We start from the raw sequence: 71459 nt of genomic DNA on the forward strand, positions 1-71459 counted from the left end.
TGTCTTTCTCCTGCAGCAGCGTTCACATCTTCAGTCCTCGGCCAGAACGCTGTCTCTCACATTCCTGTGAGCGAGATTTAAGAGTTCACTTGTTTTATTTGGTGACAGTTGTTTCCAAGATGGCTCCCGGACAACCTGTCATATTTGTCTGCTGGCGAGACACTGGGATGTAAACTGATGTAGTTTACTGGGATGTAAACTGACGTAGTTTACAAACAAACTTCAGGATGAACCTGCTTTGCCAATTCATGCTAATAAATCAAATTGTAATGTCCTAAACGTGTATACTTTTGCTCAACTCTGGTGTTATGGATACGGAATAATTTGTCTAACAATAGGAAATTTCTTTAGATTCTTTAAATCCAAAATGAGAGTCGAACACAACCTACAGGCTTGAACAGCGGCTTGTCAGAGGGGGAGGGAGACTTTGCTCGATGTAGGAGAAGGTAAGGAATCACTCCTGCTCCAGGTTTGTGACATCATCCTCCCCACTGCTCACGTCCAGACCAAACAGGGCGATGTGTCTGCTTTTCATTTACTGCTTTAAGTCCCCTGCTCGCCCTCTCCTCCTCTCTCTCTCCTCTCTTTCTCTCTTTTCCTTTCTTTAGGGAAAGGGGGAGGAGGAACAGCGAGGTGGCAGCACTCCAGGAGTTTGGAAGTTTGTCCCATCCCAGTCTTGAACTCAGCACCACAGCTCCTCTGGTTTGAGACTGGAAGGGTGTCTGTCTCTTTCTGTCTCAGCCGTTCCCCCCCCCCCCTTCACTCAGGACCCCTTCCTCTGTAATCAGGGACCTTATCACTGCTCCGCTCAGCCACCGTCCCTCGGGAGGTGCTGGAAAAGCCAGCGAGGGGAATTTACCAGGAGGATAATGACCACAAGTCCAGCTTGCAGGCATTTTACATAAGTGATTTTTCTTTCTTCTCAAAAAACCAATACAGTGGAGCACAACTACTTCAGCTCAGGGTAAGTTTCTAAGTTTGCTATTTTGGAGAAAGTTGCAGAGAAAGATTCTTGCACTCTTGAATTGTCCCACTTCACGACTGTGTTTCTAGTCATAACATGTGAGCCTATGATGGATGTCATAACTACAGTGTTGCACAGAGGTTTTGGATTCTAGCTCATGAATATCAGACAGCATGCGTTCAGCAGCGTGACTGAAGCCTGTACTTTAGTGGTGAGAGGGCAGGAGGTGAGCTGCAGCCAGGCTGAAGTAGGCGTCCTCAGCAATGTCATGCAGCCTGCGTGTTGCATGTGAGTGGAGAGGAGTGCCTGCTCTCCTTTTCTCTCTCAATACGTATTTGCCATGCTACTCTTGTGTTTGACATTCTTGGGATCTGACTCCAGATCAGTGTGGGAGCTGTGTGCCTCTTGTTCGATGCGAGCAGCAACCAGTAGAACCTGAGAACAATCGATTATTTAATTGTTCAGTAGCTCCTTCTTGTGCAAAGTCTTTCAGTGACTCAATCGATCATTCACTTCATTTGCAAAGTCTCCACACACCCCCACCCCGAGAGCTCCAGAGAGGAGTGACTGGACGAATAGATGTTTCCACTGCAGCAGGAGCCAGAACCACACCCTCAGAAACCAGTGCAGCAGTGGAAAAGTGTGAAGAGAGTCTTTTCCATACCAGTGGCCAGATGCACCAGGGGAACCAGAAGGGGTTCAAACCAGTGGGCAAAAAAGATGGACTGTGTGTGTGTGTGTGTGTGTGTGTGTGTGTGTTAGTGGTGGGTTGCAGGGTTTAATGGTCCAGGTGTAAATCATTAATCTTCCACCTCTTCTACAAGACTGCCCAGGCAGCGAGAGGAATCTTTCACTGTGTGCATCTGGGATTTACTGCACAAATTAAGTTGTTTTATTCTTCTGAGTCTCAACATAATGAAATTACAGTGGACATTTCCCATTATTAATAATTCTCCCAGAACTTCTTCTTCCACATAGTTTTGTGTTTGCATGAAATCGGTTGCTTAGACCCAGAAGGGACGAGCTTGGCCCCTGGTGAAGAGCAGAATGGAATTTGGTGTGTGCTCCAGATTTGGTTTTATCTGAAGTATTTAAACATAATTTACTACGAGCTTCAGGACAACGCAGCTCCTCTCGGAACATCTGAGCCCTCCCTGGCAGAGATCCACCGCATTGACTCTCAGGGTTTCAGGAGATGCAGCATTAATCAGGATTTGTATGTTTTATGGCCGTTCACTAGCTCCAGCTCTTTTCTTTTTTCACCCTGATGCAGCACAGATGTCTGCTAGGATGGAACTTTTTTTTTTAAACAGAGGTCTAGTTTCAGAGAAGAAAAAAAAACCCATAGACAATTGCAGAACTATGCACAGGTTGGAGGTCAGCGCACCGTGTACTTGTGGGAGAGGTAGTTTCTGGAGCCAGCTCTGGACGCTCCAAGGTCTCGATTGAGAAAAAAAAGTTCACCCTAGTCTCTGAAATGACCTCATCTTACTAACTGATCCCACTCAGCTGTGAACGATGAATATCGAGTTCCTTCCTACAAGCGTTTTTTTTCATGTGTTGCTTTTATAATAACTAATACTGCACGAGGGTCAAACTGAACATTTGAACTCAGCCCCATTTCCCTTATTGGCCATTGTTCTTGAGCAAACATCTGCTTGGTGCCAGATGTGCTAATACACATCAGCTGTGTGGAACCGCCTACCCACTCCCCCCCCCAACTCTTAACTCCATCATCCACCTTCCTCTCACGTGTGCCTCACATGGCCCGTCGGAGCGTTTACGCCTGAAATCACGGGTCCATACAGTCACGTAACAGATTCCTGCATGCAGAGGATTTCTATGTGAAAGTCTCAGGTGGAGTTTGAAGCCCTGACTGCGTGAAGCCAGCGAGGGGCAGTGTGGAGCTGTCTCTCAGCCTGAAGCAGCTCCACAGCCGCATCCTTTACTGTCTCACTGGTCTCACTCATTTCGGTGGACGGCTTGTAGAGAGAGATTTCTTGTCCACACACAAAAACAACAAGTTCATTGACTGAACGTCTGATATTCACTCCATGTTGCGCTGATGGAGGAGATATCTGGCTCGTTGGTTACTAACTGCTGCAGCATGTTCACCAGCTCCCTCGTTAACTTTATTTGGCTTCTTAACGAGGCCCGGGGGGGGGGGGGGGGGGGGGGGGGCTTCTTCAGTGGGAACGAAGCTGACCAGACAAATTAAACTGAATCTAGATGGAAAAATAAATAAATCATCAATAAATCATTGAGCTGATGGATTCTGGAACAGAAGTGAGGGAGGCTGCCGAGTTCTGCTGATTCATTCTCAGTGGGCGTGTCCCTGCTTTCATTGATAGGCTCAGTAGTCATGTGATCCAAATATCCAACAATATAGATTATATCTGCTTTGGGTTTTTGCTTGATTGATTGATCTGACCTGCAGAGGGTGAACGTGCAGTTGGTAATATCACAATCTGCCACTGAAGCTGATGGAAGCGTGTGCTGCTGTGTGCGTGTGTTTGTTTGTGTGTGTGTGTGCGTATGTTTGTGCGTGTGCGTGTTAGTGTGTGGTCTTCTATAAATGAGTGTGTGAGGTCCAGCTGCCAACATGCTCCAGTTTGCTCATGGGCACCAGCGTGTGGAGCTTAAGGGAAAAAACTAGAAGATGAAAATGGCTCCTCATCTTTGACTCAGGTTGATGATGATGATGTTACACATGTATGGAAACAGGCTAAAGCTTCACAGAGCTCCTGACGATTTTATGTTTATTTGGGCGGATGTGGCTCAGGAGCAGAGACGGTCATCCACTCAGCAGTAGGTGGTTCGATCCCCGGCTCGTCCAGTCTACATCACCAGGTGTCGTTGAGCAAGATACTGAACCGAGGTCCTCCCATGATGTTGGTGGGTGAATGGGTGAAGCACTTTGAGTTGGATTTATATTAATACAGTTTTATAGCTTTCTAAAACCCCTATATTGTTTTAAAAAGATTTTTTTAATGGCCATCATCCATCAGAAGCAGAGACCAAAATGTCACTAACAGCAAACACAAAACAGGAGTCCACTGTGCTGCTCTGTTTTCCTCTATGGCGGCGAAGGGAAACCGTGGTGTTGACACACTGCGCGGCCGGGCCTGGCAAACGTAGCAGAAAAGTGGCTTCTGAGTGACCTGGAGTCACGTGAGCACGAGTGGAGAACACAAACATCTGCCCCACTGTCCAGGGGAGGTTACAGGTCCTCGAAGTGAAGGAGCTGGGGCATTTGGGGCCGGTGACAGCATGTCGTGGAAATATACTTCTCACTGCCAAAGTGGATTCTGGTCAAAGAATATACTGTTCACCTTTCCTTACCGTGTTAAAATGGCTTGCCCAAAAGTATGTGTTTATAAGTGAGGGATTATCAATGAATATCTAGATAATAATGGAATTCATGACCAGTTCATGTTCACAAGTTGACACTGAGCTGCCCCCTCCATAATTTTCAGTTTGTTAATATCCCTCCGCCTTTAAGTGTATTTTCAACATTCCTAAAATGATGTTGTTGATCACACAACTCACACACAAAGGCACTGTTACTCTTCCACTTGCAGACTTTTATTCTCCTGTGCAGCCTGGGATGTAGAATTTGGCCACTGAATAACTGAGTGAGACAAATTCCTGTTTCTTTTCCTTTGAAGTCACTGCTTTATGAACTTGATTCCTAGTTGAAAGACCTCTTTAATAGTATAATATTTGTATTTTTCTATTGACTGGGTTACTGCAGGGAGCATAACATAAACCAAGAGAGCAGACTTACGCCTGGAAGGTTGCTGGTTTGAGGCCCTGTGTGGGTTGGTGCCCTTGAGCAAGATCCTAAACCTCCAACTGCTCAGCGGCCAAACATAGGACAGTGGTTGTATGGGAGTGTATTATTTTGGGGAAAAAAGCAACAAATGTGGCTTTATATATGGTGTTTAAAGACACACACATTGAGTTAAAGACACAACATGACGTTAACATCTTCTCCACTTTACACAAACTCCCTGTGACTCTATGTTCCATTGAAGAAGCTCCTGACAACAGATGAACGGGACATTGTACACTGTAGAAAAAGCTCATTCAGTTCAAATAAAGTAGACTCACCGATTAGGGAGAAATGATGCAAACACAACTTTCCGTCCCTCCCTCCTGAGCCCAGAGGAACCGACTCTACGTCTTATAACCGTTACTTTCCATCATTTAGATTTCACCATTTACAGGCTGTGTTTACCATCTCACTGCGTTTTACTTCTCAGAATCCCTTTTATAAGTCTGTGTTTATTTGCGTTGGTGAAACCCTGATTGCAGAATGACACGTCTGCCAGATCCCAGCTGGAGGTTTTTGGTGGATTTGGGTGGCATTGGTTTTTTCTCACATTTCAGTTTTACAGTTTTCGGTTTGCGTCAGTGTGTTGAAATGCTCGAGTTCTCCAGCTCAGGCAGCGTTAACGAGCTGCTGGATCCATGGAGTCACTTCAGGTGCTCTCACATGTTACAGATTAGCTGTGTGTGCATGTGTACGCACTTAGTGAGGACTGATGTGAGTTGGAGACACAGAAAGAGAAAATTGGTGACGACAACCCCATCGCTTCTCTTTGGGCTAAGGAACAATCATGATTGTGTGTGTGTGTGTGTGTGTGTGTGTGTGTCTGTGTATACACTTTGAGAATGATTTGGCATCAGTTTTTGATAGCAAGTCATGAATGAACAACTTTGCTTTAAAAACAATTCAGTGCTGGCTAATACAGTTGAGGTTACATTATTAAATTCAATTTGATTTGGAAGATTTCCTCTGAGGTTAAATAGCTGAACTCAAAAGGTTGTTTTTATTTTCTCAACTTGACGCCCTGACTCAACACCATCAGATCGGTGCTGGGCCGCCTTCCCTTCAGTTCCTGAGACATTACTGAAGAATCTGAAATGAAAATACCCCCCCCCCCCCCCCCCCATCCATCCCCCTGCGCTGTCAAACAGGACTTTGCAGACCAACAAGGTAACACTTATTTTGTGAGGTGGAAAGTTCAGTCCGTGCCGAGCAGAGTTAATTACTACTGCACACTGGCTGGTCGTTTTAACAGGTGGTTCTGATCAGTACCACCGCTGTCCCTCCCGGGCTTGCACTGATGTCCTCAGGTCAAACAGGCTGTGGGCATGAAAGGGTTCAAATAAGGTTAAAACAAGGATTTAAACAATTAAGAGGTCAGGTTTTGAAATGGCACCTCTTTGCTTGTTCATCATCATCTTGTAATTTGGACAAGGGGAACAAGCTCTCCTCTGCCTGGTGATAATGTGATGTAGTGAAATGGTTTGATAGGCAACTAAGTTGTTTTCACACTGCAGTAGTTACACTGCTCATCTTTCTCTTATGTGTTGTGTGGAAGATTGAATGTTTACCTCTAAGCTAAATATGGTCGGGCTAAATTTGTGAGTGCATTGTTTCATTCCAAAAGGGAAAAATCCCTGCAAAGATAAACGTAACCAAACTGCTCCAACAGCCCAAACTCCATGTGAATATGAGTTGAAAACCTTAAAGCAGGTTTTTTGTTGTTTTTCATTTCACAGGCGTGGCCTCTTCTCTCCTCTGAAGATGAGGCGGCACCGGTTGTTACCGCTCTGTGCGCTTCTGGGCGTCCTGTTCGCAGGATTCCTCCCAAAACTCGATGCTCAGGAAGGTAAGTTATACCAAGTTAATCTCAGCAGTGTGACCATTTTGCAGAGGATCTCTCTCTATTTTCAGCAAAGCTTAATAGGATATGAATGTGTCGGTAAAATATTTAATCTGCATCTGCACCTGTTTGAATTTATGGTTATTCTAACTGAACAAAAACATGTACAAAGTGTAGAATGTATTTTTTTTTCTTCACTCCGATGAGCATTGGTGGTGAAGTTAATAGATTGAATACTATGATATTAAATGTTATTTAAAAAACAGTGTATCTCAGTGAGAAAGAAACATTTAAATGAGATCCCAGAAGCGCAGTTCCAAGTCCAGTCGGATGCTTTTGATAAACAAACAGAATGATTCTGTCAAAGCTAGAATTTCATGTAAAACCATGATAGTTATATTCATGTTTTGGTACTAAAACAATGTTTTGGTACAAAACGCGAAGCATCTTTTCCCCTGGTCTTTGATTCTGTCCTCTACACACTCTCTTTTGAAGATTGTGCACAAGGGTTGGCAGCAGATGTATACTTTCTAGTGGATTCATCCTGGAGTATTGGAAAGGAGAACTATGAGCATGTCAGACATTTTCTATACAGCTTGATACAATCGCTGCACCAGGTTGGAGAGGACAGGTTTAAATTTGCCCTTGTGCAGTACAATACCAGGCCTGAGACTGAGTTCCAGCTCAACCGCTACCCAACAACACAGGGTGTCCTGGCACACATCAAGCATATGTCTTATCGTGGTGGGGGAACCCGCACTGGCCTGGGCCTGGAATTCTTGATACGTACACACTTGACCACGGCATCGGGCAGCCGTGCTGCTGAAGGCGTGGCGCAGGTGGTGGTGGTGCTAACAGACGGGCGATCCCAGGATGACGTGCTGGAGCCGGCTCAGGTCCTGCGGATGGCAGGCGTGGAGGTGTTTGCAGTTGGAGTTCAGGATGCAGTGGAGTCGGAGCTCAGGGAGATGGCTAGTCGGCCTCATGACACTCATGTTTTCAGTGTAGATTCATTCCTCTCCTTGCGGGACATAACCCAAGATTTAGTAGTGGGTCTTTGTGGCGCAGTGGCCCAGTCATGGGGGGCTCCGGTGGCAAATGAGGCCCCTGTGGCTGGAGGAGGGACAGGTAATGAAATGGGACCAGTGTCACTACTATACTAATATGTGAACATGTGCAGCGAGATGCTGCATATGTGGTCACGTCTGGAATTTATCATTAACACATTATAACATGTTTTTTTTTAACCACAATAACTTTTCACTACCCACCTGCAGAATTAACATCACGTGGTTTGTCTTAGGACATTCACTGTACCCCTAATACTTTACAAATCACAGTAAGACTTGCATGTGATTGAAACACCTTCTGCATCTTAGAGTGTTCACGTTGTTATCCAGGGACATATATGCTGTGTAAGGTCACATCAAATGTGGATTCAGTAAATCATATTTGAAGCTTTATGAATATTCCTTCCGAGATGCTGTTAAAACTGATAATTAATAAAGTTGTGTAGGTATCAGCAATAATCTTACTCCAGCTTTTAGACACACATTTCTCCAGCTGTAGGTGAGAGTACACATTTAGACACAGCAGCAGAATAAAATGATAAAATGGATTAAACAACATCTCAGATTAAAAACATTCTTTGAAGAAAAGGATGATCTCAAAGATTAATACTCTAAAAAAACTAAAAAAAACTCACTCAAAATCAATGAGCTTTTAACAATAGCTAACCAAGCACCACTGCTTACATGTCTTGCATATGTATGTTTGTCTTAATCAGTCACAATGTCTATTTGTGTGAAATATATATGCAATATTGTGTATTTGAAACAGTGATGAACCTGCCTGGATCCATCTTTGACACTGCTACAGAAGAAGTACTTGGAGAATGCTCTTATACACAGATTTCTATAAATCATGTCCATTATATTGAATGAGAAGAAGAAGAGTCCAGTATTAACATTCTCCAGTACAGCAAACTGTCAGCACCAAGGATGGACCACAGGGTCATGACCGGTCGTTATATCTGAGGTCCATAACAAGAGTCTGCATGGGATGGCTGAACTCAGTGGAGGTCATACGAAGGACAAGTCCTTCAGTCACAGTGAAACTTCCTTTGGCCATTTGTCACAATTACTGTGACAATCAATATTTATGTTTGATTCCATTGGTTTCATATTGTGCCAGAGTGCTAATCTGCCTCTGCGTTACAAAGCTGTTATACTGCTTATAACCAACAAAAATTGCTTTTACGTCATTGTTTATTTAGAGGTTCAAACAAAACACCACACCACTTGAAACTCATCCCAAAAAGATTGTGCGATTGGCCAGAAACATCGCACATTACATTTGACAGCAATCCTAAGAAAACAGCTCAGCATCACTTCAGGAAGTCTCCCTGGTTCAGCCTACATGCAGTATGATGTGTTTTTCACTGTTTTTTGTTGTGATTATTTGTTCACTCTATACATCACTTGACGTTGACATGCTAGCACGAGTTCTCTGATTTAATTCTTTCTCTCTGTCCCACCATGTTAACGCTTTCACAAGTTCCATTTTGTTGTGTTCTCTCTTTCTCTCCTTAAAGCACAAGATTCAGCCGACCTAGTAATCTTAATTGATGGATCACAGAACGTTGGAGCGGCGAACTTCCCCTTTGTTCGTGATTTGGTTTTGAGAATCATTGAGCGCCTTGATGTGGGCAGGGACACCGTTCGGGTGGCCTTGGCCCTATACAACTCCAACCCAGAGATAAAGTTCTATCTAAATAGCTATGAGAGCAAATCGTCAGTCCTGGAAGCCGTGAAGGGCCTTGCCTACTCAGGGGGCGACGAATCTAACCTTGGGGCTGCCTTGGAGGAAGTGGCCGAGAGCCTATTGGGCGAATCAGCTGGGGGCAGGGCAGATGAGGGTGTGCCCCAGATGCTGGTGGTTATAAGTGCTGGGCCATCCACAGACGATACTGGTGCTGGTGACCGGGCCCTTAAGAGGGCTGGCGTCATCACGTTCGGCGTGACGATTGGTGACACCGCCACTGCAGATCTGGAAGTAGTAGCTACAGACAAAACTTTTGTCCTGTTGGCCCCTGATTTCAGAGCAGTGGCAAACATGGGTGACCAGCTGCTCCCATACATTAACGGGGTGGTCCAGCGCACCATTATAGTTCATACTGACTTCACAGAAGGTATGTAGCTCCTCTGTAAATGTTGATGGGGCACTGTGGTTTTGAAACGGGAATAAATCAATTGCATGAACTCATAATTCATATAATTTATTGTACAAGGTAAGATATGTTTGTGCTTAACATTAAATTGCTTTATTTTCAATCGCGATTGGAGCTTTTGACGGGGGGTAATAAAAAAGTTAAAGTGAGAATTAAGAACTCTGTGTTCTGAGCTGAAATATTTTTTAAATTTAAATTAAAAGATATATAAGTTTGGTTATTCATTATGGAGAGTTTAAATTCTTATTTCAGGCGTAACTGTTTATACCAAAACATCCATAAAATAAATTAATTTACATGATGAAACATTTAGAAGGCATCACTTTTTTTTGCTAGTATGTCTGTATTAGGTAACACACATCCCGATTGATTGAATACAAACACAAAATATAGATCTAATGACAGAAAATCCTTGGTAGCATATGTTAGCTCAATATTCACAGATTTATTAACATTTATTGTCTAAAACTTTGTTTTTATTCTCAATCATGTGGAATTCTTCCTTTCTTTTTAGTCTTGGTAGTCGGAAAACGGGACATCATTTTCCTCATCGACAGTACCATGGGTGCAACGCTAATCAACTCTGTTCGCGAATTCATCAAGCGGTTTATCGACCGCATGCCAATTGGTCCCGATGATGTTCAAGTGGGCGTGGCCATGTTCAGCAATAACCCTCGCCTCGAGATAGATCTCAACTCCTATGGATCCAGAGATGCCTTGATTACCGGCTTGGGCTCAATCAAACCAAGACCTGGACAGAGTGTCAATATTGGAGCAGCTTTGGACTTTGTGCGAACCCGAATGATAGTCCCTGAGAAGGGCAGTCGTATTCAACAGGGGATACCGCAACTTTTACTGCTGTTGACCAGTAAAAAGTCCAGTGACAGTGTGGAAACACCTGCCAGGGAATTGCAAAAAATGGGTGTCCTGACCCTGGCCGCAGGCTCCAAGGCTGCTGACGAGCAGGAACTGAAGCAGATTGCCTTCACTGAGAGCATCGTGTTCATGCTGAGGGACTTCCGTGGACTGCTTCGCCCACCCATCCCAGATCCAATCATTGGTGCACTCTCCACTCTAGCTGGGGTGGTTGTGACTGAAGTACCAACAGAGCCAGGTGTTGTATTCCAATCATATCGCTTACATTTCAAGGAAAACAAATGCAGTATTTAAAAAAAAATTATCTGTGATGTGTGAAATTGCTGATTAGAGTCAACCCTACTGAACACAAAGGGAGATTTTGAAACATCAACAACAACAATTTGGTAACAAATGCACCATGATACAACAAGAGGATTGGCTTTGCAATTTTGAAAGTTATACAGTGGAGATATCTTGCAATGCATTGACAGAGTGGTAGATATTTGCTGATGATAATGATGGAAGTATAAATGTCCACCACAAAACACTAAAGGACGATTTTGCAGCAAATGTTGAGTCGGATTCCCCAAAAATTAACCAAATGATTACATCCTGTTGAGATATTAGCAGCAAGGAGCAAATTACATTCAGTTGGTGTTAAACATGAGACATCGTATTACAAATGAGTGATTCTTTGTTTCTTGTGCTTTTTCCTCAGTGGTGGAGATAACCACAGTGCAGACTCAAAGAGTGATCAGAGACATTGTCTTCCTTGTGGATGGCTCAAACTACATCGGCAATACTAACTGGCCCTATGTGAGAGACTTCATGATCAATGTGGTCAACCAGTTAGATGTACGCCCTGACAGGGTCCAGATTGGCCTTGTGCAGTTTGCTAGAGATCCAAGAATTGAATTCTACCTGAACAGCTACAACAACAGAGGAGATGTTGTGAATAAAATCTCTCAACTCAGGCTGACTGGAGGCACAGTTTTGAATACAGGAGCTGCCATGAACCATGCCCTCGCCAAAATGTTTTCGGCCTCAGCCGGGTCACGCAAGAGGCAAGGAGTCCAGCAGGTGTTGGTTCTGATCACAGGTGGTCCATCCCAGGATGAGGTCAAGAGCGTAGCTGATAAGGCGGCTCTGGAAAGAGTTTTGACCTTCACGGTCAGTTCTGGGCAAGCAGATGACACCCTCCTGAGATCAGTGGCCTTTGTTCCAGATTTGGCTTATCATGACAGTAGCTTCTCTACTTTACCAGCTATGGCAGAAGTCATCATGCCAAAGTTGATAACAGTGGTTGGCGATACAGATGTGACCTATATAGAGGAAACAGAAGAACCTGGTGAGTCTATTTCAATATAATAAATGTTTAGATAAATTACATGAATGTAATGTCAGAATAGCAAACTGTAATGAAACGCTTCTTTAGTAAGAGTTAATTTTGTTCTCCCCTAGTTACTGTTCCGGGAATGGAAAGGGATGTTGCCTTCCTCATTGATGGCACAGACAATGTTCGAGCAGACTTTGCCTACGTCCGGGATTTTATAATTAAAGTAATTGAACCACTCGACATTGCGCAAGACAGGGTAAGAATTTCAGTGGTTCAACATAGTGAGAGGCCAACCGCAAGTTTTTACCTAAACACTTATCAAAACAAAGAGGAGGTGATAAGAGCTGTCAACTCTTTGGCACCCGCTGGTGGACGAAGTCTCAACACAGGCGCTGCTCTAAGATTCATGAAGGACATCGTCATGTCTGAAGCGAACGGCAGCCGAGCTAAGCGAAACGTCCCTCAGTTTCTCATCGTTTTGACTGGAGGCAGGTCCAGGGACAATGTGAAAGAGCCTGCTGGTGAACTGAAGACAGAGGGAGTCGTACCATTTGGTGTTGGTGTCAAGGATGCAGACCCAAGGCAGATTCAGGACATTTCACACAACCCTTCCTTTGCCTTCAATGTGAAGGAATTCAGTGAGCTTAGCACTGTACCACAAAAGCTCAATAACTACGTGAGCCTCCCCAGGGAACAGCTTACCGTTGTCCTGCAGCAAGGTAAGACAAATCTAGATTCCTATTTGCACGTTGCTGTTTTGATGGCTGTTTTTGTGCTGTATCATGATAACTCGGTCTCTTATTTATGTCTTAGAACAAAGTGATGCTGTAAAAAGAGATTTTGTGTTCCTACTGGATGGCTCTGATAACACACAAGATGGATTCCCAGATATAAAACTCTTTATTAAGAGCATAGTGGAGAGCATCTCTGTCAGTGAGGGCCAAGACAGAGTATCTGTTGTTCAGTTTGCTGATAACCCCAAGGTCAGCTTTTATCTAAATTCTCACAAGACAAAGACTGACATCCTAAATGCCATTGGAAATTTAAGGCACAGGGGAGGAAGGCGCCTTAACATTGGGGAAGCTCTCCAGTTTGTGAGGCACAGTGTCTTCACTTCCTCCAGGGGCAGTAGAAGACTGGAAGGAGTTCCCCAAATTTTAATTCTTCTAAGTAGCAAACCATCTACTGATAATGTAAGAGGCCCAGCCTTTGCTCTTAAAGAGCATGAAATTGTGTCAGTGGGAGTTGGAGTGGGAGATGCCAGTCTTTCAGAGCTGGAAACAATTGCCTTCAAACCTGGTTTTACATTCAAGGTAACTGGTTTTTCCAAGTTGCCCTCAATCCAATCACAACTCGTTGCTACACTCAACATAAACATAGGAACTCAGGAAACCGAGACTGGAATCTCGGATTTAGTAGGTAAGATTCCAGTATTACTTTTAATTGATGATAAGATGAATAATTACTTATTTGGTGCATCATTCAATTGCATTATATTTATAGATCTTTTTGAGAAATGTTTTTTTTTTTAATTATTATTAGTATTCTCTCAACATCTCCTGACTGCAAGTCTCTTCTATACTTCTTTCTAATTATTTTCTTTAATGATCCTTTGAAGACCGATCAATATGTGCCACATCTTTTTGACTAAAGGATGGTTCTTTGGCAGTTCTACAGGTCATCTCTTTTTGGGGCTCAGATTTTGTCTTTTTGTCTGAGCTTCTCACTTTCTCATGCTCATGAATAAGCATGAGTATAAAAATGTCTTTAACGTGCAGTCCGTGAATTCTTTCTTTCTTTCTGCACATGTATCATCTTGTTGATGCAGGGAGCGAAAAGAGGGACATAGTGTTTCTCCTTGATGGTTCAGATGGCTCCAGAAACGGACTTCCTGCTTTTCGAGAATTCATCAGAAGAACGGCCGAAAAGCTAGACATTGATGAAGATAAGGTTCGAGTGGCAGTTGTATTGTACAGCAACAACGCGACAGTTTACTTCGACCTAAAAACTCACAGATCCAAAAAGGCCATCATCTATGCTGTGAGAAGTCTTCGCCATAAAGGAGGAAGACCTCGGAACACCGGGGATGCTCTACAGTTTGTGCAAGACCATGTTTTCACGGAATCATCCGGGAGTAGAAGACTAGACGATGTCCCTCAGATTCTGTTTTTACTTACTGGAGGCAAATCCAATGATGATGTGACCAGAGCTGCATCAGACCTAAAACAAAATGGTGTTCTATCTTTTGCCATTGGAATGAAAGATGCTAAACAACAGGAGCTTCATAAAATTGCCTTCTCATCTAGATTCCTTTTCAACCTGCCTGTCTTTGGTGAACTTCTGTCCATTCAGCCGGAGATTGCTGCATTTCTCCAGTCAAAAATATCAATTGAGCCTCCTACTGTTGTAGGTAAGAAGTGTCCCTGATTCGTGGTTGGATCATACTCCTGCTTTACTGCAGGTCTTTCATAGTTTGAACCGAAATGAAACTGCATCCTCCTCTGATGAATACCAGTCAATCAGTTTCATGTTCCTCAAACTACCTCCACTTGATGATGATGCTTTTTGTTTTGCGGCTATCATCCTTTTTCTTTACATATCTTGGAGAGTCTTTTGTGACAGCCACATATCAAATGTCATTTCTTTCAGCTATTCTTAAGCTCTTACTTGAGCCAATGATAATGACATCATTGATGAATCCTCATAATTTCAGAATACTGAAATCGTTTTTTATCAGCTTCTCCATCTTTCATTTGTGAAAGAGGAATATGCGTCTTGTAGTTTTCCTCAATCTTTCTTTTCTTTCTTCTGGCATCTAACACCTTGCTTGCAGTAATTAGTTTGCATTACAATTACTCTGTCTTTACCAACCTTCTAAAGTGTAATTATTGCAACACTGCTGATTGTCGGGTTATTAAACAAGGTTTTCCTGTTCTTTTCTAGTTGAATTAGAGTCCCCACAGAGAGACATAGTCTTTCTATTGGATGGGTCAGAAGGCACACAAAGAGATTTCCCAGCAATGAAAACTGTTGTGCAAAGAGTGGTAGAAACCCTCAGTATTGGTGAGAACAAAGATCGTGTTTCTGTGGTCCAGTATAGCAGCGATCCACGGACACATTTCAATTTAAACACTTACATGGAAAAAGAAGATGTCCTCAATGCTCTCCAGGAGTTGACCCACAAAGGGGGGAGTCCACTCAACACAGGCGCAGCTCTAGAGTATGTGAGAAAAAATGCTTTTACTGACTCCTCCGGGAGTCGGCATCAAGAAGGTATCCCTCAGATATTGATTCTGCTGACTGGCGGAAGATCTCGAGATGATGTTGCAAGTGCAGCTGTGGCTCTAAAACAGGGACAAATTGTTCCTTTCTGTATTGGCACCAGAAGTGCAGACATACTGGAGCTCCAAGTGATTGCACATAATCCTTCCTATGCTTTTTCTGTGCCTCAATTTGATGATATTGGGAGCATCCAACAACAACTTGTGTCATTTGTGAGAAGGGTGCCTCGACAGCAGCCAAGACTAAAACCACATAATGTATTAGGTAAGACTATCCATCTATCTGTCTTTCTGTCTGTCTGTCTGTCTGTCTGTCTGTCTGTCTATCTATCTATCTATCTATCTATCATAACTTTATGTGAAACTAACTGAGCATTATCTTTGTGTTTGTGAAAGGATCTGCAGACCAAAATGAATCCATTCAGCGTGATATTGTATTCTTATTGGATTCTTCAGATGAAATGCAAAATGAATTTCAGCCAATGCTTGGCTTTGTTGAGAGGATGGTAGCGAAACTTAATGTGGACGAGAGCAATGACCGCGTCTCAGTCGTGCAATACAACAGGGAACCTTCTGTCGAATTTCTTCTGAACACATACACAACTCTGCAAAATGTTATGGCCAATGTGCAAAGTCTGAGACATAAAGGAGGCAAACCCCTCAATACTGGTGCAGCCCTCCAGTATGTCAAGGATCATGTTTTCACAGCCTCTTCTGGAAGTCGACATCAACAGGGTGTTCCTCAGATATTGGTTCTCTTCACTGGTGGACGCTCCAGTGATGATGTCAGAAATGCGGTAGAACAGTTGAAAGGATTTGGCGTGATGGTGTTTGTGGTCGGGACAAAGAACGCAGATATCCTTGACATTCAGACTATTTCACAGGAGTCCGGTCGGGCTTTCTTTGCAGCAGATTCCAGTGATCTTTTAGGAATTGAACAACAAATATTTACTGCTACCAAGACGGGTGAACTTCCTGCTCTCACACCAGGATCACATGGTAAGACAAGACAAGGTACAGCATGCACCGTGCATTGTCTGACTGATGTAGATCATTTATTTTTAATTTCAATTAAGGTTGAATTACAGACAGTTACGGACTCATACCTATTTGTAGCTGTTGGATCCATTGGCCATCAGATCACAAACACATTGGACTGTGAAGTGAATTTGAACCGTGGGAACAAAACTTGTTAGTTTATTATGACAAAAGAAAAAAAGATTAGCTTCTTTTGCAGTAAAAGGTTGTTTTTAATAAATTCTTGCAGAAACGTCCAATTATTATTGGGCTATTTCTTGAGATTCATCATTTCTGACCATTTCATTAGAAGTAGTTACACACCAAACTTTGTGATTTGGTCTTAAGTACTGTTATAGGCTCATAGAGACAGTTATAGATGCAGGATTATTAAACATTTGCAGGAATAAAGCACTTTCATCACAAATTAGATCATCAACCGGTTTCTTTAAATGTTCCTGTGATTACAGATCCCAGCAGAAGAGATGTTGTATTTTTGCTTGATGGTTCTGATGATTCTCAGCAAGGCTTCCAGGATATTAAAGACTTTGTGCAGAGAGTGGTGGCAGACCTAAACGTCAATGCAAACAAAGATCATGTGGCTGTGGTTCAGTATAGTAACACGGCACAAATGAATTTTGACCTGAGACATTACTCAGCAGAGGAGGATGTGCTTGATGCAGTAAGACGTCTAAATCATAAAGGTGGTTCTCCTCACAACATTGGAGCAGCTCTAGAGTATGTGAGGGAACATGCCTTTACTCCAGAGTCAGGAAGTAGACTCCTGGAGAGAGTTCCACAGATACTCATACTTGTGAGTGGTGAAAGATCTGGAGACGACATAAGAACCTCAGTGAGAATGCTGAGAGAGATTGGTGTCATCGCAATTACCATTGGAACAACCAATGCAGACACCCTAGAGCTTCAAACAATATCTCATGAACCCAAATACTCACTCTCTGTCACTGATTATGAGGAACTTCCTTCTGCTGCACGGGATATATTATCATTGTTGAAGGAGGCTTCCCCCAATACAGAGCAAATTGCTCCTGCTAAGGATTTTGGTAAGATGAATAGTTTCTACCTTTTCACTTAAAACATTGTTTAGTAAATAAAATTAAAAGAGGAATCATAGTTGACTGTATCAGAGCTGCTTACCTGTTACATGCACAAAATCGCATTGTCTCTGTTTCCAAATTTGTCATCTTTGTTGCAGATTCAAAGAAAAACGATATTGTTTTTCTTGTTGATGGATCATATGACTCTCGAAGTGGTTTCGAAGAGATTCGAGCTTTTGTAGAAAAAACAGTTGAAAGTTTAAATCTCAGGGAGAACAGAGACCAAGTGGCTTTTGTACAATACAGCCGTGATGCCACAGCCAATTTCTACTTGAACTCCTATGCATCCAAGAATGATGTGCTCAGTTCCATTCGGACAATGAGGCACAAGTTGGGACGTCCCCTCAATATTGGCAAAGCATTGGCTTTTGTCAGAGACAACGTCTTTGCTGCTTCAGTCGGAGGCAGACATGCAGAATCAGTCCCTCAGTATCTGTATGTGTTCAGTGGTGGGCGATCAGGGGATGATGTCAGAGGACCAGCACAGTCACTCAAAGAAAATGGAATAAAGACTTTTAGTTTTGGAACAAAGAATTCTGATACATTGGAAATGCAAACCATCTCTTTCACACCAGCACATTATTTCCCTGTGACAAACTTTAACAACCTGCAAAGCATACACTCATCAGTGGAAGCAACTTTGAGGGGCACTCAAGAAACGACTGAATTCCCAACCGTTATTGGTAAGAAGTATAACTATTAAATTGAGCTTAACATTTTAGAGATGTGAACCTAAAAGTTGTATTATTATATATCACAGGTATATTAAAAAGGTTTCTTTCAACAGTAAAGATGTAGTGTTGTAAAATGTTTGTTTGTATCCATTTCAGACACTTCCACAATTGCAAAATTAGATCTTCAGAATGCAGATATTGTTTTTCTCTTGGAGGGATCTGATGAAATGCGAGCGAGTGAAAAAACTATTTTGGACTTTGTCAGAGATTTTGTAAAGCCATTGGAAATTGGTCCCAGCAAAGTACAAGTTGCTTTGATTCAGTACAGCACAGAGCCCACTGCTGATTTTCACCTGAACACGTACTCACTGAAAGACAACATCATAAGTCATTTAAGTAATCTCAAACTGAGAGGAGGTGTCACCACGAACACCGGTGGAGCTCTTGATTATGTGAAGAGCACTGTGTTGTCTGCTTCATCTGGAAGCAGAGCCCGGCAGGGAGTCCCACAGATACTGATTCTCTTAAGAGGGAGAAAGTCAGAAGACGACCTCTTTGGTCCAGTGGAGAGACTGAGAAAGGCTGGAATTGTACTTTTCAGTGTCTGGGTAAAGAATGCAGACAGACAGGAGATGGATCAATTGGCTCAAAGTTCAACGGAACAGTATTTTATCAAGGAGAAGTCTGACTTCCCTCTTTTGAGTGAGCAGTTGCTCTCAGCCATTGCATCTCACAAAGGCACATCCAGCACTGGTGTAGGTGAGTGACAATAAGTATTATTAAATACTTTTGTGTGTGTAAACCATACAAACTACATTCCAGTTCAGTGGTAATCCCATATCCGTCAAATTATATGATTACGTAATCATGTGATTGTTTTCTAGGTTCAAGGTCCAGCATGACTAGAGACATTGTCTTTCTCGTTGATGGATCTGATGATGTCGGAAGCAGATTCTCTGCTATACGGGAATTTGTTGCAAAAATGGTTGACAGCTTTGACCTGGACCAAGGAAAAGATAAAGTCGCTGTTGTACAATACAGCAACAATCCTGAGCTCAATTTCAATTTGAATACTTACAATACAAGAGAGGAGGTTTTTAATCATGTCACAAGCCTAAAACCAAAAGGTGGAAGGCCCCAGTATATTGGAAAAGCACTGCAGTTTGTACGGGATAATGTCTTTGTTCCAAATGCAGGGAGTCGACGTAATGAAGGTGCCAAACAAATACTTATTGTATTTGCTGGTGGAAGATCTAAAGATTCCCCTCGTGGCCCAGCAAGTATGCTCAAGGCTGCAGGGATTGTCACTTTTGCAGTTGGATCAAGATTGTCAAATTCAGCTGAACTGCAAGTCATTTCCTCTGAGCCAAATTATACTTATTCAATTTCTGACTTTGTTAGTCTCCCTCGTATACAACAAAATTTGATGAGTCATCTTAATCAAGTGGGAGTTGAGGAGGAAACTGAAGGAGGTAAGAAGTCAGAATATTTGAATAATCATTCAGATGAAAAACCTATGGTTGATTGACATTTTAAATCTACTGTATTTTTATCGATCCCATTTATTTTCATTGACAGTGCAAAATGATGATAAAGGAAGAGACATAGTTTTTCTTTTGGATGGATCCGACTCAACCAGAAATGCATTTTCAGCCATTCAGGATTTTCTGTACACCATAATTGAAAGATTTGAAATCGGACTGAAGAAAGACAGAGTTGCTGTGATTCAGTTCAGCAATTTGACACAAGCAGAATTCTTTTTGAATTCATTCACGAGGAGGGAAGATGTTCTTACAGCTGTCAGAAGACTCTCACACAAAGGCGGAAGACCCCTCAACACTGGAATAGCCCTCCAGTATTTGAGGGATAATGTCTTAACAGCCTCTGCAGGAAGCAGGCGCCTGGAAGGAGTTCCACAGATGCTAATATTGCTAAGTGGTGGAAGGTCTTTTGACAGTGTTGATGCACCAGCCTCTGCTCTCAAACAGCAGGGTGTCTTTGTAATTGGCATTGGAACAAGCAGCTCTGACATTAATGAGCTGCAGAAGATATCCTCTGACCCTAGCCTCGCTCTATCAGTGACTGAGTTCACTGAGCTCCCCAGTGTCCAAGAGCAGCTCTCCTCTGTAATGACCACAGTGCTAGTGAGGGCCACACCCGTAACACCAGCAGTAACCGGTAAGAAATTGAACACCTTTTACATTCCAAGATCAGTGTAGGATGCAAATTGAACCATGTTAGAGTGCATTTCACCTATTTAAGGTCAGCCAGTGCCAACTTGATATGACATTCGTGCAAACTTTGACAGAGTCAGTCCTAAAAGTTGAGGTTAGTTTTCATTGGTAGACTTTCAAATGGAAACCTAATGACGCTATAACCTTAACATGTCCCGTTTCTGATGTTCCATAGTGGAGAACCAGCCAAAGGGAAAAGATTTTGTGTTCTTGTTGGACGGATCTGATGGTACTAGAACTGGATTCCCTGCTATGAGAGACTTTGTCCAAAGAGTAGTCGAGACACTCAGTGTGGATGATCACAAAGACCGTGTCTCAGTGGTTCAGTACAGCAGAAATCCAGCCGTCCAGTTCTATCTGAACACATACACGACAAAGGGCGAGATCTTTGACACCCTCAGAGGTTTGAAACACAAAGGCGGAAGACCCCTCAACACTGGAACAGCCCTCCAGTATTTGAGGGATAATGTCTTCACAGCCTCTGCAGGAAGCAGGCGCCTAGAAGGAGTTCCACAGGTGCTAATATTGCTAAGTGGTGGAAGGTCTTTTGACAGTGTTGATGCACCAGCCTCTGCTCTGAAAAAGATGGGTGTCTTGATCTTTGCCATTGGAACCAGGAGCTCTAATAACACAGAACTGCGGAAGATAGTCCACGATCCAAGTTACGCTCTGTCTGTTCCGGAATTCACTGACCTTCCCAGTGTCCAACAGCAGCTTCAGTCCTCTGTGGAGGAAGTGGTTATTGACGTCACCCCAGAGTCACCAACTGTACTTGGTATGTTAACTAGCACAGCCTCTTGCCTGAAGGGCTACCTGACTTGTCTAACCTTGCAAAGTTTGAAATTTGTTCCCGTTCTATCTGTTCTCAGTAGAGAGTGCCAAAAAGGATATCGTATTCCTTCTGGATGGTTCTGATGGCACAAGGAATGGCTTCCCTGCCATGCTTGATTTTGTTGAGAGAGTGGTGGAGAAACTGAATGTGGGAGAAAACAAAGACCGTGTCTCTGTGGTCCAGTACAGCAGAGATGCAGAGGTCCATTTCTATCTGAACACATACACCAAGAGAGAGGATATTGTGGATTCAGTCAAGGGGCTGAGATACAGAGGAGGCAGACCCCTCAACACCGGGGCAGCCCTCCAGTACGTCAGGGACAACGTCTTTACAAGCTCCTCTGGGAGTAGGCGCCAGCAAGGTGTTCCACAAATGTTGATCCTGCTAAATGGTGGAAAGTCTTTTGACAATGTAGATACCCCAGCCTCTGCTCTCAAACAGCAGGGTGTCTTTGTAATTGGCATTGGAACAAGCAGCTCTGATATTAATGAGCTGCAGAAGATATCCTCTGACCCTAGCCTCGCTCTCTCAGTGACTGAGTTCACTGAGCTCCCCAGTGTCCAAGCACACCTCTCCTCTGTAATGAGCAGAGTGCTAGTGAGGGCCACGCCTGTGACACCAGGAGTAACCGGTAAGAAATTGATAACATTTTCTATTCCAAGATCAGTATAAGAGGCAAATTGAACCACGTTAGAGTGCATTTCATCTACTTAAGGTCAGCCAGTGCCACTTTGACATGACAGTTGTGCAAACTTTGACAGAGTCAATCCTAAAAGTTCAGGATAGCTTTTATTGGTAGACTTTCAAACGGAAACCTAATTACACAATGACCTTAACATGTCCCATTTCTTATGTTCCATAGTGGAGAAACAGCCAAAGGGAAGAGATTTTGTGTTCTTGTTGGACGGATCTGATGGTACTAGAACTGTATTCCCAGCTATGAGAGACTTTATCCAAAGAGTAGTAGAGACACTCAATGTGGATGATCACAAAGACCGTGTCTCAGTGGTTCAGTACAGCAGAGATCCAGCCGTCCAGTTCTATCTGAACACATACACGACAAAGGGCGAGATCTTTGACACCCTCAGAGGTTTGAAACACAAAGGCGGAAGACCCCTCAACACTGGAACAGCCCTCCAGTATTTGAGGGATGATGTCTTCACAGCCTCTGCAGGAAGCAGGCGCCTAGAAGGAGTTCCACAGGTGCTAATATTGCTAAGTGGTGGAAGGTCTTTTGACAGTGTTGATGCACCAGCCTCTGCTCTGAAAAAGATGGGTGTCTTGATCTTTGCCATTGGAACCAAGAGCTCTGATAGCACAGAACTGCGGAAGATAGCCCAAGATCCAAGTTACGCTCTGTCTGTGCCTGAATTCACTGACCTTCCCAGTGTCCAACAGCAGCTTCAGTCCTCTGTGGAGGAAGTGGTTATTGACGTCACCCCAGAGTCACCAACTGTACTTGGTATGTTGACTAGCACAGCCTCTTGCCTGAAGGGCTACCTGACTTGTCTAACCTTGCAAAGTTTTAAATTTTTTCCCGTTCTCTCTGTTCTCAGTTGACAGTACCAAAAAGGATATCGTATTCCTTCTGGATGGTTCTGATGGCACAAGGAATGGCTTCCCTGCCATGCTTGATTTTGTTGAGAGAGTGGTGGAGAAACTGAATGTGGGAGAAAACAAAGACCATGTCTCTGTGGTCCAGTACAGCAGAGATGCAGAGGTCCATTTCTATCTGAACACATACACCACCAGAGAGGATATTGTGGATTCAGTCAGGGGTCTGAGATACAGAGGAGGCAGACCCCTCAACACCGGGGCAGCCCTCCAGTACGTCAGGGACAACGTCTTTACAAGCTCCTCTGGGAGTAGGCGCCAGCAAGGTGTTCCACAAATGTTGATCCTGCTAAATGGTGGAAAGTCTTTTGACAATGTAGATACCCCAGCCTCTGCTCTCAAACAGCAGGGTGTCTTTGTAATTGGCATTGGAACAAGCAGCTCTGACATTAATGAGCTGCAGAAGATATCATCTGACCCGAGTCTCGCTATATCAGTGACTGAGTTCACTGAGCTCCCCAGTGTCCAAGAACAGCTCTCCTCTGTAATGAGCACAGTGCTAGTGAGGACCACGCCTGTGACACCAGCAGTAACCGGTAAGAAATTGATAACATTTTACATTCCAAGATCAGTATAAGAGGCAACTTTAACCATGTTAGAGTGCATTTCACCTACTTAAGGTCAGCCAGTGCCACTTTGACATGACAGTTGTGCAAACTTTGAGTCAGTCCTAAAAGTTGAGGTTAGCTTTCATTGGTAGACTTTCAAACGGAAAACTAATTACACTATGACCTTAACATGTCCCGTTTCTGATGTTCCATAGTGGAGAACCAGCCAAAGGGAAAAGATTTTGTGTTCTTGTTGGACGGATCTGATGGTACTAGAACTGGATTCCCTGCTATGAGAGACTTTATCCAAAGAGTAGTAGAGACACTCAGTGTGGATGACAACAAAGACCGTGTCTCAGTGGTTCAGTACAGCAGAGATCCAGCCGTCCAGTTCTATCTGAACACATACACGACAAAGGGCGAGATCTTTGACACCCTCAGAGGTTTGAAACACAAAGGCGGAAGACCCCTCAACACTGGAACAGCCCTCCAGTATTTGAGGGATAATGTCTTCACAGCCTCTGCAGGAAGCAGGCGCCTAGAAGGAGTTCCACAGGTGCTAATATTGCTAAGTGGTGGAAGGTCTTTTGACAGTGTTGATGCACCAGCCTCTGCTCTAAAAAAGATGGGTGTCTTGATCTTTGCCATTGGAACCAGGAGCTCTAATAACACAGAACTGCGGAAGATAGTCCACGATCCAAGTTACGCTCTGTCTGTTTCTGAATTCACTGACCTTCCCAGTGTCCAACAGCAGCTTCAGTCTTCTGTGGAGGAAGTGGTTATTGACGTCACCCCAGAGTCACCAACTGTACTTGGTATGTTAACTAGCACAGCTTCTTGCCTGAAGGGCTACCTGACTTGTCTAACCTTGCAAAGTTTTAAATTTGTTCCCGTTCTATCTGTTCTCAGTAGACAGTTCCAAAAAGGATATCGTATTCCTTCTGGATGGCTCTGATGGCACAAGGAATGGCTTCCCTGCCATGCGTGATTTTGTTGAGAGAGTGGTGGAGAAACTGAATGTGGGAGAAAACAAAGACCGTGTCTCTGTGGTCCAGTACAGCAGAGATGCAGAGGTCCATTTCTATCTGAACAAATACACCACCAGAGAGGATATTGTGTTTTCAGTCAGGGGTCTGAGATACAGAGGAGGTAGACCCCTCAACACCGGGGCAGCCCTCCAGTACGTCAGGGACAACGTCTTTACAAGCTCCTCTGGGAGTAGGCGCCAGCAAGGTGTTCCACAAATGTTGATCCTGCTAAATGGTGGAAAGTCTTTTGACAATGTAGATACCCCAGCCTCTGCTCTCAAACAGCAGGGTGTCTTTGTAATTGGCATTGGAACAAGCAGCTCTGACATTAATGAGCTGCAGAAGATATCCTCTGACCCTAGCCTCGCTCTATCAGTGACTGAGTTCACTGAGCTCGCCAGTGTTCAAGAACAGCTCTCCTCTGTAATGAGCACAGTGCTAGTGAGGGCCACGCCTGTGACACCAGCAGTAACCGGTAAGAAATTGATAACATTTTACATTCCAAGATCAGTATAAGAGGCAACTTTAACCATGTTAGAGTGCATTTCACCTACTTAAGGTCAGCCAGTGCCACTTTGACATGACAGTTGTGCAAACTTTGACAGAGTCAGTCCTAAAAGTTGAGGTTAGCTTTCATTGGTAGACTTTCAAATAGAAACCTAATGACGCTATGACCTTAACATGTCCCGTTTCCTATGTTCCATAGTGGGGAACCAGCCAAAGGGAAAAGATTTTGTGTTCTTGTTGGACGGATCTGATGGTACTAGAACTGGATTCCCTGCTATGAGAGACTTTATCCAAAGAGTAGTAGAGACACTCAGTGTGGATGATCACAAAGACCGTGTCTCAGTGGTTCAGTACAGCAGAGATCCAGCCGTCCAGTTCTATCTGAACACATACACGACAAAGGGCGAGATCTTTGACACCCTCAGAGGTTTGAAACACAAAGGCGGAAGACCCCTCAACACTGGAACAGCCCTCCAGTATTTGAGGGATAATGTCTTCACAGCCTCTGCAGGAAGCAGGCGCCTAGAAGGAGTTCCACAGGTGCTAATATTGCTAAGTGGTGGAAGGTCTTTTGACAGTGTTGATGCACCAGCCTCTGCTCTAAAAAAGATGGGTGTCTTGATCTTTGCCATTGGAACCAGGAGCTCTAATAACACAGAACTGCGGAAGATAGTCCACGATCCAAGTTACGCTCTGTCTGTTTCTGAATTCACTGACCTTCCCAGTGTCCAACAGCAGCTTCAGTCTTCTGTGGAGGAAGTGGTTATTGACGTCACCCCAGAGTCACCAACTGTACTTGGTATGTTAACTAGCACAGCTTCTTGCCTGAAGGGCTACCTGACTTGTCTAACCTTGCAAAGTTTTAAATTTGTTCCCGTTCTATCTGTTCTCAGTAGACAGTTCCAAAAAGGATATCGTATTCCTTCTGGATGGCTCTGATGGCACAAGGAATGGCTTCCCTGCCATGCGTGATTTTGTTGAGAGAGTGGTGGAGAAACTGAATGTGGGAGAAAACAAAGACCGTGTCTCTGTGGTCCAGTACAGCAGAGATGCAGAGGTCCATTTCTATCTGAACAAATACACCACCAGAGAGGATATTGTGGATTCAGTCAGGGGTCTGAGATACAGAGGAGGCAGACCCCTCAACACCGGGGCAGCCCTCCAGTACGTCAGGGACAACGTCTTTACAAGCTCCTCTGGGAGTAGGCGCCAGCAAGGTGTTCCACAAATGTTGATCCTGCTAAATGGTGGAAAGTCTTTTGACAATGTAGATACCCCAGCCTCTGCTCTCAAACAGCAGGGTGTCTTTGTAATTGGCATTGGAACAAGCAGCTCTGACATTAATGAGCTGCAGAAGATATCATCTGACCCGAGTCTCGCTATATCAGTGACTGAGTTCACTGAGCTCCCCAGTGTCCAAGAACAGCTCTCCTCTGTAATGAGCACAGTGCTAGTGAGGACCACGCCTGTGACACCAGCAGTAACCGGTAAGAAATTGATAACATTTTACATTCCAAGATCAGTATAAGAGGCAACTTTAACCATGTTAGAGTGCATTTCACCTACTTAAGGTCAGCCAGTGCCACTTTGACATGACAGTTGTGCAAACTTTGAGTCAGTCCTAAAAGTTGAGGTTAGCTTTCATTGGTAGACTTTCAAACGGAAAACTAATTACACTATGACCTTAACATGTCCCGTTTCTGATGTTCCATAGTGGAGAACCAGCCAAAGGGAAAAGATTTTGTGTTCTTGTTGGACGGATCTGATGGTACTAGAACTGGATTCCCTGCTATGAGAGACTTTATCCAAAGAGTAGTAGAGACACTCAGTGTGGATGATCACAAAGACCGTGTCTCAGTGGTTCAGTACAGCAGAGATCCAGCCGTCCAGTTCTATCTGAACACATACACGACAAAGGGCGAGATCTTTGACACCCTCAGAGGTTTGAAACACAAAGGCGGAAGACCCCTCAACACTGGAACAGCCCTCCAGTATTTGAGGGATAATGTCTTCACAGCCTCTGCAGGAAGCAGGCGCCTAGAAGGAGTTCCACAGGTGCTAATATTGCTAAGTGGTGGAAGGTCTTTTGACAGTGTTGATGCACCAGCCTCTGCTCTAAAAAAGATGGGTGTCTTGATCTTTGCCATTGGAACCAGGAGCTCTAATAACACAGAACTGCGGAAGATAGTCCACGATCCAAGTTACGCTCTGTCTGTTTCTGAATTCACTGACCTTCCCAGTGTCCAACAGCAGCTTCAGTCTTCTGTGGAGGAAGTGGTTATTGACGTCACCCCAGAGTCACCAACTGTACTTGGTATGTTAACTAGCACAGCTTCTTGCCTGAAGGGCTACCTGACTTGTCTAACCTTGCAAAGTTTTAAATTTGTTCCCGTTCTATCTGTTCTCAGTAGACAGTTCCAAAAAGGATATCGTATTCCTTCTGGATGGCTCTGATGGCACAAGGAATGGCTTCTCTGCCATGCGTGATTTTGTTGAGAGAGTGGTGGAGAAACTGAATGTGGGAGAAAACAAAGACCGTGTCTCTGTGGTCCAGTACAGCAGAGATGCAGAGGTCCATTTCTATCTGAACAAATACACCACCAGAGAGGATATTGTGGATTCAGTCAGGGGTCTGAGATACAGAGGAGGCAGACCCCTCAACACCGGGGCAGCCCTCCAGTACGTCAGGGACAACGTCTTTACAAGCTCCTCTGGGAGTAGGCGCCAGCAAGGTGTTCCACAAATGTTGATCCTGCTAAATGGTGGAAAGTCTTTTGACAATGTAGATACCCCAGCCTCTGCTCTCAAACAGCAGGGTGTCTTTGTAATTGGCATTGGAACAAGCAGCTCTGACATTAATGAGCTGCAGAAGATATCCTCTGACCCTAGCCTCGCTCTATCAGTGACTGAGTTCACTGAGCTCGCCAGTGTTCAAGAACAGCTCTCCTCTGTAATGAGCACAGTGCTAGTGAGGGCCACGCCTGTGACACCAGCAGTAACCGGTAAGAAATTGATAACATTTTACATTCCAAGATCAGTATAAGAGGCAACTTTAACCATGTTAGAGTGCATTTCACCTACTTAAGGTCAGCCAGTGCCACTTTGACATGACAGTTGTGCAAACTTTGACAGAGTCAGTCCTAAAAGTTGAGGTTAGCTTTCATTGGTAGACTTTCAAATAGAAACCTAATGACGCTATGACCTTAACATGTCCCGTTTCCTATGTTCCATAGTGGGGAACCAGCCAAAGGGAAAAGATTTTGTGTTCTTGTTGGACGGATCTGATGGTACTAGAACTGGATTCCCTGCTATGAGAGACTTTATCCAAAGAGTAGTAGAGACACTCAGTGTGGATGATCACAAAGACCGTGTCTCAGTGGTTCAGTACAGCAGAGATCCAGCCGTCCAGTTCTATCTGAACACATACACGACAAAGGGCGAGATCTTTGACACCCTCAGAGGTTTGAAACACAAAGGCGGAAGACCCCTCAACACTGGAACAGCCCTCCAGTATTTGAGGGATAATGTCTTCACAGCCTCTGCAGGAAGCAGGCGCCTAGAAGGAGTTCCACAGGTGCTAATATTGCTAAGTGGTGGAAGGTCTTTTGACAGTGTTGATGCACCAGCCTCTGCTCTAAAAAAGATGGGTGTCTTGATCTTTGCCATTGGAACCAGGAGCTCTAATAACACAGAACTGCGGAAGATAGTCCACGATCCAAGTTACGCTCTGTCTGTTTCTGAATTCACTGACCTTCCCAGTGTCCAACAGCAGCTTCAGTCCTCTGTGGAGGAAGTGGTTATTGACGTCACCCCAGAGTCACCAACTGTACTTGGTATGTTAACTATCACAGCTTCTTGCCTGAAGGGCTACCTGACTTGTCTAACCTTGCAAAGTTTTAAATTTGTTCCCGTTCTATCTGTTCTCAGTAGACAGTTCCAAAAAGGATATCGTATTCCTTCTGGATGGTTCTGATGGCACAAGGAATGGCTTCCCTGCCATACGCGATTTTGTTGAGAGAGTGGTGGAGAAACTGAATGTGGGAGAAAACAAAGACCGTGTCTCTGTGGTCCAGTACAGCAGAGATGCAGAGGTCCATTTCTATCTGAACACATACACCACCAGAGAGGATATTGTGGATTCAGTCAGGGGTCTGAGATACAGAGGAGGCAGACCCCTCAACACCGGGGCAGCCCTCCAGTACGTCAGGGACAACGTCTTTACAAGCTCCTCTGGGAGTAGGCGCCAGCAAGGTGTTCCACAAATGTTGATCCTGCTAAATGGTGGAAAGTCTTTTGACAATGTAGATACCCCAGTCTCTGCTCTCAAACAGCAGGGTGTCTTTGTAATTGGCATTGGAACAAGCAGCTCTGACATTAATGAGCTGCAGAAGATATCATCTGACCCTAGTCATGCTATATCAGTGACTGAGTTCACTGAGCTCCCCAGCGTCCAAGAACAGCTCTCCTCAGTAATGAGCACAGTGCTAGTGAGGGCCACACCCGTTACACCAGCAGTAACCGGTAAGAAATTAAACACCTTTTACATTCCAAGATCAGTGTAAGATGCAAATTGAACCATGTTAGAGTGCATTTCACCTATTTAAGGTCAGCCAGTGCCAACTTGATATGACATTCGTGCAAACTTTGACAGAGTCAGTCCTAAAAGTTGAGGTTAGCTGTCATTGGTAGACTTTCAAATAGAAACCTAATGACGCTATAACCTTAACATGTCCCATTTCCTATGTTCAATAGTGGAGATCCAGCCAAAGGGAAAAGATTTTGTGTTCTTGTTGGACGGATCTGATGGTACTAGAACTGGATTCCCTGCTATGAGAGACTTTATCCAAAGAGTAGTAGAGACACTCAGTGTGGATGATCACAAAGACCGTGTCTCAGTGGTTCAGTACAGCAGAGATCCAGCCGTCCAGTTCTATCTGAACACATACACGACAAAGGGCGAGATCTTTGACACCCTCAGAGGTTTGAAACACAAAGGCGGAAGACCCCTCAACACTGGAGCAGCCCTCCAGTATTTGAGGGATAATGTCTTCACAACCTCTGCAGGAAGCAGGCGCCTAGAAGGAGTTCCACAGGTGCTAATATTGCTAAGTGGTGGAAGGTCTTTTGACAGTGTTGATGCACCAGCCTCTGCTCTAAAAAAGATGGGTGTCTTGATCTTTGCCATTGGAACCAGGAGCTCTAATAACACAGAACTGCGGAAGATAGTCCTCGATCCAAGTTACGCTCTGTCTGTTTCTGAATTTACTGACCTTCCCAGTGTCCAACAGCAGCTTCAGTCCTCTGTGGAGGAAGTGGTTATTGACGTCACCCCAGAGTCACCAACTGTACTTGGTATGTTAACTAGCACATCTTCTTGCCTGAAGGGCTACATGACTTGTCTAGCCTTGCAAAGTTTTAAATTTGTTCCCGTTCTATCTGTTCTCAGTAGACAGTGCCAAAAAGGATATCGTATTCCTTCTGGATGGTTCTGATGGCACAAGGAATGGCTTCCCTGCCATACGTGATTTTGTTGAGAGAGTGGTGGAGAAACTGAATGTGGGAGAAAACAAAGACCGTGTCTCTGTGGTCCAGTACAGCAGAGATGCAGAGGTCCATTTCTATCTGAACACATACACCACCAGAGAAGATATTGTGGATTCAGTCAGGGGTCTGAGATACAGAGGAGGCAGACCCCTCAACACAGGGGCAGCCCTCCAGTACATCAGGGACAACGTCTTTACAAGCTCCTCTGGGAGTAGGCGCCAGCAAGGTGTTCCACAAATGTTGATCCTGCTAAATGGTGGAAAGTCTTTTGACAATGTAGATACCCCAGCCTCTGCTCTCAAACAGCAGGGTGTCTTTGTAATTGGCATTGGAACAAGCAGCTCTGACATTAATGAGCTGCAGAAGATATCCTCTGACCCTAGCCTCGCTCTATCAGTGACAGAGTTCACTGAGCTCCCCAGTGTCCAAGAACAGCTCTCCTCTGTAATGAGCACAGTGCTAGTGAGGGCCACACCCGTTACACCAGCAGTAACCGGTAAGAAATTGAACACCTTTTACATTCCAAGATCAGTGTAGGATGCAAATTGAACCATGTTAGAGTTCATTTCACCTATTTAAGGTCAGCCAGTGCCATCTTGATATGACATTCGTGCAAACTTTGACAGAGTCTGTCCTAAAAGTTGAGGTTAGCTTTCATTGGTAGACTTTCAAATAGAAACCTAATGACGCTATGACCTTAACATGTCCCATTTCCTATGTTCCATAGTGGAGAACCAGCCAAAGGGAAAAGATTTTGTGTTCTTGTTGGACGGATCTGATGGTACTAGAACTGGATTCCCTGCTATGAGAGACTTTATCCAAAGAGTAGTAGAGACACTCAGTGTGGATGATCACAAAGACCGTGTCTCAGTGGTTCAGTACAGCAGAGATCCAGCCGTCCAGTTCTATCTGAACACATACACGACAAAGGGCGAGATCTTTGACACCCTCAGAGGTTTGAAACACAAAGGCGGAAGACCCCTCAACACTGGAACAGCCCTCCAGTATTTGAGGGATGATGTCTTCACAGCCTCTGCAGGAAGCAGGCGCCTAGAAGGAGTTCCACAGGTGCTAATATTGCTAAGTGGTGGAAGGTCTTTTGACAGTGTTGATGCACCAGCCTCTGCTCTGAAAAAGATGGGTGTCTTGATCTTTGCCATTGGAACCAAGAGCTCTGATAGCACAGAACTGCGGAAGATAGCCCAAGATCCAAGTTACGCTCTGTCTGTGCCTGAATTCACTGACCTTCCCAGTGTCCAACAGCAGCTTCAGTCCTCTGTGGAGGAAGTGGTTATTGACGTCACCCCAGAGTCACCAACTGTACTTGGTATGTTAACTAGCACAGCCTCTTGCCTGAAGGGCTAGCTGACTTGTCTAACCTTGCAAAGTTTTAAATTTGTTCCCGTTCTATCTGTTCTCCGTAGACAGTGCCAAAAAGGATATCGTATTCCTTCTGGATGGTTCTGATGGCACAAGGAATGGCTTCCCTGCCATGCGTGATTTTGTTGAGAGAGTGGTGGAGAAACTGAATGTGGGAGAAAACAAAGACCGTGTCTCTGTGGTCCAGTACAGCAGAGATGCAGAGGTCCATTTCTATCTGAACACATACACCACCAGAGAGGATATTTTGGATTCAGTCAGGGGTCTGAGATACAGAGGAGGCAGGCCCCTCAACACCGGGGCAGCCCTCCAGTACGTCAGGGACAACGTCTTTGCAATCTCCTCTGGAAGTAGGCGCCAGCAAGGTGTTCAACAAATGTTGATCCTGCTAAATGGTGGAAAGTCTTTTGACAACGTAGATACCCCAGCCTCTGCTCTCAAACAGCAGGGTGTCTTTGTAATTGGCATTGGAACAAGCAGCTCTGACATTAATGAGCTGCAGAATATATCATCTGACCCTAGTCTCGCTATTTCAGTGACTGAGTTCACTGAGCTCCCCAGCGTCCAAGAACAGCTCTCCTCAGTAATGAGCACAGTGCTAGTGAGGGCCACACCCGTTACACCAGCAGTAACCGGTAAGAAATTGAACACCTTTTACATTCCAAGATCAGTGTAGGATGCAAATTGAACCATGTTAGAGTGCATTTCACCTATTTAAGGTCAGCCAGTGCCAACTTGATATGACATTCGTGCAAACTTTGACAGAGTCAGTCCTAAAAGTTGAGGTTAGCTTTCATTGGTAGACTTTCAAACGGAAACCTAATTACACTATGACCTTAACATGTCCCTTTTCTGATGTTCCATAGTGGAGAAACAGCCAAAGGGAAGAGATTTTGTGTTCTTGTTGGACGGATCTGATGGTACTAGAACTGGATTCCCAGCTATGAGAGACTTTATCCAAAGAGTAGTAGAGACACTCAGTGTGGATGACAACAAAGACCGTGTCTCAGTGGTTCAATACAGCAGAGATCCAGCCGTCCAGTTCTATCTGAACACATACAGGACAAAGGGTGAGATCTTTGACACCCTCAGAGGTTTGAAACACAAAGGTGGAAGACCCCTCAACACTGGAGCAGCCCTCCAGTATTTGAGGGATAATGTCTTCACAGCCTCTGCAGGAAGCAGGCGCCTGGAAGGAGTTCCACAGGTGCTAATATTGCTAAGTGGTGGAAGGTCTTTTGACAGTGTTGATGCACCAGCCTCTGCTCTGAAAAAGATGGGTGTCTTGATCTTTGCCATTGGAACCAAGAGCTCTGATAGCACAGAACTGCGGAAGATAGCCCAAGATCCAAGTTACGCTCTGTCTGTGCCTGAATTCACTGACCTTCCCAGTGTCCAACAGCAGCTTCAGTCCTCTGTGGAGGAAGTGGTTATTGACGTCACCCCAGAGTCACCAACTGTACTTGGTATGTTAACTAGCACAGCCTCTTGCCTGAAGGGCTACCTGACTTGTCTAACCTTGCAAAGTTTTAAATTTGTTCCTGTTCTATCTGTTCTCAGTTGACAGTGCCAAAAAGGATATCGTATTCCTTCTGGATGGTTCTGATGGCACAAGGAATGGCTTCCCTTCCATGCGTGATTTTGTTGAGAGAGTGGTGGAGAAACTGAATGTGGGAGAAAACAAAGACCGTGTCTCTGTGGTCCAGTACAGCAGAGATGCAGAGGTCCATTTCTATCTGAACACATACACCACCAGAGAGGATATTGTGGATTCAGTCAGGGGTCTGAGATACAGAGGAGGCAGACCCCTCAACACCGGGGCAGCCCTCCAGTACGTCAGGGACAACGTGTTTACAAGCTCCTCTGGGAGTAGGCACCAGCAAGGTGTTCCACAAATGTTGATCCTGTTAAATGGTGGAAGGTCTTATGACAACGTAGATACCCCAGCCTCTGCTCTCAAACAGCAGGGTGTCTTTGTAATTGGCATTGGAACAAGCAGCTCTGACATTAATGAGCTGCAGAAGATATCCTCTGACCCTACTCTCGCTCTATCAGTGACTGAGTTCACTGAGCTCCCCAGTGTCCAAGAAAAGCTCTCCTCTGTAATGAGCACAGTGCTAGTGAGGGCCACGCCCGTAAAACCAGGAGTAACCGGTAAGAAATTTGTCCACATTTTACATTCCAAGATCAGTGTAGGAGGCAAATTGAACCATGTATGAGTGCATTTCATTTACTTAAGGTCAGCCAGTGCCACTTTGATAAGACAGTTGTGCAAACTTAGACAGAATCAGTCCTAAAAGTTGAGGTTAGCTTTCATTGGTAGACTTTCAAACGGAAATCTAATTACGCTATGACCTTAACATGTCCCATTTCCTATGTTCCATAGTTGAGAAACAGCCAAAGGGAAGAGATTTTGTGTTCTTGCTGGACGGATCTGATGGTACTAGAATTGTATTCCCAGCTATGAGAGACTTTGTCCAAAGAGTAGTAGAGACACTCAGTGTGGATGACAACAAAGACCGTGTCTCAGTGGTTCAGTACAGCACAGATCCAGCCGTCCAGTTCTATCTGAACACATACACGACAAAGGGCGAGATCTTTGACACCCTCAGAGGTTTGAAACACAAAGGTGGAAGACCCCTCAACACTGGAGCAGCCCTCCAGTATTTGAGGGATAATGTCTTCACAGCCTCTGCAGGAAGCAGGCGCCTGGAAGGAGTTCCACAGGTGCTAATATTGCTGAGTGGTGGAAGGTCTTTTGACAGTGTTGATGCACCAGCCTCTGCTCTGAAAAAGATGGGTGTCTTGATCTTTGCCATTGGAACCAGGAGCTCTGATAGCACAGAACTGCGGAAGATAGCCCAAGATCCAAGTTACTCTCTGTCTGTGCCTGAATTCACTGACCTTCCCAGTGTCCAACAGCAGCTTCAATCCTCTGTGGAGGATGTGGTTATTGACGTCACCCCATTAGAACCAACTGTACTTGGTATGTTAACTAGCACTGCCTCTTGCCTGAAGGGCTACCTGACTTGTCTAACCTTGCAAAGTTTAAATTTTTTTCCCGTTCTCTCTGTTCTCAGTTGAGACCGCCAAAAAGGATATCGTATTCCTTCTGGATGGTTCTGATGGCACAAGGAATGGCTTCCCTGCCATGCGTGATTTTGTTGAGAGAGTGGTGGAGAAACTGAATGTGGGAGAAAACAAAGACCGTGTCTCTGTGGTCCAGTACAGCAGAGATGCAGAGGTCCATTTCTATCTGAACACATACACCACGAGAGAGGATATTGTGGATTCGGTCAGGGGGCTGAGATACAGAGGAGGCAGGCCCCTCAACACCGGGGCAGCCCTCCAGTACGTCAGGGACAATGTGTTTACAAGCTCCTCTGGCAGTAGGCGCCAGCAAGGTGTTCCACAAATGTTGATCCTGCTAAATGGTGGAAAGTCTTTTGACAATGTAGATACCCCAGCCTCTGCTCTCAAACAGCAGGGTGTCTTTGTAATTGGCATTGGAACAAGCAGCTCTGACATTAATGAGCTGCAGAAGATATCCTCTGACCCTAGTCTCGCTCTATCAGTGACTGAGTTCACTGAGCTCCCCAGTGTCCAAGAACAGCTCTTCTCTGTAATGAGCACAGTGCTAGTGAGGGCCACGCCCGTGACACCAGCAGTACCCGGTAAGAAATTTGGCCACATTTTACATTCCAAGATCAGTGTAGGAGGCAAAATGAACCATGTATGAGTGCATTTCATTTACTTAAGGTCAGCCAGTGCCACTTTGATAAGACAGTTGTGCAAACTTAGACAGAGTCAGTCCGAAAAGTTGAGGTTAGCTTTCATTGGTAGACTTTCAAACGGAAACCTAATTACACTATGACCTTAACATGTCCCTTTTCTGATGTTCCATAGTGGAGAAACAGCCAAAGGGAAGAGATTTTGTGTTCTTGTTGGACGGATCTGATGGTACTAGAACTGGATTCCCAGCTATGAGAGACTTTATCCAAAGAGTAGTAGAGACACTCAGTGTGGATGACAACAAAGACCGTGTCTCAGTGGTTCAGTACAGCAGAGATCCAGCCGTCCAGTTCTATCTGAACACATACAGGACAAAGGGTGAGATCTTTGACACCCTCAGAGGTTTGAAACACAAAGGTGGAAGACCCCTCAACACTGGAGCAGCCCTCCAGTATTTGAGGGATAATGTCTTCACAGCCTCTGCAGGAAGCAGGCGCCTGGAAGGAGTTCCACAGGTGCTAATATTGCTAAGTGGTGGAAGGTCTTTTGACCGTGTTGATGCACCAGCCTCTGCTCTGAAAAAGATGGGTATCTTGATCTTTGCCATTGGAACCAGGAGCTCTAATAACACAGAACTGCGGAAGATAGTCCACGATCCAAGTTACGCTCTGTCTGTGCCTGAATTCACTGACCTTCCCAGTGTCCAACAGCAGCTTCAGTCCTCTGTGGAGCAAGTGGTTATTGACGTCACCCCAGAGTCACCAACTGTACTTGGTATGTTAACCAGCACAGCCTCTTGCCTGAAGGGCTACCTGACTTGTTTAACCTTGCAAAGTTTTAAATTTGTTCCTGTTCTATCTGTTCTCAGTTGACAGTTCCAAAAAGGATATCGTATTCCTTCTGGATGGTTCTGATGGCACAAGGAATGGCTTCCCTGCCATGCGTGATTTTGTTGAGAGAGTGGTGGAGAAACTGAATGTAGGAGAAAACAAAGACCGTGTCTCTGTGGTCCAGTACAGCAGAGATGCAGAGGTCCATTTCTATCTGAACACATACACCAAGAGAGAGGATATTGTGGATTCGGTCAGGGGGTTGAGATACAGAGGAGGCAGACCCCTCAACACCGGGGCAGCCCTCCAGTACGTCAGGGACAACGTGTTTACAAGCTCCTCTGGGAGTAGGCACCAGCAAGGTGTTCCACAAATGTTGATCCTGTTAAATGGTGGAAGGTCTTATGACAATGTAGATACCCCAGCCTCTGCTCTCAAACAGCAGGGTGTCTTTGTAATTGGCATTGGAACAAGCAGCTCTGACATTAATGAGCTGCAGAAGATATCCTCTGACCCTACTCTCGCTCTATCAGTGACTGAGTTCACTGAGCTCCCCAGTGTCCAAGAAAAGCTCTCCTCTGTAATGAGCACAGTGCTAGTGAGGGCCACGCCCGTAAAACCAGGAGTAACCGGTAAGAAATTTGTCCACATTTTACATTCCAAGATCAGTGTAGGAGGCAAATTGAACCATGTATGAGTGCATTTCATTTACTTAAGGTCAGCCAGTGCCACTTTGATAAGACAGTTGTGCAAACTTAGACAGAATCAGTCCTAAAAGTTGAGGTTAGCTTTCATTGGTAGACTTTCAAACGGAAATCTAATTACGCTATGACCTTAACATGTCCCATTTCCTATGTTCCATAGTTGAGAAACAGCCAAAGGGAAGAGATTTTGTGTTCTTGCTGGACGGATCTGATGGTACTAGAATTGTATTCCCAGCTATGAGAGACTTTGTCCAAAGAGTAGTAGAGACACTCAGTGTGGATGACAACAAAGACCGTGTCTCAGTGGTTCAGTACAGCACAGATCCAGCCGTCCAGTTCTATCTGAACACATACACGACAAAGGGCGAGATCTTTGACACCCTCAGAGGTTTGAAACACAAAGGTGGAAGACCCCTCAACACTGGAGCAGCCCTCCAGTATTTGAGGGATAATGTCTTCACAGCCTCTGCAGGAAGCAGGCGCCTGGAAGGAGTTCCACAGGTGCTAATATTGCTGAGTGGTGGAAGGTCTTTTGACAGTGTTGATGCACCAGCCTCTGCTCTGAAAAAGATGGGTGTCTTGATCTTTGCCATTGGAACCAGGAGCTCTGATAGCACAGAACTGCGGAAGATAGCCCAAGATCCAAGTTACTCTCTGTCTGTGCCTGAATTCACTGACCTTCCCAGTGTCCAACAGCAGCTTCAATCCTCTGTGGAGGATGTGGTTATTGACGTCACCCCATTAGAACCAACTGTACTTGGTATGTTAACTAGCACAGCCTCTTGCCTGAAGGGCTACCTGACTTGTCTAACCTTGCAAAGTTTAAATTTTTTTCCCGTTCTTTCTGTTCTCAGTTGAGACCGCCAAAAAGGATATCGTATTCCTTCTGGATGGTTCTGATGGCACAAGGAATGGCTTCCCTGCCATGCGTGATTTTGTTGAGAGAGTGGTGGAGAAACTGAATGTGGGAGAAAACAAAGACCGTGTATCTGTGGTCCAGTACAGCAGAGATGCAGAGGTCCATTTCTATCTGAACACATACACCACGAGAGAGGATATTGTGGATTCGGTCAGGGGGCTGAGATACAGAGGAGGCAGGCCCCTCAACACCGGGGCAGCCCTCCAGTACGTCAGGGACAATGTGTTTACAAGCTCCTCTGGCAGTAGGCGCCAGCAAGGTGTTCCACAAATGTTGATCCTGCTAAATGGTGGAAAGTCTTTTGACAATGTAGATACCCCAGCCTCTGCTCTCAAACAGCAGGGTGTCTTTGTAATTGGCATTGGAACAAGCAGCTCTGACATTAATGAGCTGCAGAAGATATCCTCTGACCCTAGTCTCGCTCTATCAGTGACTGAGTTCACTGAGCTCCCCAGTGTCCAAGAACAGCTCTTCTCTGTAATGAGCACAGTGCTAGTGAGGGCCACGCCCGTGACACCAGCAGTAACCGGTAAGAAATTTGGCCACATTTTACATTCCAAGATCAGTGTAGGAGGCAAAATGAACCATGTATGAGTGCATTTCATTTACTTAAGGTCAGCCAGTGCCACTTTGATAAGACAGTTGTGCAAACTTAGACAGAGTCAGTCCGAAAAGTTGAGGTTAGCTTTCATTGGTAGACTTTCAAACGGAAACCTAATTACACTATGACCTTAACATGTCCCTTTTCTGATGTTCCATAGTGGAGAAACAGCCAAAGGGAAGAGATTTTGTGTTCTTGTTGGACGGATCTGATGGTACTAGAACTGGATTCCCAGCTATGAGAGACTTTATCCAAAGAGTAGTAGAGACACTCAGTGTGGATGACAACAAAGACCGTGTCTCAGTGGTTCAGTACAGCAGAGATCCAGCCGTCCAGTTCTATCTGAACACATACAGGACAAAGGGTGAGATCTTTGACACCCTCAGAGGTTTGAAACACAAAGGTGGAAGACCCCTCAACACTGGAGCAGCCCTCCAGTATTTGAGGGATAATGTCTTCACAGCCTCTGCAGGAAGCAGGCGCCTGGAAGGAGTTCCACAGGTGCTAATATTGCTAAGTGGTGGAAGGTCTTTTGACCGTGTTGATGCACCAGCCTTTGCTCTGAAAAAGATGGGTATCTTGATCTTTGCTATTGGAACCAGGAGCTCTAATAACACAGAACTGCGGAAGATAGTCCACGATCCAAGTTACGCTCTGTCTGTGCCTGAATTCACTGACCTTCCCAGTGTCCAACAGCAGCTTCAGTCCTCTGTGGAGGAAGTGGTTATTGACGTCACCCCAGAGTCACCAACTGTACTTGGTATGTTAACCAGCACAGCCTCTTGCCTGAAGGGCTACCTGACTTGTTTAACCTTGCAAAGTTTTAAATTTGTTCCTGTTCTATCTGTTCTCAGTTGACAGTTCCAAAAAGGATATCGTTTTCCTTCTGGATGGTTCTGATGGCACAAGGAATGGCTTCCCTGCCATGCGTGATTTTGTTGAGAGAGTGGTGGAGAAACTGAATGTAGGAGAAAACAAAGACCGTGTCTCTGTGGTCCAGTACAGCAGAGATGCAGAGGTCCATTTCTATCTGAACACATACACCAAGAGAGAGGATATTGTGGATTCGGTCAGGGGGTTGAGATACAGAGGAGGCAGACCCCTCAACACCGGGGCAGCCCTCCAGTACGTCAGGGACAACGTGTTTACAAGCTCCTCTGGGAGTAGGCACCAGCAAGGTGTTCCACAAATGATGATCCTGTTAAATGGTGGAAGGTCTTATGACAATGTAGATACCCCAGCCTCTGCTCTCAAACAGCAGGGTGTCTTTGTAATTGGAATTGGAACAAGCAGCTCTGACATTAATGAGCTGCAGAAGATATCCTCTGACCCTACTCTCGCTCTATCAGTGACTGAGTTCACTGAGCTCCCCAGTGTCCAAGAAAAGCTCTCCTCTGTAATGAGCACAGTGCTAGTGAGGGCCACTCCCGTAAAACCAGGAGTAACCGGTAAGAAATTTGTCCACATTTTACATTCCAAGATCAGTGTAGGAGGCAAATTGAACCATGTATGAGTGCATTTCATTTACTTAAGGTCAGCCAGTGCCACTTTGATAAGACAGTTGTGCAAACTTAGACAGAATCAGTCCTAAAAGTTGAGGTTAGCTTTCATTGGTAGACTTTCAAACGGAAATCTAATTACGCTATGACCTTAACATGTCCCATTTCCTATGTTCCATAGTTGAGAAACAGCCAAAGGGAAGAGATTTTGTGTTCTTGCTGGACGGATCTGATGGTACTAGAATTGTATTCCCAGCTATGAGAGACTTTGTCCAAAGAGTAGTAGAGACACTCAGTGTGGATGACAACAAAGACCGTGTCTCAGTGGTTCAGTACAGCACAGATCCAGCCGTCCAGTTCTATCTGAACACATACAGGACAAAGGGCGAGATCTTTGACACCCTCAGAGGTTTGAAACACAAAGGTGGAAGACCCCTCAACACTGGAGCAGCCCTCCAGTATTTGAGGGATAATGTCTTCACAGCCTCTGCAGGAAGCAGGCGCCTGGAAGGAGTTCCACAGGTGCTAATATTGCTGAGTGGTGGAAGGTCTTTTGACAGTGTTGATGCACCAGCCTCTGCTCTGAAAAAGATGGGTGTCTTGATCTTTGCCATTGGAACCAGGAGCTCTGATAGCACAGAACTGCGGAAGATAGCCCAAGATCCAAGTTACGCTCTGTCTGTGCCTGAATTCACTGACCTTCCCAGTGTCCAACAGCAGCTTCAATCCTCTGTGGAGGATGTGGTTATTGACGTCACCCCATTAGAACCAACTGTACTTGGTATGTTAACTAGCACAGCCTCTTGCCTGAAGGGCTACCTGAATTGTCTAACCTTGCAAAGTTTAAATTTTTTCCCGTTCTCTCTGTTCTCAGTTGAGACCGCCAAAAAGGATATCGTATTCCTTCTGGATGGTTCTGATGGCACAAGGAATGGCTTCCCTGCCATGCGTGATTTTGTTGAGAGAGTGGTGGAGAAACTGAATGTGGGAGAAAACAAAGACCGTGTCTCTGTGGTCCAGTACAGCAGAGATGCAGAGGTCCATTTCTATCTGAACACATACACCACGAGAGAGGATATTGTGGATTCGGTCAGGGGGCTGAGATACAGAGGAGGCAGGCCCCTCAACACCGGGGCAGCCCTCCAGTACGTCAGGGACAATGTGTTTACAAGCTCCTCTGGCAGTAGGCGCCAGCAAGGTGTTCCACAAATGTTGATCCTGCTAAATGGTGGAAAGTCTTTTGACAATGTAGATACCCCAGCCTCTGCTCTCAAACAGCAGGGTGTCTTTGTAATTGGCATTGGAACAAGCAGCTCTGACATTAATGAGCTGCAGAAGATATCCTCTGACCCTAGTCTCGCTCTATCAGTGACTGAGTTCACTGATTTCCCCAGTGTCCAAGAACAGCTCTTCTCTGTAATGAGCACAGTGCTAGTGAGGGCCACGCCCGTGACACCAGCAGTAACCGGTAAGAAATTTGGCCACATTTTACATTCCAAGATCAGTGTAAGAGACAAATCAAACCATGTATGAGTGCATTTTATTTACTCAAGGTCAGCCAGTGCCACTTTGATAAGACAGTTGTGCAAACTTTGACAGAGTCAGTCCTAAAAGTTCAGGATAGCTTTCATGGGTAGACTTTCAAACGGAAACCTAATTACGATATGACCTTAACATGTCCCATTTCTGATGTTCCATAGTGGAGAAACAGCCAAAGGGAAGAGATTTTGTGTTCTTGTTGGACGGATCTGATGGTACTAGAACTGGATTCCCTGCTATGAGAGACTTTGTCCAAAGAGTAGTAGAGACACTCAGTGTGGATGACAACAAAGACCGTGTCTCAGTGGTTCAGTACAGCAGAGATCCAGCCGTCCAGTTCTATCTGAACACATACAGGACAAAGGGCGAGATCTTTGACACCCTCAGAGGTTTGAAACACAAAGGTGGAAGACCCCTCAACTCTGGAGCAGCCCTCCAGTATTTGAGGGATAATGTCTTCACAGCCTCTGCAGGAAGCAGGCGCCTGGAAGGAGTTCCACAGGTGCTAATATTGCTGAGTGGTGGAAGGTCTTTTGACAGTGTTGATGCACCAGCCTCTGCTCTGAAAAAGATGGGTGTCTTGATCTTTGCCATTGGAACCAGGAGCTCTGATAGCACAGAACTACTGAAGATAGTCCACAATCCAAGTTATGCTCTGTCTGTTTCTGAATTCACTGACCTTCCCAGTGTCCAACAGCAGCTTCAGTCCTCTGTAGAGGAAGTGGTTATTGACGTCACCCCAGAGTCACCAACTGTACTTGGTATGTTAACTCTGTTAACTTGGTATTCAACAGTGAGACTGTCCAATACTCTTGATTCCACGTCATCATCACCATATGTTGCAAATTATCTTCTTTTTCTGATCATTCATTTTATCAATGTCTAACTTTTGATCCCTCTCATCATGGTTTTTTTTCATACTTCTTTAACTTTTCTTGTTTCTTCCTTTATTAATTTTTTTCAAAACACTGAGTACATGGTTTTAGTAAAGAGTCATCTTATATTAATCATGTCCTTTTCTGCCAGCATTGTCATAAGGCCTGTCTCTGTATACTCAAGCAACTTGGAATTATCTTTCATTTTTTTGAGTTTGAATGTTTCTATAGTTGAATGATGCACCAAATTACAATTACTGATAGCTCCATAAACAAGTTTATTTCATTCATAATAGGGAGAAAATGAACTCTTGTCCAGAAAAGTGATGTACAAATGAATGAGCCTTTCTTAAATTGCTTATATAAAGATAATATTGTCATCAATCTTACAACGTGCTAATACATTTTTGTATTATAAAAACTGTGAACTATGTTGTTAGCAAACAAACAACTGAAATCAATGGAGAACGACATACCAGATTTAAAAACTTGGGCTTCAAATACAAGGTGTGCAACTGTTATCCAACATTTTGGAATGTCATCAAATGTTTTGTATTTTAAATAGTACTGAGTGCTTCCATCTTAATCAAATTTTTTCTTGTGTTTTCTGCTGATGCCCGGAGAAGTGTTCTTAATATTTTAATTCAGCAGAAGCAGTATTTTGTTTGAGATTCCATCAGCTATCTGGTTTGATCATAAATTCACATTCTATATTAATGTTTAAACTTAAGGGCCGCAGATGCAACGTCATTGGAGCCAGTGTAGACTTTGGAGAAGGTTGTGGTTTTAAAACATGTCTTGCTCATTCACACAATGTAGAATAACAATAATAATTTATCTTGGAGTAACATCAATCTTCAATACTTTTTAAAGATAAACAAATTCAGGTTTTTCCAAATAGGGGAAAATGGAAGTTAGGTAATCATGGCATGCACAGCAGCAGTGTTTAGCACTAATTGTCCCCAATTGTGTTGTTCATCCTCTAAATATTTCAGCATTTTCCAATTAAGGTGAGAAATATTATCATGTTGCACTGGCTTGTTAACTGGTAAATGTATGCATCGGATTACACGAATAAGGCATACAACATACTTTGTGTCGGAAGAAATCATCAGGCGGTATTCAAATTTCTGATCAGTTTTTTAACGGAAAATAAGATTATATTTTCTCTGTCCGTTTCAGCTGAGTCGCAGGGGCCCCGGAAGGACATCATATTCCTCGTTGATGGATCTGATGGTGTTGGACGGGACTTTCCTGTCATTCAGGAGTTCATCCGCAGGGTCGTGGAGAGTCTCAATGTGGGCGAGAATAAGATCCGGATCGGTGTCATTCAGTACGGTGACTCAGCTCAGGCTGATATGTATCTGAACTCGCATACAACCAAAGAAGGCGTTTTGAATGCTGTAAGGCAAATGAGGCAACGAGGAGGAAGACAACGTAACCTGGGTCAGGGCTTGCAGTTTATCAATCAGGATGTTCTTACAGCAGCCCGTGGGAGCAGGAAGCAAGAGGGTGTACCACAGTTTGTAATCGTCGTCTCCAGTGGGCCATCCACTGATGACATTAACCGTTCAGCGACTACCCTCAAACAGTCGAGAGTTCTTCCCTTCAGCATTGGGACCAGGGATGTTGACCTTACAGAGCTGCGGGTTGTGTCGTATGTGCCTAACTTTGCCTTTACTGTAGATGACCTCCCTAGCCTCGACACAGTCCGAGAAAACTTAATCACCACTCTCACGGAGATGTCAAACGATGACATTGCCACGCTGCGTCCAGTATATCCAACCTATACATGTAATTACTCAATTCAATCATGTCCAGAAATAAACATTCTCACGTACACCACTTTCAACTGTATTTCAGTCATAGTGTATATTTCTGTCAGGAACTTTTAAGTTACCACTAATGCAATTTTCTTTTGAATACCATATTTTTGAACAGCGGTGACACCAGCACCCGCACAAGGAGTGAAGAGGGATGTTGTATTTCTCATTGACGGGACGACAGCTGGACGTAGCGAGTTCCCTGCAATCCGGGACATGATAAGAAGAGTTACGGAGAAGCTGGATGTTGGATTGGATAAAGTTAGAGTTTCTGTGGTTCAGTACGCTGAAGAGCCAGTGTCCGAATTTCTTCTGAATGAACACTCCACCAAACAAGAGCTACGCCAGGCTGTGTCGAGGCTTCAAAGCAGAGGTGGAAACCGCCTAAACACAGGACATGCTCTTGGGTGGGTCTCCAGACGCATCTACCAGAGGTCAGCAGGAAGCCGCATTGAAGAGGGTGTTCCTCAGTTCCTCATTCTAGTTACTGGTGGCAAGTCATCAGATGATGTGTCCACCTCAGCTGACCAGCTTAAGAGAAGCCATGTTGCTCCTCTTGCCATTGGTTCAAGGAACGCAGACCCAGATGAACTGAGACAGATTTCCCTGAAGCCCGAACTTGTATTTACAGTTGACAGTTTCCAGCAGCTTCCGAGAGTGGAGACCCGGCTCATTGACTCTGTGAAAACAATATCCACAGATGATATCATAACTTATGAACCCCCCACGGAGGGTAAGAAAAACTCCTTATCTCTCATGTTAAAGCTTTACAATGACTTTGAAGTGATGATTGGTTATTTCAATTATAGCATTTGTTGCATGATTTGTTTTGCATTTGCCATTTAGCTGAGAAAAGTCTCATGTTACACTGGCATTGCAGGAGTAACATTCCTAACGTCTGCAAAGCCCTGAAGCTTCTAGAGTTCTGTTATATTGGTGTAATTTGATATTCTTTAATGCTTTATTATTTTGCTAATATGCTTGGAAATCGTTTGCTCTGTTTTCATTACAGTTTCCCTAGATCTTGGGAAGAAGGATATTATCTTCCTTATTGATGGCTCAGACAATACTGGTGGTAATGGCATTGCTCACATCCGGGACTTCATCCTCAACATTGTTCAACAACTCGATGTGCAGCCTGATCAAGTTCGAGTGTCTGTTGTCCAGTATGCGGACAAAGTGAAATCCGAGTTTTCACTTAACTCACACAACAACAAGCCAGCTGTTATTTCTGCCATCAAAAGACTTCGCCAGATGGGTGGCCGGTCATCAGACCTGGCTGATGCCATTAAATATGTCATGGAGAATGAGTTAAAACCCTCTGCTGGTGTTCGTCTGTCTGAGGCTTCCCAGCATCTTGTGGTTCTCACTGGTGGACGTTCTCCCCAAGATGTTAGTATGTATGGACCTCTGCTTAAGGGCCGCCGGGTAAACTGCATCGGTGTTGGAGCTGCAGGTGCTGACACAAGACAGCTAGGCCAAATTGCCACCAGCTCAGAAGATGTCCTTCAGGTCCCTAATTTCCCAGGTCTGTCTGCAATCAGGGAAAGGTTTATTGCCAGGCTGAGTGGGACAATGCCTGTGGAACCACCCCCATACGAATATCCAGGTAAGTTGAGCAAAATACTTCAGAAACGTATATATTTGTGATCAGGAATCACATGTACTGAATTGTTTTTAACCTCATCTTTCTCCTTGTGGCAACAGAGCTGCCTCAAGCTAAGAAGGCTGATATCGTCTTTTTAGTGGATGGCTCCATCAACCTGGGCCGGGAAAACTTCAAAGAAGTGATGAATTTTGTCATCAACCTAATTGACCTGTTCTACACTGATAGAGATGACCTGCGGATTGGACTGGCACATTACGCGGCAGATGTGACCGACGTCTTTTACCTCAACACATACAAGAACAGGCAAGACGTTCTGGATGCCATTGAACGAGCAGAGTACAAAGGTGGACGCAAAATCAACACTGGGGCAGCCATTCGCCATGTTGAAGATGTTCACTTTACCAGGGAAAAGGGAAGTAGAAAGGACGAGGGCATTGCTCAGATTCTAATGCTTGTGACTGGAGGACGCTCAGCAGATGACGGCAGAACAGCAGCTCTCGGTCTGAAGAAAAAAGGTGTGAGAGTGTTTGCCGTAGGAGTGGGTGACATTGAGGATGAACTAGAAAAAATAGCAAGCGAGTCTTCTACTGTGGCTCGAGCAAGCACCTTTCTAGAGCTTTCAGAGCTCAATGAGCAAATCCTGGAGACACTTGATGATGAAGTGAAGGGGAAGCTGTGTGTTGGGGTGCAAGACGGTCCTAAAAGTAATTATCTTATTTTACGCTAATACAATTTACAAAATAACAGTGACGTTTCAGTTTTCCAGACTAAATCCATGTTTGTTTTACAGCCTGCAATGTGGAGGTACTGGTGGGCTTCGATGTTTCTGCCCGGAACATCTTCAGTGCTCAGACTAATCTCCAGAAGAAGATGGAATTCATTCTAAACACGATTTCCCAAATGGAAAGGATTAGCTGCTCATCCGGGCAGATTCCCTCTGTGCAAGTGGGCATGCTGGCCGTGGACGCTGCCTCCGAGCCCGTCCAGCTCGATTTCACCAACAATGCTAAAGAGCTTGTTGTGGCCTTCAAAGCGCTGCAGAGTCGTGGCCCCTTCCTCCTCAATGGCAAGACCATCTCAGCTTACACCAACAGATTCAACACCAGACAGGACGATGTTGTCAAGGTTGGTTACTGAATTTAATATACTGAAGACATTTCAGAATCTGGGCCATTCCTTCCATAGCTTGAACGATTCAAAATGTTAAAAGTTTGGTATCAGACAGAATAAAGCCGATACCGTCCTTCCCTCCACTGTTTTTTTCAACCTCAACATAGTGTTACATTGCTGCTCATGTTTTTGACAGCTGAGCTCTACACGTGGGTTTTGCTGACTTTCTAGCAAAATGGAGGAAGATGTACTTATTCACTCGTGGTTGAGTTCTGATTTCAGAAGTCAAATTATCATTGAAAAAGTTGTTTGTTTTAGAAGTTTACAGCCCCAGTTTATAGGTCAGATGCATAATTGAATCAACATTAAACATGAACGGAATCAGTTCAGGATTAGAGTCAATGCACTTAATTGACTGAATAAATGTGAAAACTGAATTGTGCTTCTCCCTGAAGGTTGTCATACATCTGACTGATGGTCTTGACGCCCCATATGCTGAAATGAAAAAGCGAGTTGACCAGCTTCAGCAATCAGGTAAAAAGATGATTCTTTTATAATTGTGCTTGATAAACTATCATTAAACCTCTGAGAAATGATTTATTAATATCACATTTGGAGGTTAATTTGTAGAATAATACTGTTCCTCCAACGCTGAACAGGAGTGAACAGTTTCATTCTGGTCGGGCTTGAGCGGGTGGCCAAATTTGAGGAGGCTGTGCTGTTAGAATACGGGCGTGGCTTCAGGTACACCAGACCCTTACGTCTCAATATCATGGACTTGGAGTATGAGCTCAGGGAGGAACTGGTGAGTGCTTAATAGTCACATCCAGGGCTTTAGTGTATAGTGCTTTATCTTTATACCGAAAAAATGACTTAATATTTGTCTTATCTTGCTGCCTAGGACAATATTGCTGAAAGACAGTGTTGTGGTGTTGCTTGCAAATGCACTGGCACCAGAGGAGACCGAGGAGGCGTCGGACAGTCAGGGACGAAGGTAGCTATGTTACCAGACTTAAAAAATCTATATTTATATACACAAATACAACGTTTTTTTTTTTTAACTTAATTATACTAGCAATGATTTTAATGTATTCATCACAAGCTTATATTTTTGTTATTTGTCTTTCAGGGCAGTCCGGGGTCAGGAGGAGGCCAAGGACATCCCGGAGATGAGGGTGGACCTGTAAGTTTAAATCCTAACACCTTTGCCTTTAAGAGCACACTCAACAATGACAACTTTGTGTGTTTTGTTGCTCACTTCTTTGCACTCCTTCAGATTTCCATTAATAATCTTATTGTGTCTCTAATGACAGGGAGAGAGAGGTCCTCCTGGTGTGAACGGAACACAGGGTTTCCAGGGATGCCCTGGGCAGAGAGGAGTCAAGGTAAAGGCTTTGATATGGAATTTAAAATTCAAGATTTGTTATCGTAATTTAGGAATATAGCTTTATATATATATGTGTGCTATGGTGTGTAATCGCTATTGTTTTGTTCTGTCTAGGGTTCTCGTGGGTACTCAGGAGAAAAGGTGAGTGCTTTTCTTTGTAAGTCTTCACCAAGACCTAAAACCGCCAAATAAATATCCAGACACTGATCAAACAAACAACTGCTCTTATTTTTCAGGGTGAATTTGGAGAAATTGGACTCGATGGCATTAATGGAGAGGAGGTGAGTGTGTACTGATAAGATCTTGTCATTTTGTCAGTTATTTATATATTATATCATATAGAATCATAATCAGTCGTGTGGAAATTGAAGTTCCACCATGTCTTCATGTGGCGTCTTCTGAACGGTTTCAGGGCAAAAGTGGAGTCGCTGGACCGGGAGGAGACAGAGGAAACCCGGGGAGAAGAGTGAGTGTCTGGATGCAATTTAAGTTTCACATTTTCCCATCAAATCTTTATGTCATGTCGATTGTGCTGAGCAATTCTCATTAAACATATTTATTGTTTCTAGGGTCCCAAAGGTGCCAAAGGACAAGGGGGAGACCGAGGGGAGGAGGGAATCAGAGGAGACCCTGTGAGTATTATAGACCATTACTGTCCAAAGAGATATTTAACTGTTGACAAATTGACTTACACATGGATAATTAAAGTGATGTAGATTAATTATGGAGTAATGTTACAATATTTGTATGGTTGTTAATGTTTAATGCATAAAGTAGTAAGTTATAACTTACTTGAGTCTGAGATTGAGCTGCACAGCGGCCAGATGTGAAGCTGGTCTGTGTCTGATCATCAGAATGTGATTGGTGTGACCCTCCCTCCTTTCTCTCCTGTACAGTTTGCATGAGGACATGTTCCTGGTCAGTTTTCTTTTCGGGTGTTTATGTGTATCTGAAGCTGAAATATGATATCTGTCTAATAGGGCACAAGTGGACAAGACAACAACCAAGCAGGACCGAAAGGAGACCCCGGTGATGCTGGACCAACGGTAATGTCCACATTGTGTATTTTCAACATTATACTTCCCGAAGTTTTTCCAGTTCAATATTTCATTGTTGTTTGTGTATGGGTCTGTTTTTCTGGGATATATCTTCCAAAACTCCAGGGAGATGCTGGTCAGGATGGAAAGAAGGGAGGCCCTGGTGAACTCGGACGACGGGTAAAGAATTTGAAATCTTCATCTACCATTTCTGTATTTGTTTTTAAAACTAAGATTTAATTCCATTCCTCCTTCATTAGGGAGCTGATGGCAGGAGAGGCTCACCTGGACAGCCTGTAAGAGCCTTCCTCTGGCAACATACATTATATGATACTTATTGCTCTGACTTTGTGTGACAGTAACTGGAACATTGTGTTGCTCGCATGTCATTAAAGGGACCGCCTGGAATACCCGGAGTCAATGGTGTGCAGGGAGAGGCCGGCATCGGAGGATCCAGGGTAAGTCAATACATTTTCACACTATTTTTAGCTGATTATTCAGTCAACAAATACATCCAACACATCCCTGCAAATCTGCAGCATTGGCAATATGACAAATCGTTTTTCACTGAATTGTGTAGTATTTAACAATCTATAAATCTGTGTCCATTCTTCACTCAGGGGTTGAATTTGAGATTTAATCTGAAAGAAGAGTAGTGCTTCATCCATGTCTGGTTTTGTCTTTGTTCAAGGGTCCTTCTGGACCGAATGGTGCCCCAGGACCCAGAGGAGAAGATGGAAACCCTGGTCCCAGGGTGAGTTAACCTGGTCCATTCTATGAAATATAACATTCAGCTCTGTCTGTAACACAGTAAACAGGACTCTAATGTCTGGATGATTTTTTTCTAGGGTCCTGGTGGTATCCCAGGTCCTGTTGGGGACAAGGGCAGGAGAGGATTTCTTGGTCGTAAGGTAATTTCGTGTGGCTTATGTTCTCTGGTTCATTTCTAAACACACTTGACGAGGACAGGCTCTCTCACGTTACTGAACACACATGTGTCGACTGAGCAAACATTAAAGCACTATAAGAAAACACCACAGCCCTTTTTGCTGAAGAAACAAAAAACCCATGACAGTTTAATTAAATCTACAGCAACTGACCTGACGGCTCAAAGAAATAATACACAATCTGTTTGTCTCTGTTCCATTGTTTTGTATCTTGCCATCTCTGTGCCTCTGTAGGGAGAGCCAGGAGATACAGGACCAAAGGGGATCATTGGACCTCTTGGCCCCCGGGGTGAAGCTGTAAGGATGAACCTTCATCTTCTGTATATGCAAAACCAATGAAATCTAAACATAAAAATCAAAAGTATAAGAAGTACTTGGCTTAATTAACCAAATGTCTTTATAATAGAGGAGATAATTATTAGTCAAACAATAAGAGATACTCTTAGAAGCAATTTTCTTACTGTGGCCTTTATGGCCGTGACTGAACGTGGTGTGTTTTTGTTGTGTGTCTGTTGCTCCTGTTTCTCTTTCATTAGAATAGTGAATTGCAGTCGAATTTATAAAATCTGTACAGAGAAAGGTGGAATAGTGAAGATACTGTTCTCCTTGTAGGGTGAAGATGGTAGAGATGGATTTGGTGTCGCAGGGCCCAAAGGAAGAAAGGCAAGTGAAATACTACACTTTGTAATGTGGTGATCAAGAAGTTAAATTACCTTCTCAGGATTATCAATAATTCACTTTTTTCACTTAACACCCAATGTTCCTATGCATCTATAGGGTGATGAAGGCTTCCCTGGATTCCCCGGAATCAAGGTAACTAAAGAAATCCCACACTGGGCTTTGGACCCGTCATTTGATGTCAGTTATTCATTTGATTTCATTCACTTTACTTCTATACATTTATGTAGGGAGCAGCTGGTGACATTGGCCCTGAAGGTGGACCTGGACCCAAAGGAAACCGTGGACAGAGGGTAAGGGATTCTGTAAACATGACCATGCTATGTATTCCTCAGTACTTACTGTGGTGCATCACTGGACACGTGCAGTGTGTTACGTGAACGAGCTGCATTAGCATGCTCGTTAATGTTGTAACGTCTAGGAAGAGACTTCAAACTCTTTTTCTTAAGTATTGGCAGATGGCAGAGTTTCAAAGTGAATTATATTCTTTCCCTTTTAATTCTTCCCAGGGTGTCTCTGGGAACATCGGTTCAGCTGGACAGAAAGGAGAGGTCGGATATTCTGGGCCATATGTAAGCAACTAAGCACTTTATGTTGTAAGATGAAATGATAGAGAAAGTGAATATCTCTGATTTGCAACACCTCTTCTTAATTATGTCTTTTTACGTATGTGGATTTGAAACTTATGATGTGATATACACTGCTAAATGTAATCATGTTAAGTTAAATAAGCCGTGGAAAGGATGTCTTGCATGGCACTGGTTGTTAGTCTGGACATATTCAATAGTTTTTGTCTCCAACAGGGTCAGAAAGGGCCGAGAGGACCAGGGGTTGTGGTAAGTGTCTTTTTTATTTTCTATTATTTGATTGAATGAAAAGAATAATATTTATTTCTGGCGTCAACATCTTTTAACATTTGTTTCCATTTGCTTCTGTCCCTTCAGCAATGTGACCTGGTGAAGAAGATTAGAGACAACTGTCGTGAGTATCACAACTATCAACCATGACGCTCCACAGTATTCAAAGTAAATAATGTTCTTGTGTGTTGTGCTGCACAAATGTCTTAATACTCTTGTTTATTTTTCTCTTACAGCTTGCTGTTATGGTGAGTACACAACAGTTCAATTCAAATTAACACAGTTGCTGTGGGTGTGCTGTATTCACTGTTATGTGTGTTGTTCACCATCAGGTCAGCTGGAATGCCCGCTCTACCCCACTGAGCTGGCCATCTCCCTGGACGCCTCTCAGAATGTCGACCGCAGAGCTTTCAACAACATGCGGGACGCGGTCCTGAACCTGGTCCGGAACATCACCATCTCTGAGAGCAACTGCCCGAGAGGGGCCCGCGTCGCTTTGACCTTGTACAACAGCGAAGTCACCACCGAGGTTCGGTTCGCCGACGCGATGAAGAAGCGTGCGCTGGTCCAACGCATCGAGGGACTTCAGACCCTGCAGACCAACAAGGAGCGCAACCTGCCGTCGGCCATGAGCTTTGTGGCCCAGAACACCTTCAAGAGGGTGCGCAGCGGCTTCCTCATGAGGAAGGTGGCTGTCTTCTTTGTCGGTGGGGCCCTCAGTCAGGTACAAGGAGTTACTAATGCGGCTCTCCGCCTGCATGATGCTGGAATCGCCACTCTGTTCTTGGTCAGCCGTGAGGAAAGAGCCCTCAGCAGAGCGCTGCAGGTACGAATCCACGAACAACTTCTCAGGGATCCAGTGTGTGAACCAGAGAAAGAAGAAATGTAATTGTGTATTTTCTGCTTCTTTTTGCACAACAGGTCAATAGCACAGCCCTGGCCCAGGTGATTGTGCTCCCCACTCCTGGAAGTGCACAGTACAATGCAGTCATCCAAAAGGTTATGAGCTGCCATGTCTGCTTTGGTAAGAGCTCTGCATTTCTACACTTATATTTTACACTATGTTTTCTGATCTCCAACCATATCTTCAGGAAGACTTGGGGATAGTCGGAATTATTCATTCATTTATTTGTCCCATTAAAAAAATCATAATGAACAGAGTTTTACTTTTGGGAACGTGAATAATCACATAACTTTCGTTGTTAGACTTCTGCTCTCCGGACCAAATGTGTGACTACGTGCCCCCATTGACAACCGGCCGAGATCGGAGGTCTTCCACCACAGACGTGGACATCGACATGGCCTTCGTCCTGGATAGCTCTGACTCCACCTATCCAGCAGTCTTCACTGAGATCAAACGCTACATCGCGCACATCGTAGAACACCTAGAGGTGTCTTCCAATCCCACATCAGCTGTTCACCAAGCCAGAGTGTCTGTGATCCAGCAGGCGCCTTACGAGTTCATCCAGAACAAAACCGGCCTTCCCATCCATGTGGATATCGGCTTGACTGAGCACAGTTCAGCTCGAGACATCGTCACGTTCCTGATGGAGAAGACACCGCAGCTCGAGGGTGGCAGGGCCCTGGCAGCTGCCATCGAATCCACAGTGGAGCAGGTGTTTGACAAGGCACCTCTCCAACGGGACAGGAGAGTGCTGTTCCTCTTTGTGACAGGAAGCGTTGAGGAAGACGAGCAGCAACTGGTGCGCATCGCCACCGAGGTCAAGTGCAGAGGCTTCTTCCTGGTCATCCTGGGTGTGGGAGGGCAGCTGAGTGCTGGAGACAACCGGGTGTTGTCCCGCATGGCCAGTGAGCCGTCGGATGTCTTCTTCAAGAGGCTGGACAGCCTTTCACAGTTTTATGACAAACACATTCAGACCTTTAGCCAACTGCTGCCAAAGTACATCAGCAGTAAGTGCAAGACAAACATCAACGTCACTCAAGTCTATCCTGTGTTCAAGTCCCTGTGAGTGAGACTCTGTTTGTTGCTGCTTTGCCTTCCAGTTGAAAATGCGTTCTACATGTCCCCCGAAGTCTCCAAAAACTGCAAGTGGTTCCAGAGTGACCAGCCCCTGAAGAACCCCTTCACTTCATCACAGCAACATGAGTAAGTTCCCCGTCCCTGTTCACTGTTCATCTCTTGACAACTTTGATTGTTTCATCACTTTACACTGGTTCATTTACAGGAAGCACCAGAAACATCATGAAAATCATCAAGCAGTTCATCCAAGGAAGCACAAAGGTAATATTATGGTCCAAAAAGATTTCTGGATGCAGAAGGTTTGATTTGTACCAGTTGTTTCTGTTTTCTTCACCGACAGGAGTTGTAGGTTTGTCACGCTTATTTCACACAGCAGCTTTGTGTCTCTCTCTCACAATCTCAGATGCAGATGAGCTGCACGTCTCCAACGTCACCTCCAGCAGCTTGAAGCTGCGTTGGAGCAGCCCGGACCCCAAACTCTTCGTCTACTTTGAGGTGGTGGTGACGCGTTTGTCCGACCACGTCCTCGTGCTGAAGACCAACGTGTCTGGTGCTGAGCTCTCTGTGGACAACCTGCAAAGCGCTCAGACATATCACGCTGTGGTCACTGCCCACACTGCAGAGGGACAAGTGGTCTCCACCCGCAAAGGCATCATCACTACCAGTGAGTTCACACACACACACACACATGCTTTAAAAACTGCATGTAGAAAAATCCAGCATAATTATTTTTACCCCTAAATATCCTCTCACTCTTTTTTGCACTCCTGTTCGGTTCTATTAAAATAATTCTTGTTATCATTGTTTACATTTGAATATAGTGATGCCTTCTTATAGCTGCCTCCTAATTGGGAGTTTCCTTTTGACAGAAACAGAAGAGCATAAGCCGACCAGCCAAGGAACCCGCACTGTAAAGACCAAACCTCTGGACAAACCGGAAACTGGTGAGTGACTCTGCGTCTGTGATTGTGTGTGTGTGTGTTTGCGTATGTGTGTGTACATAATGATATATACCTAACGATAAGTTGTCTTTCAGTCCAAATGTAAGTTTCTCTACACTCACCGGGGGGGGGATTAGTCTTAATCGGTCGTGTTCGGCTCCTTTCTTCAACAGTTTGTTAGTCACATAGATAAAACCTGATGGTTTCACTCAAACACAAACGGTGCTGTGCTGTGATTCAGAGACAGTTCAGGTGTACACGTCAAGTAGGTCTGACCGCTCGCACTCAAAACCATGGAATCCTGGTCTGTGCTAGATCTTCTTACGTCATGTGTTTGGACAAGCCAGACAGCTCGGGATACAACATCGGGGCCATTTTGTTTAGTTAGAGGATGGATATACTGGAGACGTGCACACATTTGTTGCAGGAATTAATACACACAGCTGCTGCTTCTTATAACGAAGAACATGTTTACTGGCTATACATTCAGGAAGGTCAGGCTTCTGCCATTCACTCAGGGTTATATACAGGGCTGTCTTCATGACAAAGGGGAGTGGGTGCAGCACGTTGATTCTCCAGTGGGACTAGAAAGGGATTAGAAGACTGGACTCAGCTGCAGTTTTGATATAAATCCAGTATTTCTGGGGTTGATTCATGCAAATAACCTGGAGCACACCCACAGCCTTGCAGATGACTAAATGAACTAACCTGTAAAAGTGACTTGATCTTCTGCTGTGTCCAATGTGCTATTAAAACCTTGAGCCTGACCCCCTCTGTAGAATGCCATGTGGAATGCATTTTCTCTTTCCCCCTGTGATGAATGACCCATATCAGCGCTGAGACTTTTTTGACCTGTTTGTATTCATCTGTTAGTTGATAACGGCTGGTTTCTCATGTAGTTGTAGATTTAATCTTAACACAAACTCGTCCTGTCCCCCTGTCTGTCCTCCATCACTGCTGTTTGTTTGTTGCATGTTGTAATGTGAATGACTTTTGCAGACCCATGCTCACTTGACTCTGAACCTGGAGTGCCGTGCAAAGACTATCAGGCTAAATGGTTCTTTGACAGAAAGAGCGGGATCTGTACACAGTTCTGGTACGGAGGCTGTGGCGGCAATGAGAATAGGTTCGACACTGAGACCCTCTGCTTGAAACACTGCATGAGGTCAGGTAAGTGTCCTGCTGCCAGGCCCGCCGAGGGAATGTGCCATCACCTGGCGTGATGGCAAAATCTAACCATTATATCCTGAGCTTCAGCCCCACGTGCTAAACGTAGAAACTAACAGCTTGCTAAACTGGCTCCACCGCAGCTACTGTCACAGCTCACCAGCCGTAACCAGGCGTGGCAGGACATCAAGCTTTGTTTTTCTCCACTTGTACATGTGGCTGTGATAAGAGGGATATTTTAAAAGGGTGGCAGAAACGTGAAGAATTAATTAAACAGTATTATCTGCCCTACAGTGGGCTGCAGATATTAGCGTGCTTGAGTAACGAGCTACTAGACTCACAGCCGTAACCAAGCATTATCTTCAGCCTGCAATTAGCTAACAATATAATAATATGTTCAAGGTTAGTATGAGTGGAACATACTTCTTTATCTGCTCACATGTCTGTAACTTCTGAAAAGAAGCTTCATTTATTTAAGCTTTTAGACAATATTACATCAAAAAAGTAGTATCTTTGTTTGTGAAAAGCTTCTGTATTAAGTGCCGCTCTATTTTTTGGTTATATAAATGGTTCAGAATGTAGAGATAGCAAGTCTTTGGAGTATATACGATTCACAGGAGAAAATGTTTATATCTTGAACTTAAATAGTAATTTTATGACTTGTCAGTGATATGATAAGAAATCTGGATTATGTCCTCACGAAGTAATAAGCACATGTCAGTGATCAGTATTAACTTAACATTAGACACCATTTTGAGAATTCTTCCTTCCTCTTGGTTTTTGGTAAAGTAAAAGTCTTTTCCACTGAAATCACATTGACATGTTGATGTTTCTCCAGAGCCCGAGCCCGAGCCTCAGTCCCAGGTGCAGCAGAGTGAGCAGGTGGAGATCCTCCCGGCTCCTGGTGAGATACGACGCACACTCACTGAGAATATACACTTTGAATAACGTGCATATTTTCTGACCATTAATTTCCCATTACTTCTGATGTGGTTACATCTGCAAGCTTTGCAAACACTCGCCAAACTAAAAGAGAAACGGACTATTTCCTAATGGTCTCGTTTGAAACCAGAAAATCCACATCCCTCAAACACGATTAGGATCAGAGCTTTTGAAGCCGCAACCTAATGTTGGGCATACAGTATATTGACCAATGCTGCAAGTTATTGGTGTTGCATAATTCAGTTTCCACAAACTGTGCTCACTTAGCAAAACAACAAGTTCTTTGTATTCATCTACAAACCCCCCCACCCACCTCAGATGTTCTAAATGACTGATGGAGCAAGTATAAAAGACAAGCATGGAAAAATGAGAAGGTTCTGCTTTTGTCCCGGGAGCGAGCCAAGTCGTAACCTCCGATAGAATGAATGGAAAGACTTGTTCAAAGCTTTATTGTGTTTTGTGTTTTTTTGTTGGGGAAGAAACTTCAAGTTAAATGTGTCAGTACCTCATCAGCGCTGGGCTCAAGAGTATGGAATAATCTAAATCCTGCTTTGTTCTGTAACATGAAAGACTTTGTAGCAACTTCCATCCACATCATGATGATTTCACTGGCAAAGTATTAGTCATTATGTTAAGTATAATGACCATGACACATTTCCTGCTAATCATCCTTATTGTTCAGATACGTCTGATGTAGTGTGTTTTCATTCTCATTCTCTCACTGATTGCTCTTTGTCCCGCCCCTCCCAGCTGCATCCACAGCTGTAGACATCTGCCAGCTTTCCAAAGAGGAAGGTTCATGTGCCAAGTTTGTCCTGAAGTGGCACTTCGACGCCGCCAGCCAGAGCTGCGCACGGTTCTGGTACGGAGGCTGCGGCGGAAACCAGAATCGCTTCGACACCTTTGAGCAGTGTGTGAACGCCTGTGGAAAACCAGGTACGTGATCGCTGCAAATCTGAGGAGCAACTCCAGGAAGCCAACATTAGATAAGACATGGAGCTTTGGGCGGGGGCTGTAACAAAATCCCCCAAAAACCTTATTCTACAGTTGACCACCCATGTACCATCTGTGGTCAGTGAACGGCAGCATTTAAAGTACACAGCATGGATCAGACAGATAAACTGCCCCAATGTCTGCTGCACTGTTCAAAGACAAAAGTTCAAACAACAGAACCAAATCAGTCAATAAATGTACCGAGAATAATCAGAGACTGACCGTGTTCCTCTCTCCCGCTCGTCCTCAGCGCCACTCAACCGAGGAGTCGTCGCTGCAATAAGAACATAGAAGCAAAGTGACACACATGGCCAGCTGTTACCTCTGTGAAGGGGATTCTGAGAAGAACCATCCACAATGGCCATACTGTATGGATGCAAGACCAAAGCAATGGTGGCTGCACTGGATCCAAAACAAATGGACTTTATACAACCAAATTCTTGAAGTAGTCTTTTTCACAGCGAGAAGGAAGGCAACACGATTTGCTGCATGATTCATTTTTTTTTTACCGACTGGTGCTACGTAGTATGTTGTGTTTTTTTACAGATGAGTTCATTCAGTTTTTTTCTGGAACATCATATTGGTTTTCATATTTTTCAAAACATATATGAATATCTTGGACAGAGATTAGCAAGAACACAAATCTGGTTACTCTCAGGACCGGTGTTGTTCTGTGCAGTTATCTTTTTTTATATTGTGTTTTTTTTTTTACATTCCACACTCACATAGGCTTTATTTGATTTATATTGTTCTCCAACTCACTTGATCCCAGTTGAATGACTCCTTCCCCTCTTTCCCAGTCACCAGATCCACAGTGTGGGGGTGTGTGTATTTAAAAAGACAGCGACCAACTGCTTGGATCTAGAAACATTCATGTAACACTAAGTGCACTTCTGGAGCCACGGCCTTAAACACACACTTTTCCAGCTATTGAGAAATGTAATGTACTTGTCAAGCTGTTATTTTTTTTTTTTGGGGGGGGGGGGGGGGGGGGGATTTCATGTGGTTTTCCTGAAGTTTGTGTTTCCATCTGGGTACAGGAGAAATAAAAATGAATTAGACTTTCTAATAAACATGAGCAACTGATTCTTTTCTTTGTTGTTGTGAATTAAATCCGGTAAGAAGCACAGAATATAAAGGGTTTGACATCAGGTTAAAAATTCAAGGAACATGTTAAAGATTGTGTCCAATGTTTTTTATAAACAGTAATTGGAAGAATTGGATTCTGGCTTTGAGATTGAATAGCAAACATATTTTGAGTTCCTTCAAAATTTGACTCTGGTTAAAGTGAAAATGCGACTGACTGATAGTGTTGTTGATCCTTTTTGACATTTAGTTGGAACAAGCTTACTTTTGTGAACTAAAACAGGATAATTGTTCACCTTAAATGGCTCTTTGTGTAAAATTGTAAGTATAATTTGGAGGAGACCATTAAAACCCAAGCAAACATCAAGTTATATTTGGATTAGGATCATGTTAAGAGTTTCCTGGGGTAACAAAATCAGCGTGTCTTGATAAAAGAAACATAACAATGAAATAAGCTTCATCAACATTTGAACCCTCTGTTATCTTTATTATATTATATATCATGTCTGACCCTATAGATTTGAATAGTTCACAGAAAAATGAAAGTTCACTCATTATATACTCACCACCAAGCCGATGGAGGAGTCCACAGAAACTTACAAAGCTAAAAAAAAAGTGCTTTGAAATTGGATTTATGAGATATAAACAAGTTGAGGAGGAGTTTGTTGTAAACAGACCAACTATGTGGTGGTTTTTCAACCCCTGAACTTCTGTACTTAGGACATGATCATTTTAAGACAAACTGAACTAATAAGAAGGGCAAACCCGGCAGGGATATAATTTATGATGTTTTTTTCATGAGGATTTTATAGAATTGAAGCAGCATAAATGGAAATGATAAGAGACTGATGCAGGGAGCTGCTCTTTCAGGATTGGCTGAGCCAGGGGGCGCAGGACGTACTGGGAATCAGTGCTGGAGGGAGGGAGGCAGGTACTGGAACCAGCTGCTTGTATTCGTCTCTTCCTGCAGCACATTACCAACCTCAGCTGCTGGTCTGGATGGGAGAACCTTCTCCAGCATAGAGAGGAGCCTGCCATGGCTTCAGGTAGAAAATGTCCAGGACTCGAGGGGTGGTATCTCAAGAGAGTATCTGTTCAGGGAATCAATCACATGGTAATCGAACTGAACCGTCCTGATAACCTTTAAATTCTCAGACTTCTGTGTTACAGAATATTATTTTACAGAAAAACCCGTCCATAAAGATTTGTGTCCTAACAATCCATCAACACCCTGAAAAGCTTAGTCTGCGTCTGATGAGTAGAAGGTTAAATATTTGGTCAATGAATTTAAAATGCTGGGGGATGCATTCTTCTTCTTCTTCTTCTTCTTCCCCGTGTTGTTTCACACACTTGATTATGTTGTAAGCCAGTAAAAAAAAGTTTGTACAAGCAAATATTTCCTCATGTATATGAGTTTGGCTGTTTGACTGTTTCAAAGCCATGTGATGTTATATTTCCATCACGTCCGGTTGCTAACAATGACTTCAGCTCAGTAGCTCTTACATCTGTGGTCATCTACATTATAAAAGCACTATATTCAGTAAATACAGAGCATTTACCATTTTCATCTACTTGACGTAAACCCACACAACGCACTGGGCCCGTTTCTAGTTGGAATTGATAAATACGTAGGTGTTCACTTTTCTCAAGAAATACAGTTTTCTCTGAATCACTGCAGCAGTCCCGTCCCTCTGGTCACTGAGAGCGGTTGTTTCAAATTGATTAAGTTTGAGGAAGCTGATACAGTGAATCACCAACTGCTGCTGTCATCACTGGTCCGGGAGCCAACACCATGTTAGTGTGGAACAAACTGGAAACCTTCCTGTGCAGGCTCTCGTACAGTGATGCATGCAGGAAGGAAAAAAACATTGAGTTAAAACAACAATTCAGCACTTTTGGGAATTGCCAGGAAGATTTATCCAGTGCTGTTTATATGAAGGATAAAGTGTGGAAACAGAAGAAAATAGCCAGAACCAATAAAACTCCCTAGTTATCACTTAACGTCCTGTTTATTTGCTCAATTACAATGTGTAAGAATGACATTAAATGGTTTTACAGAGTTTGTGGTTGCTTGAAAACTTCCAGGTGGAAACGTCAGAGCTCTGAACAAACACTCATATTAATAAGCTGCATTTTACTCTTCCCCTCAAATCTATTGAGACAAACGATGTGATCGAAGTTCTGAGTCGTTGAATTGAATCCTGTCTGATATTAAATATTAAATCACTCTGCAGTGTTTGATCATCTCAGACCTTTGCTCTGTTACCGACACCTCAGAGTGAAAAAGAAGTAGAATAACAAAAAAAAAGAGAAAGAAAGACTTGAGCTGTTTAAAAAGAATATAAAAAAAAGCAGGAGGCCTCAGCTACTGGCTGCGTCAGAGTTTCCACAGTGAGCAGAACGTGACTAACAGCCGCTCACTACACGGCCGGAGACTTCAGCCAACGCCAAAGCAAGCGAACGCCTCTGGTCCCACATGCAGCCACGCAGCAGAGGGTGACTTTCAAACAAACAACCTCAGCACCATCAATCTGTGCAAAACATTATTTACCCGATGAACGGAAGATGATGAACGAGTCATAAAGAACACGTGAAATAGTGGGAACTCTTCCCTGGCCCCTGATTCCTGCCCCGACTAACACACGAGGCCCCGTCACTACTTTCTTTGTTCTGTGTTTAAGACCATTTCATCGTGACGGCACTTTTCTCTCAATGTCTGTTTCACATCAAAGAATCTTCTGTCAACACACTGCATGCACATTCTCAGGATTCAGCCAGGACTAGGCTATACCAGGACCACGTGTGTGTGTGTGTGTGTGTGTGTGTTCCCTAAAAACGACTCTATGCATGTTGTAAAAATATTGTTAAGGTTCTCCTCTGATCATCTGCATTCTTCTGCATGTGCGCAGTGAGTGAACGATATTGTTGTAATGACGAATCTATACTCAACCCAGTGGTTTGGATGTGTCAGGGAACTGGAGCACGACACAGGGAACTGATTGTCATGGTTTAGGGAACAGGTGGAGTCAAAAAAAGGCAGGAGGGAGAAAAGGTAACACAACGATCCATGAACATCAAAAACAAAACACTAGCAACAAGACAAACTCAACATGGAAGGATGAGGGATGAGGGAAAGACGACAGGGGGGTGAGATGCCCATGTAAGACACAGAGACAAAGTACAGAGACTAATTTACTCAGGGTGGGGGGGTGGGGGGGAACACATGAGCAACAGGTGAAGACAATCACAAGGGCAGGAAACAGGACAAAAGCAGGAAGTCAAGGCAGAGACACACACGAGGAGCAGGAACTTCAAAGTAAAACAGGAAATACAGAACTGACCAAGAGCGTCTGTGGTTAAAGAGCTGCCGTCCATCATGATGCCGGCTACTGAGTCTGACTTCAGTGAGTTAATGTGATTATAGCTCCAGAGACATGAAAAGACTGATTTCATGAAACACTGATATCCAGGTGGGACGAGATGAAGAAAAAGGAAACAGAACGTTTTTAGCCTGAGGTGTGTTGAGTTGTTTAAGGTCATGTTTAAATGTAAATTAAGTAAATCACTGGAAATACTGAACACATGAATATGTTTTATACATTTTATGCATCCTCTGGACCCTGGACGTGGTTCCATGTAGTAAAGCACTGGAGAAACTCCAGTAGCTTCCCTCATAGTTTCCATGGAAGACTTCCCAGTGAATGGTTGGATTTAGATTTAAGACATGTCATTAATGATGTTTTAATCTCCACAATTCAATACAGATGTTTCCGTGTTTACATTTGAAGCAATTAAGCCAATTGTTTATGAAATAAATCAAATCAAATGTCCAGCTTGTGTAATCAGTGATGAAAGCTGACAGGGGATTGAGGAGCCGTTGGAAAAGCTCTGTTTCTCTCACAGGAATCATTTCAGCCTCGTGTCCTCGTGTGCAACATTTTCTCCTCTTCGACAGAACAATATGAGGAGGAGTGGTTTAGCCGAGAGAGATTCTCATGGCTGCCAGTTCTCTGAGGCTCCTTTATCAAACGGCGTCTTTACCAAACCCGTCGGTGGTTGCGTGGTGGAGCTGATGATTCAGATGTGGCCGCTGCAGTGCCAGTGAAAACATTGTTTTTGAGAAAAGGCAGTTTCTCAGCTTTGTGCCGCAAAATTTAAACTGTTCCAATACATGGTTGAAGAATGTGTGGTTTCTTCCAACAAGTCGGGAGAAAGCTGGATTTCCAGCGGCCACTGGCTTCCTGTGCACGACTGCTTTTTTTTTTAAAGATGAGTGAAATAATAATAGGCGGTTGAAACTGGGTTTGGATGTTTGACGTTAATGGGGCTTTGAAACCGAAGCGATCTTGGTGAACGCTCGTGTAGCTGTGGTTTGCTTCTTTCCAACTGATGAACTTGGCAGAGGGGCACTATGAGCGTGGGAGCTCGGCTCCGTCCCTCGTGGCTTCACCGGCTGTGGCCAAAAGAACAAGGGGAGGGAAGAGGAGAGAGGATTTCTTTTTTTTTCACCGCTGCAGCCGTCCTACCGATGACTCACGCCGCTGGCTCTGCGTCTTTCCACAAGAGCCCAGTAATGACTTTCACATTGAGCGGCAGAGCTTTTAATGCCCTCCCACTATCTGCAGCTCCTGAGTCACAGCAGAAACCACCAGCCGACTCATCTCATCCCCGTCTCACTGTTTCCCTTCGGCTTTCCTGGCACAAGCCGGGCATTCTGTGGCATCCCCAACATGCCTGTCAGCTATTGCCCATTCATGGTCAGGCTAAATGCTGAGCGTGCAGTCTGCAAACCTCCCTGGTGAGTGGTGAACCATGCCAAGCTGAAGGTCTGAACACGAGAGGACAAAGAGACGTTGACATGATGGAGAGCGGAGAAGTGATGGTGGGGCCACCAGGCTCCTCGTGGTTCTCATTGACTGTGACAAACCAAAGACATGAGGATTAGAGTGAAAAACTAAATGAGACCAGAGAAACTTTAATTAAGAGCTTCTGTGAAGCCTTTAATTAATCTCATATCGTTGAACTCAGTCCAGTTTAATACATTTAGTGAATTTTGCTCTGGAAACGTATTTGCTCATGAGAAACATCATATTGTCCCCAAACCATTTTAAGAGACCTCCAGTGTTCTACAGGTCTGGACTTCAGGATCATGTCAAGCTAACGTGTGTGTGCTCTGTTTGTTGCTTTGTGTTGAGTCTGCACATCACAGACTCAACACAAAGTCGTTTTGCAAGATTTATGGTGAGAGTCACTGCTCAGAATAATTCTCCTCCTCAGGATTGTGGACGCTGCAGATCCAGGTTTGGATTTCACCGTTAAAAGGCTAAATGAGACGGGTCCAAACTGTTGTGTAATCCAGAGGAAAACATCCAGAGTTTTCTGTGACACGTCCTCTGTGCTGTTCTTGCTCCAAATGTCGAAGTGTTATTGATAAAATCACTGGTGACTGTGAGATAAGTCCACGATATAAATCTATGACCTTCTAAACTCAAGGTTAGGTTTGTTCCAAGAGCTCCCCACCACATCACATGTCTTTCTTCAGTGGCTCCGAAGCCTGAGTTTCCAACCACGTGTTTCTGGAGCTCACTCGTATTCCCACAGTTGTGTTGGATAAAGCTAATCACATCGTGCAGAAGCAGTAAACCAAAAGCAAACTTGGTCCACTGCTCCAGTGTCTTGGCCAAAACACCAGGGTCCTATTCAACACATGGTTCTGATCCCTGTGTGTGGACGGACGGGCCGACAATCACAGGTCACCTCGTCCCCCGGTCATAACACAACGATGCAACACCTCAATAATCACAATCCTCTGAAAACCTGAATATTAAAGTGCTTTCAATGCCAAATAGTCTGTTGGTCATAAGGGATCAGTCAATGAGATCAGTCCCTATCCCAGACGTGCTGTATTTTCTCCTTTGTTTGAATTGTCTGCATGTAGTTAAATCCCAGAGAGACGTCCAACATTAAACCCAAAGCAGAGCTCGCTGCCGACGACACTCGGCTCTTTTCTTTGTCTGTTATTTTAAGGCAAAGATTAACATTAAAACCAAAAATGCACATTTGGCTTAAAACAACAAAAAGGAAAACAGTAGAGAAAGTTTGACCTCTCACAAACATCCACGAAGTCTGAAAGCTGATGAGCTCCGGGGACGAGGGGACTGTGGTGGACGTTCACCGGGCCCCTGGCTCCGCGAGGCCCCTGACCTCCCGTTTGGGTGACATCATCGTTGTTAGAGCGAGAGGAATGTCTAGAGTGAGAGAACAGGATTAAAAACACACCATGATAAGAGAGGGAGTGCATTCTTCATGCTCCCTCCAGGCCAACACATGTTTTCAATCTAAAGTCTGTTTCCTCAATGTATGAATTAATCTAATAGCAGATTTTCACCGATGAGAGCCTGTGTGTTAAATTCTAAAACGAAACCTCAATGATGGATTGTTTCACGAGCCTTCTCTTCCTGTTTCCGCTCGATAAGCTGCTGTCTTTGATTAGATTGTCTCAGTGTCCTCACGTTCTGATAACTCAACGGTTGCTTTGCTCAGAGCAACGTGATGTGAAGACAAACCAAGTATGTGCAGCTGAACAATAGGAAGCTGAACTGTGGTGGTTGAGGCCTGGGCAGGCGTGGTCTGGACATTTTCCTTCAAGGCAAACAACTGACCACTGCAAACGATGATGGGACTGCATGGCTGCAGCTGGACTGGCCTCAGACAGAGAGCGGACACATCAGTCCTTCAGACGTAAGGCTTTGTCCAGAAACGGCCTTTTTTTGGCTCAGCAGCGAGAAAAGAGCTGACAGCTGTAAATACCATAACCCTAAGAACACGGCTTTGTGTTTACGGGTTGAAGAAGAACACAGCTTCAGTAGAGTGAGGAATGTGTCTCCAATCAGTCTGAACACATCGTCCATGTTGGGTTTAACTGATTGAAAAACTAATTTAAATAAAAATACAATCAGGCCTCATTTCCATTGTTCATTCATCACTTTTTTCTCAGTGTCTTAAATTCTTAATTGTGAACAAATCTGTTAAAACATAATGATGGTGAACAGTTATAAAAGTTAGAAGTGTTTTACTGGCATTTTCTAGCACCAGGGTTTTTTAATATATATTTAATTTACTGCACTTACAGAAGAACTTAAGTAAATTGGTTCCTTTAAAAGAAGCGAGACACATCAGGCTTTTATTTAAAAGGGATTTTCAGTCCCAGCTGGAAAGTGTGACTTAATACAAATATCAGCATGAACATTTTTCATCACTGCATTTTCATGAATAATTTAAATCGCACAGAAACACATAAAACCATCGACTTGAAGATCTCTCGCTCGGTGCTGAGGCAGTTTAATCAGCGAGCAGTAAAACTGAAGTTCATTTCCTGCCTCAGAACATTCTTTCCGTCCTGAGTCAGATGTGTGAGAAGCGTTGGCAGAGCAGGTATTTCTATTAAGAGATGAGAAGGGGGAGAGGTTTTCAGATTTCAAAACTGGGCCGAGGGTTTCAACACCAAACAAAATAAATAAAAAGTAGAACTGAGTGGTCCCATCACCATTTCCTATAAATGTAAGTGCTGCTCTGGTTCTTGAGAAGATGCAGCTTCTGATTTCACTAATTTCACTAATTCAACTCTTATTGACAAACAGAAGTAGAGAGCAACAGACGAAAGAGCCGAGAGCAACAGACGCTTTTTGTTCAGCTCTGTAAGTTGAAGTTTTCCTCTGAAGTCACGTGTGTGCTCGACTTCTGGAAGTGATTCTCGTTGAGTTGTTTCGTAACAGAATCAATCTGCAGCCCAGATTTTGGGCTTGTATTGAATTACCTATAGCAAATTAAACAGCCAGCTCAGCCCTGGTTTACAGGGCTTACACTTTACTGACTTCATGCTTAGTGCCTCATGTATCAGCAGTTTTTTCCTAAATGTGTTAGAAGCTGAAGTTGAGTCAGAGAACTTGAAATGTTTATTACAGCAGAACATAATTAGCGGTTGGATTCTAGGCTCTGACTGCATATGATCACAAAGAGATGATGAATTGTTTTTTCAGCCGAAATAACCAAATGTGTGTTTATGGAGGATTGTGGAGAATCACCTGATTGCAGCAGCGCAGCTCGAATCGGCTGCGAGCTTCACTCCATCTAGTCTCCATTTCTCCTGATGACACATTCTACTTCCAGCTTCTTTCTACAAAGTTAATGACATGCGGTCAAAAGTAATATCTTTCCCACTACACAAGTTAAAACAAATGTGCTCCAGATGTTAATGGGTTTTAATAGAAGTGAATTCAGTAGTTTTTCTGTAACCCTGCTAACGGATAAACGATGGAAACACAAATCTCCTTCAGACTTCGTGGAGGTAACAACATGTGAGATTTTCCTTCTATTTATTTATTTCTCTTTGTTTATGTCTCGGTCTGAACTGGCGTCATCACGGCCAGTGGTGCTGCCCCCTGGTGTTTCCTTTTATTTCAGTCTTGGTTTATTAAGTCGTTTTTCCAGTGGCTCAGGAGGTAGAGCGGGTCACCCACCGACCAGAAGGTCAGAGGGTCAATACCAGTTTCCCCCATTCTGCAGGCGGACGTGTCCTCGAACCCCAAATTACTGTGATGAGAAACAATATTAGTGTTTGAATGGTCATCGAGACCACGCGCTATATGAATACAGACCTTTCACCATTATCCTTGTTTAGCCTGTTTGCTCAAATGTTGAGATAATTTGATTTGAAACTGAAGACAGATCAGGTTAATAACACAATTTCCTGCGTGGAGAAGCTGGACTTGTGCCACGATACCTCGTGAACAGTTTTATATTTCCAAATTAAACCCGAGGCAAAGACAGAGGGAGTCGAAATGTGAAAACCAGAGCGTTGACAGAAGAGTAACTTACCTCAAAGAAAACTTCTTGTGTGAAAACGGTGAGTAGCGTCGCTGTTACGTGATTTTACTCAACTTCACATTCCGGAGCTTCGTTGACTTTTCCTCCAAGTATCCAGAGAATCCAGAGAAAGTGAAAAATAATAACACAGGACAGAGTTCGGTGGCTTCGCTCAAACCACAATGAGATGTTTGGATTTATCCTCTGGGAGCAAAGGCACCGGCAGCGCAGGGCGACGGGGAAGAGACACTTCCAGGGGACGGTGTCACTGGGTGAAGCACAGGACCTTTATTTTGTTAAATTGATCAAAACTTAAAGGTCAAGTTCCGTTTTCAATATCTGTATTATTAACAAAACGAACATATATCCTGACTTTGATGATCTACGTCAGTGCCAGCAGCTCCGTGAGGCTGTATCTCCACCTAGTGGCTGCCTGCAGTCATTCATCAGACCTCCTCCATGTTACTGGATGGGGCACAGACCAAAGAAAGAAGTCAAAGATAGTTTCTGTCATTTGAGGAAGTTCTCATCTCACTGATGAATGTTCATGTGTTCACGTCTCTGATACGTTTTATTGAGCTTTTGATGCTTTAAAATGTCGTGACAGGTCGTGATTGACATCTGAGGCTGACTATGACGCAGGACCTTGCTGCTCCAACCCCCCCCCCCCCCCCCCTTCTCGCAGCCAATCAGCAGCAAACAGTGATTTCATTGGAGATTATTTTCTGCCACCGTCTCGTGCACATCTGGTGTAGTTGGTGTTTCTGGCAGCACGTGACAGTTTGTGATCGAGTCCCTCACTGGCTGTGGACAACGTCTCATTGATGAGCTTGTAATAGTTTGTGCAGAACAAAGGAGCTCTGTGGTCCACAGGGAATAAGACATATCGGTCCTCAACTTCACACACGTGGCACGGGTCTCAAACCACCGGGGTCTCCCACACACAGCATCTTTATTATTTACTCAATCAGGTGAAAAAATAAATTCAACACTACTTTCTGCTGGCAGCTCGGCTCAGCTCGGCTCAGCTCGGCTCAGCCTCTGTGGCTCCTTCATGAGCTGCTGCCCTTTGAATCCAGGCAGTTGATTGGCCGACTGGTCTCTGCTGCTCCAGTCCCTGGTTCACCTGGAGGTTCTCGGAGCCTCCTCCTCTCTACACATGATTCTTGTTAGAATACGTCTTTAGTTTTAGTTTTGCTCTCTTCACAAAGTTTGTAGACAAAACGACAAATTCACAGAATGTTTCTAGACTCAAGTTGTTTTTCTTCTCAGCATGGAAGAGCAAACATGCATGAAAAGTATTAGTTTGAAAAAAAGTCATATTTTATGAAAAGCAAAAAAGTAAAGTACATTTTCTCCTCCAGTCCCAGTGATGATTGCAGCAGGCAGTTGGTGGAGCAGAGTGTGATCCAGCTGGATGAAGCTCTCGTCCAGGGAGAGCTGTCTCTGCTGTGCCCCCTGCATCCTGATCCTTTCCAAAAAGTATTATGTAACACCTAAAGGGCTTTTAATTTGAAAAAGGTTTTTTGGCATAAATGAGAATTTATAAGTTTAAAACATGATTTTATGTGTCCTCACTGCACCCTGCTAGTGATCTGTATTAATTTCCCTCACTTTGTTTCCTCTGCAAAGGTCCAAAGGTGACGTCCCCAGGAGCAGGACGTGGACAAATGGGACATGGTGGACTCACAACATAAGCTCTTCGGTTTTTGGCTGCATGCAGGAACGTTGAAGCCGAGGCGAGTCCTCCTGGAAATCTCCACTTTTAACAGCGGATTAGGAAATCTCCTGGATGTGAGATGTGAGGACCCACGGTCATTATCTGAGAACAGCTGCATCCAAACTGCCGCTAATTCTCCATTCGTGAGAAAACATGTCTTCTTGTTCTGTTCCGTGAGTCTGAGAGGACGCAGAACTCGAGACCTCTGATATCATCAAGTGCTTTTCTGTGTCTGTACATGAACAACACATGTTTCTCTGGTAGACTGGTTATTCTTCATGCTTAACTATGGGAAACAAAAGTGGATTATGAATCTGCAGAGCTCTGTGTAAACGTGGCTTATGACAGAAACTCCAGTGCCAGTTTAAAAATCCCACATTCCCAGTTTGTTTGTAATATGTGAAATCTAGATGTGTTACAAGCAGCCATGCAGTGAATGAAGTGATATTTGAGTTTCCAGTCTTTTCCCCTCTTTACCATCAGATCTGCGTCACTTGGCGATCAGGCCCTCAGCTGCGATGTTCCCTTCGCTCTTCCTCCCACCCCTCATCTCGCTTTGGCTCCCAGCAGCCCCTCATCTCCTCCTCCTCTCTGACTCCCCCCCCCCCTTCCATCTTCTCCCTCTTTTTCTCATCACCGTCCTCCGCTCAGTCTCCCACATCCTCTTGGAGTCTCCCCTTGGTCTCATGCTCATGACTCATCGTCCCACATGGAAACATTTGCTCTGTGAATTTGAGGGAGCAGTTTCTGCTCTTAAAAAAAGTTTAAACAAAAAGGAAAATGTGGAAAGAAGGGAGATCATTTTTTTTTTATTCCTGTTATCCAATTATTTACCTTATAAACTTTTCTGTATGGATTTCAGTATTTGATGATAGAAAACAATGGCACCACTCTACACTCATTCTGGAGCACACCATGTGTCGGGGGAACACTGCCCCCTACTGGCTTAACTCTTACGTAACATCTTCCCCCGTCCAACTATCACAAAGAAGCTGGAAGTAAATCACTGTGACACTTCCTGACATAGCTTTCCTCTTCCACCTGAGACAGATATCGAGTTTTTAAGAACTTTACTTTATTCATACTTTTACTTTACCCAATTTCATACTTTATACTGCATTATATTTAGTATTTTGACAGTTTTGAGTCAGAAATTACTTTGTTTGATACTTTAAAACAAAAAATAAAATAAAATATATCCCATATTTCACCTCAAATTCTATTTGAGGCCTAGAGACACAAAAACACAAAAATGATCATAACACTCTAAACACTCAGTTTGTGTTGCAGTTGTGTTTTCTCCTATCCCGTCATCATTTCCCTCAGGGTTCATCTTGTGACTCTTCTTTTCATCTCTCAGGCTGGGAATTTAAGATTAAGATTAAGATTAAGATGCATTTATTCGTCCCAAACACATGCACAGACATGCAAAGGCACACTCATGCAGGTAGGGAAATTTAATCTCTGCTTTTGACCTATCTGGTGCAGGACACACTGAGCAGTGAGCGACCATGTAAGGCGCTCGGGGAGCAGATGTTGGGGGAGTGAGGTGCCTTGCTCAGGGGCACTAGACTGGGTAGGGAGACTCTTGGATCAATCCAGGTTCGTCTGTTGTTGTCTCTCTGTGGAGACGAACCACAGACCTTTTCTGCCCATAGTCCAAGTTTCTGCCACTAGACCACCGCCTGGTCAGCATCAGTATTTAAACAACCTTATAATGTCAACCTGCAGTCCTGAGCTACATCATGTCACTGGCATGTTCTGTGATGTGAGGCAAA

General features: G+C 44.1%; 2 protein-coding genes across 6 annotated transcripts; both read left to right on the plus strand.

The window, feature by feature from the left end:
• Window positions 1-749: 749 nt before the first annotated feature.
• On the plus strand, window positions 750-59088 carry LOC133967119 (collagen alpha-3(VI) chain-like). Of its 5 annotated transcripts, XM_062402353.1 has the most exons (46): window positions 750-964; window positions 6536-6645; window positions 7135-7767; window positions 9233-9829; window positions 10383-10982; window positions 11445-12074; window positions 12188-12781; window positions 43721-44332; window positions 44480-45094; window positions 45374-45970; window positions 46069-46674; window positions 46761-47095; window positions 47536-47614; window positions 47740-47885; window positions 47982-48074; window positions 48210-48263; window positions 48394-48465; window positions 48582-48608; window positions 48704-48748; window positions 48880-48933; window positions 49037-49099; window positions 49448-49513; window positions 49631-49684; window positions 49765-49800; window positions 49900-49962; window positions 50196-50258; window positions 50353-50415; window positions 50686-50748; window positions 51064-51114; window positions 51229-51264; window positions 51360-51422; window positions 51639-51701; window positions 51933-51965; window positions 52074-52110; window positions 52223-52234; window positions 52319-52812; window positions 52908-53010; window positions 53193-53897; window positions 53991-54093; window positions 54173-54228; window positions 54371-54631; window positions 54837-54911; window positions 55908-56078; window positions 56914-56979; window positions 57768-57953; window positions 58261-59088. In XM_062402353.1, exons 2-46 carry the CDS (start codon window positions 6561-6563, stop codon window positions 58299-58301), a joined length of 9501 nt encoding a protein of 3166 aa, XP_062258337.1. In that variant the 5' UTR covers window positions 750-964; window positions 6536-6560; the 3' UTR covers window positions 58302-59088. The 5 variants fall into 5 exon arrangements, with proteins under 5 accessions (XP_062258337.1, XP_062258338.1, XP_062258340.1 ...); XM_062402354.1 differs by lacking the exon at window positions 55908-56078; XM_062402356.1 differs by lacking the exon at window positions 7135-7767 and having other exon boundaries at window positions 751-964.
• Window positions 33445-38658, plus strand: LOC133967120 (collagen alpha-3(VI) chain-like). The gene is made up of 7 exons (XM_062402359.1): window positions 33445-33993; window positions 34226-34825; window positions 34920-35513; window positions 35746-36345; window positions 36440-37033; window positions 37266-37865; window positions 37960-38658. Exons 1-7 carry the CDS (start codon window positions 33471-33473, stop codon window positions 38616-38618), a joined length of 4170 nt encoding a protein of 1389 aa, XP_062258343.1. The 5' UTR covers window positions 33445-33470; the 3' UTR covers window positions 38619-38658.
• Window positions 59089-71459: the final 12371 nt, after the last annotated feature.

This window comes from Platichthys flesus, chromosome 13, assembly GCF_949316205.1.
Source record: "Platichthys flesus chromosome 13, fPlaFle2.1, whole genome shotgun sequence".
Taxonomy (NCBI): Eukaryota; Metazoa; Chordata; class Actinopteri; order Pleuronectiformes; family Pleuronectidae; genus Platichthys; species Platichthys flesus.

Coding starts and splice junctions, on each gene's coding strand:
- LOC133967119 (XM_062402353.1), top strand. CDS start 6,561: ATGAGGCGGCACCGGTTGTTACCGCTCTGTGCGCTTCTGGGCGTCCTG. Junction 47,096..47,535: donor GACAGGACGATGTTGTCAAG/GTTGGTTACTGA, acceptor TTCTCCCTGAAG/GTTGTCATACATCTGACTGA. Junction 52,813..52,907: donor CCCTCAGCAGAGCGCTGCAG/GTACGAATCCAC, acceptor TTTGCACAACAG/GTCAATAGCACAGCCCTGGC.
- LOC133967120 (XM_062402359.1), top strand. CDS start 33,471: ATGCGTGATTTTGTTGAGAGAGTGGTGGAGAAACTGAATGTGGGAGAA. Junction 33,994..34,225: donor CGTAAAACCAGGAGTAACCG/GTAAGAAATTTG, acceptor TATGTTCCATAG/TTGAGAAACAGCCAAAGGGA. Junction 37,866..37,959: donor ATTAGAACCAACTGTACTTG/GTATGTTAACTA, acceptor TTCTGTTCTCAG/TTGAGACCGCCAAAAAGGAT.